Consider the following 72,089-nt stretch of genomic DNA (forward strand, 5'->3'; position numbering starts at 1 on the left):
AAAACCCCTACCATATCATGGTTGCTTGCATCCATTTCTTGTCGAAATGCTGCTTGGTTATTTGTGGTAAAGTGGGGCACCTGGGTAGAAAAACTAGTGCTATGGGCACTTCGACCCACTGAACTAACATTCGGTGAAAATGTCGCATTGTTAGTTGGGGCATATATAGATCCTGCCCCTCGTACGCCTGTTCCATATGGGTATGGCATTCCATATGAACTATTTGGTCTCCATTCGAAAGCAGAATTCGTGCCTTGACCAGACAAATTATTTACAGCATTTGTCGAGGAAAACAATACGTCCTCTGCGCTTGTGGATGAGGGTGCGGTTGTCGACACTGAAACTGGAATAGTCCCTGAAGGCCCTGTATTATTTTCAGGCAAAGCCTGGGAATTATCTGCAGGTCTCGATCCATTTGGACCCGTTGCATCTCGTGTTCCTTGAGTAGAAGTCGAATTTGCCGCTCCTGATCCTGAACCTTGTGGGGGATCTCGATCACCCCCTGCACTGGCCGTAACGACCATTTTCTTGTTGTACCTTCGTTTGGGAATCGGTTGTGCACTGTTCTTTAATTTACCGTTCCTAAGGTTCATACAAGATCTTGATATTGTCTAGACAAAAATAAAGCAATTGATTAAAACAATCTGTCTTTGACACTGTCCCACTGGGCGTGCCAATTTGTTTACGGTGATTTCCGGTAAACAACCGCTAGTCTTCCAAACTATAATAAATATGATTTGGTTACTCGCAGGATCGACTAGATTGATCCTAGGACACATAGTCAAGAAGATTGTTATCAATGTTCATTCGAACCATATTCATGATTTGTCTTCTTCAATAAGCGTTGTTCGATTAAAGAACAAATAGTCTTGATAATCACTTTGTTATATATAAATGTGACTTCAACGAAAAGATAAGTAACATAACATATGAAATTAAAAGGACTATTAAAACGTAAAGAATCTTAAACTGCAGAAACGTTAAAGACTTTGAAAGTAAATAACATGAAAGTAATTCGAAAGTAAATGACATTAAAGTAAAGATACAGAAATGTAAATGGCAAGAAGTAAACGAAATGCAGTAATTCTGGAAGATATTTGAAAACAAAAGATAATACACATGTATTAAAGTGGTGGTGTCATACGTACATTTTCTCAGCGAACTCTTTCTCTTAACGCTTGATACTTGAGTAAATATGTGAGTGATTTGTACAAAATGAACACGCAGAATCCTAACATTAAGACTCCTATTTATACTAGTTTCGACCTTAACGGTCCTACACTAATCTGCTGCCACGTTTCTCATAAGAACTTCTAGCGACGCCATCTGTTACTTGGACAGTTACGAAACCGTCTTCGAATTTCAAATCTTCCCGCCTGAGTCCGTCTTCGACGCGTGGCAGTGTATTAAAACACTACGAAAACACGCTAAGTAGTAATACTTGAATATATTTATAAATTTTGTCTAAGTCCCCGAAGACACTTACTTTTCACTAGCTTTCAGTATTCATTATCTTCATAGCGAACTTAGAAATCTTTATTCTCGAAGCATGACCATCAGTAGTCATTCTTTTATTTTTAAGGGATGGCTATCAGTAACCATCTTTCCTTCGATTTTCTACTTCTTCGAAGGACAAATACTAAAAAACGAAATTTTTCAGCTAACACCAAGCCACTCCGAAAGCGCACTAATCTTCTTAACCTACGCGTTACCAACATATGGGTAACATTCAAACAGAAGGGGTGAGATATCGAACTATATAAACAAGTGCATGATAAACAATATATATTAGAATTCGAGTAATTAAAATCACCACTTCACAACATCAAGATCACAATTCACTTCACGTCATTATATTGAACAACCATTTCAATTCACGATTCAAGTCACAACACTTCACTATTCAAATCATAATTCAAGTCACGGCACATCACAGTTAAATCACACTTATGCAATATAGAATGCGACACTAACAATGGACATGCATGTGGTACCCAGGGCTTTAGCCCCCATCACCAATTGCCAATTAATAGAGGCATCAAACAAGGCATAAGCCTTCGTCGCTGTTTGCCAATCCAGACCATCATAAAAATGCAAATGTATGTGACTCGATTAATGCAATATCACATACACAATCACAAAAAACTTGTCACGAGGCATACGCCTATATCACTATTATTACCAAAAAGTAAAGGTAATTCATCGTCACAATAATTCCTGCACTTCGCAATATCAACAGAATAATAGCATCACATAATCACTGGCCATAGGCCTATAACTTAGTATCAACACATCACAACAACAAATCAACGACAACAAATCAACGACAACAAATCAACGACAACAAATCAATACAAATAATCCAATGGAAATTCACATATTTTCAACAAGTATTCAACACAACAATCCAACCAAACCAGTTTACACGCGTTCCATAATTATTCGAACAATTTTCACTCCAAACTAGCTAATTAATTTATCGGTTAAAAGTTCTAATACTCCTATTCGGTACAATTTTCATCCATTTCCTATTATTACTACTAGTCCTCTGTTATTTACAATTGGCTCTGCTACTAAGCCCCTGTTATCTGCTACTACTCCTACTGTCATCAAAATACTCTACTACTAACCAACAGTTTTTCTGCTAAACTTCCAAGCCATGCTACCAAAAATTCCCAGAATGAATACTACTACGTAAAACATTGCCTACTATTTCTGTCATTCAGTTATTAACTTGAACTGCTGGTTGCTATACTATTTACTGTGGCCTTTTGTTGTTAATTGCCCTTTGCTAATTCATTCTACTAACTAGATTTAGTTCTCAATTAATCACTAGGTGGCATTATTAATTATCACTATGTAATTAATTGGGAGTAGTTATACTGGCTACATGGCACATGATGTACTTAATAATTAAATGGGCACTAATTTTGAGAGGCCATCACTATCCCACTAAGGGGTGGGCGCCCCAACCTTCCATTTGCACTAGGGTGGACATCCCTTAAGTCTAGGGCGGGCATCCCTTAAGTCTTTTTTTTTTAATTTTTTCTTTTCTTTCCAGAATTCCTTCAAATCACCTTCCTCCTTCAATAACTACTTCTCAGATTAACCCACCACAACTGTGCAACCACGATATACTAAAATTCATGACAGTCGAACGGTACCAGAAACAACAATTTTACAATACAGCGATAAACAGATAGGGAAACAATTCATCGATTCTATATAATCCACAACAATAACTTAAACACAACAATAACTATACAGACCCAAAATTCCCACATATCATTTATCATAATCCCAGTTATATAGTTTGAACCACACCCTTACCTTGGATTGGAGACCGCCCTATAATTTCCGGTCGAATTTCCTAGCTTTCGGCCTTCGCCTATTTCTTTCATTTTTCCTCTTTACGGCAATCGCTACGTAGTCCTCTTTCTCTGCAAGTGCAACTGCTACGTGACCTTTCCAAACCCTTATTTTTCCTTGTTTCTGATAGCAACCTTTTGATACCTCTAATTTTCCTTCCTTTATTCACTTTAACCAAATAATAATATTATGTCATTGGGCCTAGTATTCACAGCTCCCATAATGCTACTTCCACCAACACAATAAACTCAATCAAACAATCACTTTATTCTTTCTCCATCACTAATTAATTGATTAATTCTAATTAAAATACTTAAACTTCAATAATTCACAAACACTTTGAAATCCATCAATTAATAATAATATGATAATTATTCCAATAATCCCAACACTTCAAACCTCAATAAATAATCCGAAAATATTTATTCAAATAATAAACGGGCATTAACATGGGCACCTAGGCCACTTAAAAAAAAACATATCCAAATACAATGTCAAATAAGAGAAATAAACCATTATCTCAAATAACAAACATGAGTTCAAATACCCCCAATGTTACATGATCAAAGCATTGACTCACTACCTAAACCAAAATGAAATAACCGATAAGTTCCTCGGCTAAATCCTCGTGCAAGCACGTTACTCGTCGGAACCTGCGCGATGTTGTAACACCCCTTTTATACCCCAAATAAATAAGCATATAATTAGAGAATAAGCATGCATATAATTCAAAAGGGGGTCACATCGACGTTTTCAAAAACTAAAAGCTTTTAAAAACTGACAACATTTATCCACAATATATAATACACCTGGTCATTTCAAAATAACACCTAAACATTTAATTTCAATTCATACAGAATATGCATTCACAGCGGAAAATACTAAATACTCATGTATTTCATAAAATGATTCCAGAATAGTTGGCTTAAAGCCTCTAAAACAAGTAGTAAAATAACAAGTTCTCAAGTCATAACATAATACATAACCAATTAGAAACATGAGTTCAGCACGCCTAGTCTACCCAATGTTACATGACCAGAGCATCGACTCATTACCTAATCTCCAACAAAACACGGGAGAAAAATCTGGCTAGATCGCGCACGAGCTACTAAACTCCAGAACCTGCATGTCGCCAAACGAGTGCAACATTAAAACAGAAGGGTGAGAATACTAATCATTATGAAGAAAGTATAATAAGATACAATGGTTAAGATCAACAATTAGAGGAATTCATTACACCTTGCATAATCATGTAACATAATATGAATCAATATATTCACATATATTAAGCATTCAACAAGTATAAAGAGTATACTATTCTAATTCCAATACTATATTTCTAATTATGCACATAACCATAATTATCACATATTCACACATTTAACCAAATATGTATCCAAACATCACCCATTTCAATTATCAAACTCATACACATATCACAATTACATCAATTCACATATTCAATTACCACATAACTCTAATGTGACTCAATGCAAGATATGTGACGCTATGCATGTGGTACCGCAATGTGAACCCAACATTTCACCGCTTTCCGATTCAATATCTAGAATCCAAGCCACGCTTCCGATCCGGACAAGATCAAAGCCACCACGTATGTTTCGAATCAAGGATCAACGTATTCTACGTCTATTTCCATTCAAGGATCACCGTCTATTACCATGTGAACCCACAGTTTCACCGCTTCCACAATAAAGCCGACTATGCCATGAATGAATGTACAATTACCAAACAACTATGCAATTAAGATTATCTCATCAATCTTAACTTACCGCATACCCATAATAATTCAACTCTATGAATTATATATCAAATTGTACACAACATTCACAACACATTGATATCAATCCACATAATAGAAACAATATTCGATTATGATTCACAAAATACAATTAACACTAGTAAATCATACTATCTCATGTTAATTCATATTGCCAACAAAATATAAGAATATACTTCCAAACCAAGTACCAATTCATTAGTATTTGGCCAAAAATACAATTACGGTTAAATTCTTAAGATACCTTACTTTACCGACAAAATTGAATAATTGATCTAATTCCAAATTTATTCCAATCAATTAAACTTATTGAAATTAATTCAACTATTAAGTAACTCAACCAATTAATAATTACACTACATTAGTTCCAATTTACTAATTCATTTTCTATTCCAAAACCAATATTTAATATAAAAGATATTTAAATACACACTATTTTGGTCGGTTCGAAAATATCACATTTTTAACAAAATAACACCACCATGTTAATCTACTAATTAGACTTAGCTACCACGTAAATTTTCATTAAATTCCGGACAACTAATTATACCACTTTATTTTCTAACTGCTATTGTAAAGGATGATATATATATATATATATATATATATATATATATATATATATATATATATATATATATTATTAAACCAACACATGATTTCTCAAAACTAATTCATAATGTGTGCTACAGTAAATCCAACTTGTTATACATATATATGATATAACATACACCTATCACAATATATGTCCTTACAGTATGCTAATTGTTACTCTCAGTATATAACACCAATTGTTATTCTAAATATATAGGTGATCAATTCACGCTAAAGGAGCGATGTCTTTTGTATATAACACCCATATGTCAATTTCAAACACAATTAATCATCACAAATTAAAGATCACTCATCAAAACCATAAAAATTAGGGATTTACACCTAACATGTTTCTACCCATTGACCCAATTATACTAACCCATAATAATAGGGATTCTCCCCCTTACCTCTTCAATTTCTCCTCCAAACCCTAGCTCCTCTTTTGCTCTTCCCCTTTTTCTCTTTTCTCCTTTTCTTCTTTTCTTTCTCTGCCTCCTTCTATCCGTGGAAAATGAAGGGAAAATTATGTGACTCCCACTCTCTAACCCTTACTAACTATACCTAATGGGCCTAAATATAACACCCCCTATTTACTCCTAACATCAATAATTAAGCCCAATAAAATATATTCTATTTAGTATTTCTATTTTAATTACTAAATTAAATAACACCAATAATTAAATAGACACAAATATACACGCCAAGTTAATTAATATATATCAATTAACACACCAAATTAATTAAATAAATAATTATCACACTAAATTAATTAATATAATCAATTATTATACTATCTAACAATCAATTAATTAATTAACACACCAAATAAAGTCAAAATAAATAGTAAAATAAATACTGATAAAATCCTCTAATAACTCAATGTCTCATATTTTCGGTCAAATCTTAATTACTCGGAAAATTCCCAAAACGCTAAATATTAACTCATTAATATTTCTAATAATAAAAATATAAAAAATTTCGATTAAATATCGATCCGCTACCTCGAACTAATACCGACTAAATCGTCCCAAAAAGTGAAAATTTCAATAACATCACAAATGACTAAATTAAGAAAATAATTATTTTTACGGGCGTTACAGATGTCGCAATGAACATCAATTAAACAGAAGGGTGGGAATTCAAATCATTATGAATATATATAATACAACAATCAATATAGCATACAATAGCCTAAATCATCCATCACACTTCATAATTTAAATGAGTTCCATAAATATTGCACATAACATAAATTTCCAATTATCACATAAGCACGCATCAATTCACAACAATCACATATCAAACAATGCGACTCAAAATGCAATTAATGCGACTCATGCATGTGGTACCATGTGAGTATCAAGCCCACTGCTCCCGATTCCATACTCAAGAACTAGAGTCATGCTTCTGATCCGGACAAGACCAAAGCCCTAAAAATATGAACATATAGTTCACCGCTTCCGAATCCACAAAAGAAACAAAACCACACCTCTATTTCCACAATAGGATCAAAGCCAACCGGAGTTCCAACTCCCCATGAATGCATGTGCAACAAGAATCTCAATATATGCGATTAAGATATCACACAACCTTAATTATCCAAGCATATCACAATAATTCACACAATTCGAATTATCCACCAAAACGTTGTACAACACACATTTATCATTAAACAAGCATTCACATAGCATGTAATGATCACATATAACATATAGCACACAAGCCAATTCATGTTATCCACTCAGTTCATAAATTCACATTGTACATAATCAAAACACAAGTTTCATGTATAAGTTCATTTTCGATTCTAAACCTATCCAAACATTATTGAATAAATTATTAAAACATATGGAAATCCATCTTAAATCATAAGCATACGAGATCCCAAGTCAAAGAATCAAAATCATAAAATTTTACAGTTCAGGCAGTGCTACGCGCCCAGCCTATCGCGCGACGCGCGCTTGGGTCTGTAAAATGGCTCACTCAGTTTTCAATAAGGCGCTACGTGCCCTCTACCGCACGACGCGCCCTCTGCGTTTTTGAAAAAAAAAACAGAATTTTGATAGCATTCAAAATCACTTTTATCCAACCAAAGTTCATCCAAACAGCAATTATTCACATATGTAAGGTTTCTAATCATGTTTCTAACCATGGGTTATCAATATAACATCATTAAACATGATTATTTCACAAAATCTCATAGATTTACAAAACCCTAACATATGAATTATGAGGAATTTAGAGAAGAAAACCTAAGCATACTACTACCCATAGCATATTATACCATATCCACAATAATAAGGATTCTCCCCCTTACCTTAGGTTAAATCCTTCTCTTCTATGGTTTCCTTCACTATCTCCCTTTTTCTCCTCTTTCTCTTGAGCTCTCTCTTTTCTCTTCTTCCAAATGATAATTATGATAATGACCTAATTCTCTAACTATCTTTCTCTTAATTCTTATGGGCTTAGCTACCCATTCACTTACTATAATAATTAGGCCCAATAGTCATTATTATCTCATTATTCTACTAATAATTAAATTAGCTCAATTAGCATAATAACACACAGTTAAATAATCATCACACTAAAGAATAATTAAATAATTATACTAATAATAAAATAGCTATTTAAATAAATAAATAGAAAAATTGGGATGTTACATTCCCAGTTTCACGCGAGCTGGTCTTCTCCAACAATTCTTTCTTCCACATAGGTTTTCCATGTGATAGAAAGCTTCTCCAAATGTTATGTGTTTTGATGAAGACAACATGTGTGCACTCATAGATATTAAGAAAGGATGTATCAAAGTTTTTTCTACTCAAGCATTAAAGTCTCAAAGAAAATTATCAAGATACAAGACCACTTGAAGACTTTATGAAGCTCATCTTTTAAATAGGTACAAACATGTTTTTATAAGAATAAACTTAGTGCTCAAAATCATCCTCAATTCATGTGCATTTTGGCTTGTTGAAAAATCTGTTTTTCTAACTTTTTCAGTCTGGAAATCGCTTTCCTATAAGTGGAAATCGATTTCCTATGCGTGCCCAGCCAAGTCAATTTCTGGATATTTGTTTTTTGCTTGTGGAAATCGATTTCCTGTGGTGGTAAATCGATTTCCAGTATCAGTTTTTGAATTTTAAGGCACAACGTTTCAGGGAAATCGATTTCCCATACTAGTAAATCGATTTCCATCGTTCTAGAATCAAAAAACAGTTTGTTTACAAATTTGAACGTGAACCTTTTTTATACCATCAACCTTTGCACCTTTTCATTGATTCATACACATTCCTAGGGGTGTTAAGGCACTATATATATCCTATATTTTCATAATTGAAACCACCTCTTCCTATTGTAATTTAACATCATTCTATATCATAAAAACTTTCATTCAAGTGTTGTGATTACCAAACTTTCAAAAGAATTTTCTGCATTGTCTCATAAACTATAACCAAAAAATTCATATCATATTCATCAACATTTGAGCACTTGTTATTCTTATAAATTGCATGATTGGTAGAGAAGATCAATCAAGTGATTGATACATTATTTTATCATTACAAACATTTATACAAAAATCAAAATACTTGTTGTATCATTGCTATCCAGGATTTTTGGAAGCAATATAGTCACATTGAGAGGATTGTTCTCATAGGTTGACTTAGTGAAAAATCCAAGAGGATTGTTCTTGGTATTTGGTTAGTCTTGTACAAGTTACCAAACAATAGTAAAAATCTCTTACTATGTAAAGGGACTGGAGTACTCTCGGATTGTGAGGGGAACCAGGATGTATCCTTGTGTCATTTATTTTTCCGCACTTTACGCTTTCCATAATCTTTACCATAAACAAGAAAAATAATCCACACATCTCTATAAAACCGATAAAAGTTTTAAAGAACCTAATTCACCCCCCCCCCCCCTCTTAGGCGCACTTCATACTTACAATTGGCATCAGAGAAGGTTATAGGTAACATGTTCCTACAGATCCAGAATGGCTTCCGTAAATCAAAATCCAGTTTTTAGAGACGGTGGTAGCAACAACAAGGCTCCGCTATTTTGTGGTGAATATTTTGATTTCTGGAAAATTCGGATGAAGGCTCATTTAGAAGCACAAGGAGAAGAAGTATGGGAGGTTGTCTTGCAAGGTCCTCATGTTCCTGTAACTGTCGTCAATGGTGTTGGATCAGATAAACCTAAAGCGTCATGGGATGATAACGATAGAAAGAAGGTTCTTGCTGACAAAAAGGCTATCAATCTTCTTCAAGGTGCTCTTAGTATGGATGAATTTTTCCGAGTATCGGCATGTACAACAGCAAAGGAAATATGGGATACTCTTGTAGAAACTCATGAAGGTACCACTGAAGTTAAAAGATCAAGATTGAATACCTTAAGTCAAGAGTACGAACTGTTTAGAATGAAGCTCGGAGAAACTATTCTTGAATTGCAAAAATGATTCGTACATTTGAAAAATCACTTGAAGGCACTTGGTAAGACCCTCACTACCGAAGAACTTAATCTTAAGGTGCTTAGATCTTTAACAAGGTAATGGCAACCAAAAGTAACGGCGATATCCGAAAAGAAAAACCTGTCAAAATTGACTTCCGCGACATTATTTGGAAAGCTTCAAGAATATGAGACGGAACTTGAAAGATTGGAAAAGCATGAAAACTTAGAGAAAAAATCCAAAGGCATTGCATTAAAGGTAGATTCAAAAGAAAGCCAAATGAAAGATGCACCGGAGGAAGATGAAAACTTCTTGCTTCTTGTGAAAAGGCTAGGCAAATATTTTGGTCATAAAAATAATATTGATAATGCTAACTATGCCAAAAGAAATAAATTCTCAAAGCATAAGGATAAAGAAGCCTCCACTTCAACACAAGAAGTTACATGCTATGAATGTGGGAAACAAGGGCACATAAAGCCGAACTGTCCAAAACTTTCCAAGAAAAATGGATTCAAAGGCAAAAAGGAGTTCAAAAATAAAAAGTACTATATTGCATGGGAAGATAATGAAGTAAGTTCTTCATCCGATTCGGATAGTGACGAAAGTTCAAATCTAGCATTGATGGCTTCACACCACTCCGATGATGAAGAAGGAGAGGTTAGTTATGATGACTCTCTTTTTGATAATGGCGCACAAGGTGCAATAGATGAACTATTAAATGAATGCAAAATTCTCTATAAAACTATCTCATCTCAAAAGAAAATAATTTCATCTTTAGAAGAGAATTTTAAAATAATTGAAAAAGAACATGAAGAAGAAAAAGAAAAAAAGATTAGTGTTCAAAAAGAGAATGTTGCATGCAAGAATTGTGAATCACTTTCTTTCCAAATTGTTCAATTAAAAAGAGTTTTAGAAAGATATGAAAAGGGACAAATTGGATAGGAAAATGTTCTTAGCACACAAAGATATTCTAATGATAAAAGTGGACTTGGTTTTTCAAAATTTGACCAACCAAGTTCCAACAAAACTATCTTTGTCAAGGCTAGTAACCAACCAATTCAAGAGAAAGTGATCAAGCCTAAAGTAATTCAACATTATCCTAAAAGGAAAAACTTTGTTAAAAAGAAATCTTATCCTCCTAGATATAGAAGTAATTTTGAACCTACTTGCTTTTATTGTGGTATTATTGGTCAAACACCTAATGCTTGCTATGTAAGAAACTTTAGTGTACCAAGTGGGCATTATGTGTGGGTTAAGAAAGGTACTAATTATGAAGGACCCAAAGCCGTTTGGGTACCTAACAAAACATAATTTGTTTTGTAGGTTTGCTTGAAGACCACTTCAAACTTATGGTATCTAGATAGTGGTTGTTCAAAGCATATGACGGGAGACCTAAACCAATTTTCAGATCTAAAGCTTAAGGCCAAGGGTTATGTCACTTATGGAGATAACAATAAAGGAAGGATTCTTGGCAAAGGCAAAGTTGGTGTACCACCTTTCACATCCATTGAAGATGTTCTTTATGTTGAAGGACTAAAGAATAATCTTCTTAGCATTAGCCAACTTTGTGACAAAGGCTTCAAGATCAAATTTACTAAAGAGGAATGCTTGATTATTGATGAAGTCACCAATGAGGTAAAACTCAAAGGTACAAGAATTAATAACATTTTTATGATTTCTTTAAATGATTTATCTTTGAAAGTAAAATGTCTTATGGTAAACAATAATAATGAATCATGGTTATGGCATAAAAGAGCAGCCCATATTCATATGGATCATTTAAATAAATTAACCAAACATGATCTTGTTGTTGGCTTACCTAAGATAAAGTTTGTCAAAGATAAATTATGTGATGCTTGTCAAAAGGGAAAACAAACCAAATCATCTTTCAAACCAAAGAATGTGGTGTCTACTACAAGACCACTACAATTGTTGCATATGGATTTATTTGGTCCATCAAGAACAAGAAGCTTCGGAGGTAATGTATACGCCTTAGTATGTTTTGTGGTATTTTAGACAATTTCTATTATGTTATGTTTATGGTTATAAGTTCTTCTTTTAGACATAATTAGTAGTATTATGTTATGGTTATGGTTCTTAGACAAAATTATTATTATTATTATGCTATGTTTATGTGTTATTAATTCTCATCTCTTATTATATTGCATCATATATATTTTGTCCTGGTTTTACCTCTTTTCCCCATCCTTTTTTATAATAACAAAGGGGGAGAAGAAACTTGTATTTGTTGCTTTTTAGTCCAAATTATGCAGCCTCATGGATAGAAAAATTTGTCTCAAGACTCATTCAAGTTATGATAAAAACTTTGTTAAAAGAGGAGTCATCAACATAGGGGGAGCATAAGGACATGTCAAGCAAAAATCCTTTTAAAGCTTATTGGTTGTCATCATCAAAAAGGGGGAGAATGTGATAGCAAGATTCTCTAAATGTTATGTGTTTTGATGAAGACAACATGTGTGCACTCATAGATATCAAGAAAGGATGTATCAAAGTTTGTTCTACTCAAGCATTAAAGTCTCAAAGAAAATTATCAAGATACAAGACCACTTGAAGACTTTATGAAGCTCATCTTTTAAATAGGTACAAACATGTTTTTATAAGAATAAACTTAGTGCTCAAAATCATCCTCAATTCATGTGCATTTTGGCTTGTTGAAAAATCTGTTTTTCTAACTTTTTCAGTCTGGAAATCGCTTTCCTATAAGTGGAAATCGATTTCCTATGCGTGCCCAGCCAAGTCAATTTCTGGATATTTGTTTTTTGCTTGTGGAAATCGATTTCCTGTGGTGGTAAATCGATTTCCAGTATCAGTTTTTGAATTTTAAGGCACAACATTTCAGGGAAATCGATTTCCCATACTAGTAAATCGATTTCCATCGTTCCAGAATCAAAAAACAGTCTGTTTACAAATTTGAACGTGAACCTTTTTTATACCATCAACCTTTGCACCTTTTCATTGATTCATACACATTCCTAGGGGTGTTAAGGCACTATATATATCCTATATTTTCATAATTGAAACCACCTCTTCCTATTGTAATTTAACATCATTCTATATCATAAAAACTTTCATTCAAGTGTTGTGATTACCAAACTTTCAAAAGAATTTTCTGCATTGTCTCATAAACTATAACCAAAAAATTCATATCATATTCATCAACATTTGAGCACTTGTTATTCTTATAAATTGCATGATTGGTAGAGAAGATCAATCAAGTGATTGATACATTATTTTATCATTACAAACATTTATACAAAAATCAAAATACTTGTTGTATCATTGCTATCCAGGATTGTTGGAAGCAATATAGTCACATTGAGAGGATTGTTCTCATAGGTTGACTTAGTGAAAAATCCAAGAGGATTGTTCTTGGTCCAAGAGGATTGTTCTTGGTATTTGGTTAGTCTTGTACAAGTTACCAAACAATAGTAAAAATCTCTTACTGCGTAAGGGGACTGGAATACTCTTGGATTGTGAGGGGAACTAGGATATATCCTTGTGTCATTTATTTTTCCGCACTTTACACTTTCCATAATCTTTACCATAAACCAGAAAAATAATCCACACATCTCTATAAAACCGATAAAAGTTTTAAAGAACCTAATTCACCCCCCCCCCCCCTCTTAGGCGCACTTCATACTTACATTCCATCGTATGAGGTCTTTGGGGGTGGAATTCCATGGAATTGACCTTCTCGTTATTTTTGGCGGTTGTGACTTTCTTAATCGTGACATCAATAAGGGTGGTGAAACATCTCTTCTCCTATAGGAAGCCTACCTTTTCTCTAATTGTCTGTGAGTTCTCTTATTCGTGGAGAAGGAGTGTTATCCTTCAAGTGAGGTCTCCGATTTCAAAGGGGATGTCGATCATATTGTTGTATTTGACTCTGAAATGTGTTTTACTAATGGAAAAATGAGTTTTTGTTGAGTATTCCCAAAGGACGTGTGGGAGTTTTTATACCCAATTGCCTTTGAATCCTTCAAGTAGTTTCTTTAATCCTCTCAACAAAACCCTATTGGCAGCTTTTGCTTAGGTGTTGGTCTAAGGATTCTCTACAAATGTGAAGTGGTGCTTAACTCTGGGATATTGAAAGACTTTCTTCAATGTTTTAGGTATTGTTGTATGTGACAAAGGACTGGGTTAAATAATTCACACCCACAATTAGAAATTTTAACTTCCCTGAAGCAAATGAGAAAGGACTGAGGATATCCATCCCCTAAAGGATAACGAGCACGACATAGTTAAAGTGTTTAGTTCAAATAGAGGAGCGGTGTAAATGTCTTCGTGCTTCTAGAACCTGCCACACTTCATCACATACTCCTTGGAATTATGGAGCATTGAAGGCAAGTAATACCATGTTCTAAGGACCTTCTTAGACAAGACCCTTCCTCTAAGGTGCTACCCGGATATGCCCTCTTGGACTTCACCGAGGATGTATTTGGCTTTCTCATGCTCTAAAAATATCAATATGGGAGTGGAAAGACCTTTCTTGTACATTTTCACCCCTATGATTGAGTATGAGCATGCCATTCTCTTTACTAAGTTGGCTTCAGAGGGATATTTTTGCATAGTTTTGTTCTCAATGGATGCCATGATTAAGGTGATTAGTGGTGGCCTTATCATCCTTGTAATGTTCACAACTATTTCCTTGGAGAAAATAGGTTTCTCAAGTGTCTCTTGGATAAAAGAATGATTGATTCTTGCCACTCTTGTACTCGCCAACATTCATATGACCTTTGCCTTTGTGTTCTTTGACCATATATATGTACTTCTGCAGTAGTGGATCTTTATCTTGTGCCTCCTTTTTAACTTGGGAGACCATAATTTGGGAGTTCGTATGTAGCATGACCTCTCTTTTTCCCATTTCTGATGCTAGTGTGAGGCTGGTGATGAAAGCATCAAATTCTTTCTGGTGCTTTGCGGTGAAAAATTTAAAACATAAGGATAATATACTATGAGTACTTCATCACTCTCATTAATGATGACCAAACTAAGGGTTCTTACGAGATCAAGAGCATCATCCCCTTCCATCTTCATCTAAATTAAGAATTTCTCCTCTTTGAGGTGGGGCTCTTAGGTTTGATTTAAGGGTAGCCCAAACTAAGGTTTGCATGTGGTAATTTGATACTTTAGAATTTGTGATTACTTATGTTCCATGCTTGATCTTTTGATTGTTGTTTTTAGATTTCTTGCTTATGATTGCATGCATCAATTGTTACTTATAACATACTTGGATATTGTTTGTACTGCTGTTTGTGGGTATGAGAAGTAAATGGACTGATTAAATGCAGGAAAAAGCTTAAATTTGCACTATGGTTGGACATGTAATCGATTATAGGTAAGTTGTAATTGATTATAGTGATGAGAAATCATGTTTCTAGGCTTCTGGATGATGTTGTAATCAATTACAGCTAACCTGTAATCGATTACAAGTGTGTGAAGCTAAATTTCTAAGCTTTTGGTTTATGTTGTAATCGGTTACAGCTAATTTATAATTGATTACAATTGTTGTAAAAGTGGAAAATTACCTAATTATTGATATAAATGTGTGTTGTTTTGACTAATGAATGGTTGTGAGGTAAAGTAAGAACCTTAGTCAACTGTATGACATAAATTAAAGGGAAACCAATAGTGAATTCATGGATACTTAGGTGTATCACATGATAGTGAGCATACATTGACATTCTTGTCAAAAGGATCAATTAAAATATATGAGAGGAATGTCGAGATTTTTTGCATGTGCCTAAATGTAAGCTTGTAATCAAAAGGGTAATCCAGGCAAGGTGGTGGGTAGCGCCGTAAAACCATACTTGGCTGAAAGGTTTAGTAGAAAGTCACAAATTTCGCAAAACTAAGCTTGATATGAGAAGTGATAGTAGGCAGTTGACATTATGTGAGGCTATCTGTATCTTGAGGCGTACATGAACATTATAGCGAGTGTATCGACATTCCTACATTGTATGAGGTATGATTATGTCTCGGTCCCATTTGTTTTATTTCTAAACACATGAGTGTTATAACCTTGTAAAATCTTTGATAGTCGTAGATGACCTTGACCGCTGAAAGCATTTATGGTTTTAGTAGAACTCCAATGAAATATTATCATCTCACCCCATGTAATTGCTTATCTTTTCAGGTGAACAAGTTTTTGGTAAATGAAAATACAAGATGACTTGATGGATGCATGAAGACTTTCCTTTTATTATGTTTTTCCACAACGTGGTCTTAGTATTTTGTATTTTGGACATGTTGTATATTTACGAACATTTTATGTAGATTATGTGACTTCATGTACACATGTCAATTGTATGTTGCTTTGATGTATCAGTACCACCATTATTAATATCTCAGTTATGATATTCTATATTCTATCGAGTTGAGGTATTACATCCGTCAACTACTTCTCAAAGTGTTAAAGGCACATAAAGAATTACATAACTTTATATGGGAAAAAAGAACATTTTGATGCAAGTGAGTCATCTTATAGCAAGTATATAGAATAGGATGTGTGTTGATCTGACAAGATATGGCTTCTCTGAAACATTTTTTTTCACTTCGGAGTGTCCCGCCTCAAAATTCAACCAGACGCATTATGTGTACGGAATGACTTTCAAAATCACTACATTTTGTTCAAGTTTATTTTAAATTGAGATGCCTTATTCCACTGACATCAATGGAGTAGACATCTCATTCCACAAAGGAAGTTGAAACACGGTCGAATAACTTTTCATTCAAGATGAAAAAATTCACCAAGTTCAGCAAGATTGAAAGTCGAAGGTGGAACTACTCATAGATATTGATTTAGGTGGTGACATACGTTTTGATGCATTTTAATTTTTATCTAGCAATTTAATTAAGTAGTGACTCGTTTGTTTGTATGTAATGTTGAATTGATATTAACGATGTAAATTGAATACATTTCAATGTTATTCCATTTTTCTAAACTTCTATATTTCATAACAGATTTTGTTTTCATAACAGATTTTGTTTTCATAACAGGTTCTGTTTGAAAATAAATTTTATATGAACATTGAGGAGTTATTCTAAAATTGTACTACCGGATGCATCCCATTTTCTATAAAAAAATGCTAAGAACAATTCGGAACTGCATTTCCATAAAAATTCTTTTACGTGATTTACAAAATGCAACTGGATGATTTTAAAAGTACATTTTCAAAATATCCTTTGAAAAGGATTAGGCATCTATGAACCATATTAATCAAAAACTGGTATAAATATATGGATGCCCCCTTATGTTAGCAAAATAACTCAATATTCATATCACCATTTGTCTATTTCAACGGCGAGTACCCCTATAAAATTTGATTTTGTCTATTTCAACGACAAGAGACCCTCTCTTAAATTTAGATTCACATATATCACCTATCTTATCAACATAAAATCCACACTACAAAATATATTGTGCTACACAGACAATCGAAAAATTGTAAAGCTCTATTATTATAACCCTCAATCGACAACAAAGAAAACATACAATTCAGCAAGACAAGTGAAGATTCTCGATTGACAACAAAGGAAACATACAGTTCAACAAAATGGGTGAAGATTTAACTGTTATCTAGTACATTTCACCCTTACAAAACAAAAGGTTAAATCGAGAGGAATGCAAAAATTGCAAGATTGTCACGTTAACAATAATTGATATTAATTTATGTTGCTTTTCCCATTTTCAATAATTGATATTAATTTATGTTGTTTTTACAATTTTGAATATGTTTATGATTTCTCAAACACAAGTTTCCAAAAATAAAAGTATATATATTTAAGAAAACTCTTTATCCACCCCCACCATGCGCGTTGCGAAAAATGCCCTCTATTTTCGTAGATGTATCTCCGGAAGTACCTTTTTTTGTAAAAAGTTCACTTGTTTTGTAGGTGCATCTACAAAATCTTTCCAGTTATGCATCTACGGAAGAATTTGATGTTAAACTCGCGCCAGACTCTTCTCCTCCCTCATTATGAACATTTCTCATTTCCAAACTCCAACTCCCTCTCTCTCTCAACCTCAAAAATCAAACTTCCACCAAACTTCATTGTTTTCTCTCGAGTTCAGCAGTGAACATCAACATCAACAATCAACACATTCCGACTCGTTCAAAACTCAATTTAATCGGTAAGTTTTTGAGTTTCTGAGCTATTTTCGAGCATTCCCGTAATAGAGTTAGAATACAATTTTAGGTGTAGAAATCATTGGATAGTTTTAGAAACATAGTTTAGAGACAATGTAGGTATTATTAGTTGTGAAAAACGAACGATCGGGGGCTCAAAATGGTTTTTTCAAGGAAGTGAACAGTTACGAACGCCATTGTTGTGTTTCTGTGTTGTAGAACGTTCCGTAGGTGCATCTACGACACAAATGAAACATTAGGTAGTTCTGTAGATGCACCTACAGAACAAACCCATATTTTTTGAATGTTGAGTTCTTCCGTAGATGTATCTACGGAAGAGTTCCATATATACACCTACAGAGTTAAAATTGATTTTTTTTTTCCTTTTTCCTTTTTCTTTTTATAATTTAAATGTATCTAATTCGACTTTATTTGTAATATACAGACATTATGGATGACCAGTCAGACCGCATTATATCTAGGAGAATAGCACAACATGTATGCAAAGATGCAGAGTCTCACAGGTGACAGATCGCACCTCAGTTCCAGCAGATGTACCTGACACCTCAGTTCCAGCAAAGTTGATATATGGGGCCACGACAGACTCACCAGAAGCATAGTGGACAGGGGCCTTCCACATCTACTTCTTCATCCCGGAGGAGAAGGGATGATAGTGAAGGTACCTCACAGACACCCTCCACCCGCAGACGTCGTCGGGATACTTCTCCTACTTCTGTGCCACCTTCGGTCGATGCTGGATCTCTTGTGCCACCTCCTAATGGTGTGGACCCATTGCACGAGGAGGTTGATGTTGTGCCACCTCCTAAGACTTACCCAGGGAGTCCTTCTGATTTATCCCTGTTGACAGGGTACATTGATCATACAACCAGACATGTCTGGAATAGAGAGGTAACATTGCTTATACTTATTACTTTTTTCTCCTCAATGAAAATTTATTATTTCTAACTTTACTTATTATTAACAGTGTTTTCTTGGGAAGATAGGGCTTCCCAAAAATTCTACAACCACGGGCGGAACATTTTGTCTGCATCAGCCTGCGGAGCCATAGTTCCAAGATGTCCTCGCACCTTCTGGGATGAAGGACCTATGTCAGATTGGGTACTCCACTATACACAATGGGATGTTGATGGCATTTACGGAGAGATGGAACCCAATGACGTCCTCATTCCATCTACCTCATGGTGAGATTACTATTACGTTTTGGATGAAATCACATGCCTCCGGCATATACCTATCTGGGGTACCCTCCTTTGTCACGGTAGAATGACGAAGGAGGAAGCGAGATAGGCTCTGATTGAGGAGCTCGGTGTTGATCTAGAGGATGCGCTTGAGGAGGTGGAGAGGACCCGCGGCGGCGCGGCACGCACGTAAGGTTTTCCTTCTTGATGCGAAGATATGATGTTGAGCTCCTTGCGGCACAGCAGGCTGCTGGTGACACAGTTGAGGTGGAAATACACAGACAACGTGTGTTGAGGTGTTACTTCCTATTTTTAGTAGGCACTCAACTGTTTGTGGACACGAGCTCCTACTATACAGATGTCGTTTACCTGAGGTACTTTTCAGATACCGCACAGATCTATGAGTACAATTGGGGGGCGACAACACTGGCGTACAGCTACTCGAGACTCGGAGAGGGATGCCTGTGGAAGGCAGGGATTGTGGTAGGCAGCTAGCTGTTCACTCTTAGTGGTAACAATCAAATATCCTTCTACTTTTACTTTATAAGTTGTTCATTCTATATTCGTGATAATGTTTGATCCCGATGTTTTTTTATTTTCATTTCAAAGTTAAATATACAGCACTTCCCGATGATCATTGGTTGAGGAGAGGTGGATGACTACACTGAGGCCATGCCACGTGCTCGTTCCTTCATCTCCCTTAGAGGGAACCAGGTGCCAGATCTGTACAAAATTATCTGGACCACATGGCTGCCAAAGACAACCGATACGACTGCTACGATGCTCATCGTGAGACTGTTCCATGGGATGACGTTACACTGTATTCTGAATGGTTGGCATGCAATTCGACCATCACTGTTCGTTATCTTCCGAAACGCGTCATGCGACAATTCGACTACTGTCAAACGATACCTCGCCACCCCCTGTGACGCTAGAGGAAGAGTATTCGGCAGACGAGACGGTGAACGTAAAGGTGATACGAGAGCCAAAGGAGAGGATGAAAATGTTGTCCGACACAATAGTGCTCGTACTGATTATTTTAATTATATTTATATTAAATTGATGTACTTTATTTAGATACTGTGTGACACTATTTAAATGATTTATACGATGTGCTCTTTTTGTGTACTATATAACATTGCCTTTACATTACACTACTTTGATGTAGAGCTGTCAAAATAGGCTACCCGACCCTAAACGGGACGGTCCTAGCGGACCCTGGACTTTTCAGGGTTAGGCCAAAAAGGCCCTGTATAATATGGACTCGAGATTTACTACTCGAGCCCGGCCCTAGATGGGCTTCGGGCTACCCGGCCCTAAATGGGCTTTTTTATTTAAAAAAATTAAAATAAAAACTCCATAATGTTTAATATAAATAAAATTAAGAATTATGTTATATTAAACATAATACATTTTTAAGTACTATATTATCTCTTATAAATACTATAATGTGTTTCTTAATACAATATATGTCTAAATTGTATAAAATAATACTTGAATATTTATTATAAGAGAAAACTAATATAATATGATGAGAAAATGTTGATTATATTAATGTATAATATTTAAAAGAGAAAGATTGAATAAAATAGAAATAAAATTTAGTGAAGTGAGAAAAATTAATATACTATTTTAGAATAAGATAATATAAATAAAAATTTTTTTTAATAATTTTTTTAAAAATTTATAATTATGCGGGTCTGAAGTCCCAAGCCGTATAATTTTTCAGGCCTGACGAACCTGCCCATATGGGCTAGCCCATTTTGACAGCTCTACTTTGATGTATGTTAAAAAAAATTAAATTTTGGAGTGACATGCTTTTGATTTAAAATATTACAGAATATTTCATAAATACATCTACGGATAAGGGATTCTTCACCAATATGCAATGCCCTATTAAAAAACTATCAATCTAAAATTGTGCAAATCAACATAAAAAAACAAACACATCCGTTGCCTTTACTTTTGTTTGCTAATCATGTTTTGTATAATTAAATTTAATTATAAAAATACACTTATTCAAAACGGTAAAAATTCGCCCAACATAAAATCACAGTATAAGAATACACTTATCCAAGCTTATAAAAGTGTGAATCAAAATAAAATCACAGCTAGTATAAGATTAAACGATGTGTAGTATAATGTTATTACATAAAAAAGTAATTTTTTTTTTAAATTCTGCTGCTAGTTTTACAGTGCCACAACCTCTACTTGATTGAATAGTGTAGTATTCCAGAATAATTACAAGTTATTCAAATTTCTGCATTTCATTGTCATGCCATACGGGCTATTTAACAACACTATTATAAAGTTCGTAATTGTTAAACCATATCCTATGGCAGATACCATTTTTTAGTTTTTTTTCACAGTAATCAAAAGAATGAAATGTGCTAAACATAATATATGTAACCCCTGGCAGAAATTACTATATCCTGTGGCATAGTAAATACACTTTATGGATGCCAGCCATGCCAGCGGTTTACCTTTGCTTACATCCAAAAAACCAAAACTAGCTCAATGTATATATTGGAATAATTAAAACTTCAATTTAAAAACTTCCTTTCTAGAAAGGTGAAACAACCATCAATACTCAATACACCAATTCAGACAATAATGGATTCCACGTTGTAAGTACTTATCACTTAGGATGTTTAGACAACCGAAAATGTAAATAAAATTACTACACCTATTAAAAAGGCCAAACAAGGTTTCAAAACAGAAATACAACAAACGGGGCAAAAAGGTGGGAAACATTACATATAACTTACCTCAGAAACCAACTTCCCTCTGGTATGATGGAAGAAAATTTCATCACAGAAGTTCAGCAACATTGGAAGGAAGCTCCTCAATTAACACATTGTAGAACTTCTGGATGTCACCCAGCATTCTTTCATCATCCTTTGTGACAAAGTTAATGGCAACACCCTTCCTTCCAAACCTTCCACTACGACCAATACGATGAAGATAGTTTTCGGGTTGTGTTGGGAGATCATAATTTATAACTAAAGACACTTGCTGCACATCAATACCACGGGCCAGAAGATCAGTAGTTATTAAAACACGGGAAGATCCAGAACGGAATTCCCGCATAATAATGTCTCGGGTATTCTGGTCCATGTCTCCGTGTGTTGCAGAGACTGTGTGGTCACGGCTACGCATCTTGTCAGTTAGCCAATCAACTTTCCGTCTGGTGTTCACAAAAATGACACTCTGAGTGATTGCCAATGTCTCGTAAAGATCACAGAGTGTGTCGAGCTTCCATTCCTCTTTATCAACATTGACATAAAATTGCTTAATACCCTCCAAGGTGAGCTCATCTCGCTTAACAAGAATCCTCACAGGTTTGTTCATAAACTTTCTTGTGATCTCAAGGGCCTCAGGAGGCATTGTAGCAGAGAAAACCCCCACTTGAATCTTAGAAGGCAACAGCTGGAATATATCATAGATCTGAAAATAAAATGGTTATAACACATGCATTAACTCCTTTAGGGCATTAAACAATAGGCAAATAAAAATCAAATCTTCTAGATAAATGAAAGGAACTTAATTTCACTTTCATTTTGCCCCAAATAGTAGGAGTGTGTTTGTTTAAGGGAAAGTAATGATATTGCAGGGAAAGTAAGCTTCCAAAAATAAATCCTCATGATTTACACAAGTTCTATAAAACTTATACCAGGAAGTGTTGATAAAAATTTAAATCAGCAGATTAGAAATTAAAACTTCAAGATAACGGAGAACTTATTTCCATGCTTTAGTATTGTTACCGACAGTTTTGAGAGTTCATTACAAAGTATGCAAAAACATCCGTAAAAAATATAATACGATTTGGACAAAGATTATTTTTTTAAAAAAATTGTTTGGTAATTGGAATTTATGATTCCCACTGGGACAGCAGCTATTTTGAAATTCAAATATCTATAATTAAAAAACTCTGAACTAGGATAAGAAATGTGTTGACCATGGATATATTTTAAATAAATGAAAAGTGATGTGTTGTACATCAAAAACAAGCCATAAAATCACTAATTAATGAATCGACAGATTGTAAAAGGAATATAAACAAAAAATCACCTGATCTTTAAAACCACGAGAAAGCATTTCATCAGCCTCATCTAATACAAACATTTTGATGTAATCTGGCCTAAGTGACTGCCTGCGCAGCATGTCAAACACACGACCAGGGGTACCAACAACAACATGAACACCACTTGACAAAATGCGTTGGTCTTCACGAACGCTGGTCCCTCCCACACAAGCATGCACCTTCACACCTAGATAATCTCCGAGTGCCCGCATAACCTTCTCAATCTGCTGAGCAAGCTCACGAGTTGGTGCCAAGACCAAGGCCTGGCATTCTGTTACACTGTAGTCGAGTTGCTGCAGAATTCCAGAGCAGAAGGTTGCAGTCTTCCCTGTTCCGGACTGAGCCTGTTGTATAACATCAAGTCCCTTGCAAAATGGAACTATTCCACGTTGCTGAATAGCTGATGGCTTCTCAAAACCTATAACAGAAATCATACCAGTTAAAAGATCAATAAAAGAACAAGGACAGTGCAAATAGTTGTTTGCACAAAATTTATAACTGAGTAGTCATACCACATGAACAAAGTGGCAAGCTACCACCATACTGGACAAATTATAAGGACCAAAAGATAGATAGTAAAGAAGTAGAAAACGACTTAAGAGTTTTAATTTACCATAAGCATAAATTCCTCTGAGAAGATTCTCTTGCAAGCCCATAGAATCAAAACTATCATAAACCTCCTCATAAAATGTGTAGAAGTCCTGTCCTTCAGTGGTGAGTCTGTAGCAGCCAAGTTATCGAAATTAGACAAATTATATTAGACAAAAACATGATTTTATGCATCACTTCAAAACAAGAACGAAATGTCAAGAGGATGTCCTTACAACTCATTCATTTTAGTATCAAATTGCTTAGCATCAAACTGAGAACCCTCTGGTGCAACTCCTGCCATGACTGCAAGATGAAAAAAAATAAGATCAACACACGATTACTAAAGAAAGTTCACTTTGGCATTCAGCCAATACAAATAAATCATGTTTTCAGCTCGAATGTGCCTTTTCCTTAAAACATGATCAGCAAAAGGAAAATCCCATCAGTGTAGAAGGATTTAACCTAATAATTGAGATACTAATCCAATACAAATTTTATATAATAAAAAATAACAAAAGTTAAAAAGCTAGATTGAAACCACTTCCTCCCCCACTAACCCAAAAGCTAATTTCTAACTAAACAAGCTACTATCAAAAATGAATAGTATTTTGTTTATTACAAATCCAAAGCATACAAAACTCACTTTAAAACACATGTTCTCAAAACATTAATCACTTCATACAAACTCACTTCTAATAAAATCAATTTTGCAAAATCTAATCATGCCGACGCAACACACACAAGCACGAATAAAAACAAACAATTAAGAGATAAAACAAAATCAACATGATCTATAATGAATAAAACCGATGGATATAACAAATAAAAAATTATATTCCTAATATAAAAATTAAGCATATAACAAAAAAGCAATCAAAATCAAAATCACCGTACAAAATAACCAAACCAGAAAGAAACAGAATCGATAATAATCGAATTTCGTAAAAGCTTAAACAGTATTCAAAAGAAGAAAAAACTTCAAATCAAACAAACACCAAAGCTTTAACAGATCCAATACTCAACAGCTCGATAACAAGTAAATCGATTGAAACAGAAACGAAAAACGAAAACTAAAACTCAGAAAACGATCGATACTAATATACTGTGTAAAAAGCAAAAACAAAAAAAAGCGATAGATAGCATCGAATCGGAAAATAAATAAGTTATGAGAAAAAGCTATACCTTTGGATACGAAAAAGCAGATGATCGGAGAGAAAAAGCGCGGTGAGGATGGTGACGAGAGCGGCGGATTAGGGTTTCCAAAACTCCTCAGATCTAAGCCGCGGAGTTGAGGAAAGAGAGAGAGCAAAGAGCGTTTTTGTGTTGTTGCGTAAAGCGAGTGAGTGAGAACTGTGAGAATAGGGAAAGATTATAGCGAAAATAAACAACCTAGTTCGCGTTTGGATACGGAAGTCTACGTGATTTTACGTATTTATCCCTGGCCCCGCACCCGCACTACTTGTCAAACCGCCATTTCATTTGAGTTGGGGATGTATGTATTGGGCTATAGCCCATTGTCACAAAAACCATAAAAAATTGGTGTTACTTAATTTATAGAAATTTCAATTATAGACCTCCTATTCTTCTTGGTCACTCGCGGCGAATTTTTCAAAATACCCTTATATTTTAGAGATGCATCTTCAAAATCGCATTTTTAAGAAAAAAAAGATGGTTTAAGATATGCACTTTTGAAAATACTTTTTTTTTAAATAAGGTGATTTCGGAGATGTACATCTGAAACAAAGTTTATTTCCAGAAAAAAAAAGGTGAATTCAGAGATGCATCTCCGAATTCACCCCTTGGAAGAATTCGGATATGTTCTCCCGAAATATTCTCTGATACAAAAAACATAAAAACAAACATCAACGCTTCAATTTATTATAAAGCATGAAAATTACAAACATCACATAACTTAAAAGTAAAGTTACATATTGTTAAACATGGGTAGTATGGATGAGTCAACATTTTGATAATGTCGGCTCCCGATCTTTGAAGTTTTGCATCCAACTCGATCGGACCCTTCGAAGAAAATCAGTCAAAAGTTGTCCACAAAACCGCTAAATCTTTGTCGTTCTTGACATCAAATGGGGTGAATTGGACATCTCCCTCGTCATTAAGCGAAGGCGAGTGGTACTCAAGTTTGACAACCTTCCGATTTTTCGGGTATTGCAAGAGAGTGTTGAGAGACATTATCAATTTCGCGAACGGCGTGTCGCGCAAGAAGCGAAATTGAAACGGCGTCGGGTAGCCAGTGCTGAAGTAGACAAACACAAGGTGGGGTATATTTGTGTCATTGGTGTTTTCGGGCTTGATGTTGATGAAAATGATTTGTGTAGTATTTATAGACTTATTGGAGTAATAATAATCCAACAAACCTTACCTTACTTTCAGTGGATGTTTCGGAAATGTACTTCCGGAAAACGCCCAAAAACATTAAAATTTTGGAAATGTACTTCTGAATTCAGTAGACCTGAAATTTTAGTTTTAGGTTGTGCAGTTTGTTTTGATAATTAACCACATATTCAAGCTAGCATAAGCATTACATAAACAATGAGAACATTAAATATAGGTATATTATATATGTATTGAATCGGTTTGATTTTACATTCTAAACGACAATACATACAAAAAATGACACACACACGGTCATTACAAACAAAAAGGATCCGGTAAAAACTAAAATTTGCCGAATCAATCTGTGACGCTTAAATCTAAAATCGGTAAGTTCTTCGACCGCTCTCTATTTTCCTCACGCTCTTGTTTCATCATTTCTTTAAACTCCGCCATTCTTTCAACAAAAGGATTCGGCCAAGTCTCCGCCTCATTTGTATGATGTGTCGTCCACTGACAAGAAGTAGCTGGTATAGGATACCTCGGTTTCAAAAAAAACTTGTACAAAGTAGCGCGATCTTAGATACCCGATACAGATGATGCAGCTAGACGCGTCCAAAGGCGGACGACTATGAAGTAGAAAAAATGTCTCCGAAAATCCAAATCTTGTCAAATCGACACACACCCGATCGTACGCACTTTACCAATATAAAGGCAACGACGAAACAAAGAAGGGGTGAGATATCAATTCATATAATTGAGCGCATGATAAACTATATATCAGAAATTAGACATAATTGGTTAATCGCATTCACAAATATTAATATCATCATCCTATTCATAAAATCACGAATTCACATCTTCACATAATTCCATCATTTAACAAGTCACAAAAATACAATCACCATATAGTCACAAAACGTCACAACTACGAATCACATAAGACACATGGGACATGACTCATGTATATGCATGTGGTACCAATCGGAGCTTCAGCCCCATCACCAATTGCCCAATTTAGAGGCACAAGGCATAAGCCTTCATCACTAATTTGCCAATCCAGACGGTCACAATATATATGTGCAAATGTATGCGCCTCGATGAACCGGACATCACACAACATCATCATCATCATTTACTTCACAAAATATTCATCACAAGGCACACGGCTATATCACAATTATTACCGGTTATTAAAGGTAATAACACTTCACACATATTACACAAAAAATTCATATAAACAACGGTACAATTCTGACAATTCACATAATCAACGGTCGATGCCATTAACAAATAATCACAAAGATATCCAGAACAATTCATAAGATATAATCACAATTCAATACCAGTTAATCGGACACGATTCTATTACTTTACCGGTTATCCGATTGATCCTATTAAATTCACTACTTACAACTATCATGACAATCACTCGGTTATCTGCCAAACTCTGACCTACTGTTTTATCTCCTCACTGGAGTTGTTGAGGTTCTATTAAGTTGTTGCTAAGCTAAGTGGTTCTCTACCAAAACTATTCAAATCCTCATTCAGTAGCATACGCCCAGAATTATGAAAGTCACCGAAAACAGGACAACTAAAACAAAGCAAAGGAAAAGAACAAAGCCATGGAGGAGAAATGCCAAAGACGCCCATCCCCACACATGGAGACCCACGTCTCCAAAACAAGAGGAAAAGAAGGGAGACCAGCGTCTCCAAAAGAAAGAAAACAAGGGACATTGAGGCTGGCGTCTCCAATCAATAAGAAGAAACATAAGTGAATTAAGCTACATACCATATTATATGTTTCTTAAGTAACAGTAGCAAACATGAAAAGAAAATAATGGAACATAAACATGAAAAGCACAGAAGACAAAACAAAAATGGCATAAACCAAAATTATTGTGGCCTAAGTGGGGTGTGCCGCTCGCCACCCCCTTCCCACACACCACTGCCGCCCGTCATGGGCTTACGTCGTCTGTCGTAGCTAGCTTTGTTGAACGACAAGCTCCACCTAGTTTCTTATTTTCTTGTTTCGCACATCATCAATATCATGTTTATTTCCAGAATATCGACGACAATTTCAACAATAGTAAACTGTTTCAACACAGCAAATCAATAACCTAAATCCCTAATCCCCAACATACAATTGTTCATAAGCCCCATTATAGGAAGGGGACCCCATCGCTACCTTGTGTCATACCCTAAAATTTGCCCTCCTCATTTCATCTTCAATGACTCAAGGCTCAAGGGTTTTCTCAAGTCACTCTCTCCTAGTCAAAATCAGGGTTTGCATTTTATCAAAAGAATTTCAATCTCTAAGGCCTCAAACGGATCTCAAGGTGTCTCATATGTCTCAAGGTATCTCCATGTCAATTATCAAGCTTCAATCCCAAGGATTTCTCACTCAAATGCTCAGGTGATCCACAGTCGACTAGTTTGACCTAAAAGTCAACTATGGTCAAAGTACAGTCAAAACTCCTGACTTTTGGTAAACATCAAGTATTTGAGGCTATATACATCATTTGATCAAAGGTTCATCATGATCCACAAATAAAAACTCAGAAATGAACAAATGCAAAGGTTCAAATTAGGGTTTTTATAGGAGAAAGACAACTCAACTTTGACTGGTCATAACTTTCACATGGAGCATCAAAAATTTCCCAACCAAAGCCTATTTTAAAGAGAATTTGATTCTCTACAACTTTGTCTCTCACAAGCCAAGGCCAGAAATGCATCATTTGGGAGATATGGTACAAGAGATTATAGGTCCTACAAAAAGTCAACAAGAAACACCTTTTGGGTCAAAGCTCATAACTTGAGCATGGGAGCTTCAATCGAGATAAAACCAAAAAGGTCATATAGAGGACTCTTTAAGCTTTCTAAAAAGTCCTAGAATGCATTCATATGATTAAAATTGATGGAGATATGATACGCACAAGTTGGTCGAAATCCAAGAAATGCATGAAACCCTAATGAGCAATTTTCACAATTTTGAATGGGTGGGGCAAACTTTTGAACTTCAAATATGTACATGGCCCATAATTTTACCTTTAAAATCCATCACCACATTTTATCATATTTATTTATATTTATTTGAATTTTGTTCACTTAACTATTAAATAAATTATGTAAAATATCAAGTAATAAAATCAAGTTGCATGGATCCATTTATTATTATTCAAAGGTCCAAGAAATACCCCATGAAGGTCCAAAAAACGTGGTCATGTGTTATGGGGAGTTTCTTTCAAATTTAGAAAGAAAATATTGGATTTTTTTTCAAAAAAGTTATTCACTCTTCAAATGCAAAAAGGCCAAGCCCACAAGAACCCTAATTCCATTCATATATATGCTGAAACATTCACTAATGGAGAGGGGACGAAAAAAGGCAAGAAAACAAGGTTTGGCAAAGTTACCAAAAAATAAAGAAACTAGGGCAATTGCAAAAGAAAACTTGCAGCCATTCTCAAGTGGTTCCGAGCATTCCTTCACGTTCCTTGAGCTTCTAGGAATCATCTCCAATCCTTACATGAACTCGAAGTTGCCCGAATCGTCTTCCATGGCTCTCACACGTGCATAACACTCATGAATCTCAGGTTCTTAATGCAAGGCTTTTAAATTGATTCTATATGTGTATACTTGTTTATCATATTGTTTAAGACTATTTTGAACCATTAGTTATGACTTTTAGCGCCGGAATCGTGAGTTGCCATCATTAGGGCTTCAAGGTCGTGAACCTTCAAAAGCATAGTTTCAGACCGTATCATAAGAAACAGACGCGTCCATTGGATTCGCAACATGCGTTTTAGGGGGTCTGGGTTGGTTTCGATTTTGGTTGTGTTCATTTTGCAGGTTTTCAAAAGTAAAGAAGGATTCGAAGGTTTTTTCGCAGGTAAATGCGCAGCTACTTCCCTAAATAATTCCGCAGGTAAAGAGGAAGAGGGAGATGAACAGTGCACGAGGGAGAGAGGTTACGCGTGGGATGTTGTTATTCGCCAGTCAACAAAGACCATGTTCTTTGCGCGCGTGGCAGACTGGCAGTGGACGGTCAAAATGTCCAATGTTTCTCTCTCGTTTCCAATTGGCCGAAGGCGTGACCATGGGGTCCCATGGTTGACTGAGTTTGATTCTTTTTTTCATTTAGTTGATATTTTTATATTTATCTTTTCTAAATCATATTTATATCAGCAAACGATTCATGTACCAATGGCAAGCATCAGGAGCGTGTTACCCAAAGGACCTGGGATCGATCCCTGGGTCCAGCATATTTATTTTACCAAATGGTTCCTTGATGATCTGATGCGTACAATCTCCGTACGATCATCATGTACCCTCAGCCATGCACTGTCAGATCTCCTACAATCCAATCTAACGTACCAGGATTGCAAGGCTTACCATGGAACTCCAAGGACATGTCACATGCAACCAAAACCAAAACCAGGTTTTCTATATTTTATTTATTCTATTACTTAATTATTTAGATTAATATTAATTAATTATATTTAATTTAATTTGTTTATTTAATTAGGATTAGGATATAAAATTAGGATTAGGTGGATAATTAGGGTTAGGATTTTTCCCGATTATTTCGATTACTCGATTTAATTTATTTAATCAATTTTAATTATTAAAAATCACAATAAAAACCCTGGAAAGGTTATATGCATTAGGGTTTGCCCAATCCCACTGCCCATTCGGCGAAACATTAACCTTCAATTAATTTTCTCCTCGATCCGACTATATCTATTGGTCGCATTGACGAGGAATAAATTTAATCTAATTAATCTATTAATATTAATTTGACTAATTCTCTCCTCGACCCGACTAAATCTATTAGTCGCAATGACGAGAGATAAAATAATAAAACGTAAATAATTGAGTTCGTTGTCATGTAATAACCAAATCTATTGGTTATGAGAGGCAATGATAAAACCCATAATTTGATTACAAAATTTAAAATACATTTTATTTGCTGCTCGTGACGATCGAATCTATCGGTCAGAGTAACCAACAATACACTACTCAATCCGTTAATTATAATGATCAAATCTATTGATCATCGCACCTAACGGTAACATATCAAATCAGGGTTGTACGCCAAACTTCAAAACACTTTCATCTTCAAATCACAAACTCAAAACTACGATAGGCCACTCAAAAAGCCTTTAAAACAACTTCGAACCATATCAAATCAAACTTTAATTCTAAGGCGTACAACTCTGTGTCCGAACTACGTTGACTCTGATTCTCCCTAAGGAGATACGTAGGCACTTGGATAACCAAGGCGAGCCCCCTTCCCTAAAATCTCACTTTTCACCCTTTTCATTTCCTTAGCTATTAAACCTGAATATTTAGCCATAAAACTGTTCCTTAGACTTAAAACCTTAGGAAAGGGTTGAGGGTGCCTAACACCTTCCCTCGACCTTATTATAATAATCTTACCCCGATCTCTTAACTGCGTAGGGTTTCCTATTCGCCCTGGTAGAATAGGTGGCAACTCTAAAAACATTAATTTTTAGGGCAGGTTGCTACACCTTGTTTGGATCGAATAAAAATCTACAAATCCTAGCACTTGGATTGGGATCTCTCTAAGCTTGTTTCTCCTCTTCAAGACCTAGTCTCCTTTCTTCCAAATGACTTTCTATTTTTCTAATTTCTCTACACTTTCCTGCACCTCTTACTAACACTAAACCTATTCTTACTAAAACATTTAGCTTAATAATTAACACCCCCTCACTATTCTTCACTTAGTCAAAATAGGCCCAATAGGCTCATTAACTCAAAATGAATTAAAATATTATTTCTAGTGATATTCCATCGGTAAAATAGATAAATTCGCCACAAATAAAATTATCGACCGATAATAACCAAAATAATAATAATACTATAATACTATTTAATTAAATAAATAATCAAATAATCGGGGCGTTACACCATATCGGGGAATGACATCCACTTTGAAACAAGGGAATCATGAATGTTTTGATAGTTTTCTTGATTTTCATAAATTCGGGCGCAGATGTTCCTATGCGAAATTAACTCCGAAATAAATGTCCGTCGAATAAGAGTGTGACTTTCTTCTCCTCTTCCAAGCAAATCGGCAACGACTCGATACCCACAATTACCGTCGGTGCCAACATCAACTATGTTATCAACATATTTGTGCATAAAAAGCGGCATCTCATCAATGTAGATCATCAGAGGTTTTTTTATCAAAGGTGTGCGCGACGGCTTCGAAATACGAACTCCTTTGTTAGCACTACACTTGGACTTTGGTGTTGGTGAATACGGGATCAATGCATCAACATGTTCAAAGTAGGAAGGATCTCATTTGGTTGATGTGTCATCTTGGGTACTTTTCAGCTTTTTAGGCGCACCTTTGGTTTTAACCGGTTGAGATGGCGGTTTCAAATCTGTGGTCTCCGGAAATGCAATTTTTCTCAATTTTTATTTTATTTGCAATTTTACGATGTCATCCGCTTTAGCAAACTTATCCATTATCTCTTCCAACTCGTAGGAGATGGTAATTTTGGATTCACCCTCTTTCAGCGGCTCAAAATCATTAAAACGGAGCTTTTTCCAATGGTCAATAACTTTGTCCATGTGTATCAATGAATTCAACATCATCTTTTTAGAAAGTATACAAGCACATGGAAGCCCGTAGGTTTTTCTAATTGTGCACCTGCATTTTGAACTATTCGGACCCGTTGTCTTCGCCCGCTTCGCCTCATGAAAAATAAAATTCAATCCCAAACGGGATATGTTGTAAATCAATTGCGAGAATAGATTTTAGCCTTTGAATTGGTGTTCCATAACCGTCTTGCTCCGACTAAACGATGTTTGAATTTCATTATGTTAATTTTGGAGCATTTGGTTAAAGGTGTCTCATCCCCGACACAAATCCCCCTCCATGCAGCCATAATCCTATCCACCATAACATCGACTTTGATGATTTTACCGTTTTCATCCTTTCTTTCTTTCGTGCCAACCGCGAGTTTGAGCTTACTTCTCACATTACACGTTATGTGATACAGGCAAAGTAATGCGGTAGATGTCGGGAAGACCGTATCGAGCGCATTCATCAAAGCATTATCTCGGTTGGTAAAAATTCTTTTGATCAACCAACAAATACTTACATATTCCTAAAGCCCATGTAGAGTTATCTTCTTTTTCACATTCCAAAAAAGCGAATTCAACCGAAAATGTCTTGTCCATCAAGGTCACAACGACAATTTCTAAAAGCGGAAGCCTATACTTATTGGTCCTGTACGTCGAATCCATTACAAGAATGGTTGGAAATGTGTTAAACAAATTGATACTTTCTGGATGAGTCCAAAATATGTCACGCACCGTAACTTTGTCCTCTCACTTTCAGAAGCTTGAAACGTGTTGGTTATCGGCCAAAAGTTTCAAAAGTTTTTGCATTTCCGACCTCGTGCCCATTTTCAAGAATTTAAGATTGTGCCGTTCATTGTATACTTGTTTGATATTTGAAACACTATCTGGTTTTTTTCGCTTCAAATCGGCAAGTATGTTTCTCGACGCCACTTTGATTGTAGATAAGTCCGAAATAACATTTTTCTCTTCGCGGGACAACCGACACGCAATTGGATGCCCGTGTAGCTTGGTTTCCAAGGCATGATTATGAATTCCACAAATAACGTTAAAACGCCACAAACCATCAATCCTACGAATAACGTGCAACTTAAACGGACATGTTAGTGCTTTTATTGGCTGATTGGCATCTATGTTTGGCTAAAACATAATAGCAGCAAAATATAATTAATGTGTGAATCTCGCAAATATAAAAGAACAAAACAGGTACAAGCAAGATGTTATATGGAATGTCATGACATCAACTCATGACATCGCGCCTGCAGAACTAGAATATTCGTGGAATATTTTGTAATCCTATGCGGCGCATAATTAAAGGTCAAAAGAATATTTGAAGAATTAGATCAGAAGATTGAAGATTCAACAGTTTCTAATTTAGGAGATAAATTAGGAAACTCATGATTAAAAGACCTTAATTGTAGAAGAAGATTTCTGCAGATTTGTAACAACAAGGAGTGTTGCGATTTGTAAGCCCAAGTCCAGTTGAGAATAGGTTATAAATAGAAATGTTTGTAACCTAGTTTTATATAGAAAACCTTGTGTAGAAACGACGTAGTCATTAGGGTTTCTATAGGTAGACCACCCATGTTGTGGGATGGCTACCATGTCCTTCTCGAAACTTGTAGGTAAGAGAAGTGATTGTTCTCACTCAAAACCTGTAGGTAAGAGTTGAGTATTATGTTCTTGATTGAAGCTGTGAAGCAAGATCAAGTTATTGTTCATTGTTAATTGTGTAAATAGATGTTGCAGGGTTGTAACAATTAGGTATCACTAGGGAGTGATCAGAGGTTCTCTTGTCTTGGATGGATGTCTGAGATAAAGGTTGCATTGGGTAGTGACTAAGTAAACCAGAGGTTATTTATCTGTAAACCAAAGGTTGTTTACATAAAATAGTACTACTGATAGTGAAATCTTCTTCCTGGCTTGGTAGCCCCCAGAGTAGGTAGTTAGACCAAAGTAGGTTAACAATTAACTGTGTTATTTATCTTCTGCATTGTGTTGTTTGTTTAGTCGTGAATGTTATGACATCGAGTATAACATTAGGATCAAAATTGTTAGTTGATCCTTATAGAACCATGTGAAATCTATAATCTGGTTATGTTGACTGAACATATATGATCTCAAATCTCATTGACTCCTCAGGAGTAATTAACAAATTGGGGGATCTTTATGTTCTGCCTCTGCTACATTAATAGCAGATCAGATGTCTTGACATCGTGAATGACATCATAATTCTGTCATACTAGAATTCCAAATTGGTATCAGAGCAAGCATTCTGTCTGTTTCTGGATGATATCCATGATGGATACATTCTGGTTGTGGTAAAGGTAGAAGATTGTTTGAACAAGGAATGTTCATATTGTATGGTCCCTTGAAGTGGAGGATGGACCTATATGTTGAGGATTAGACCAACCTGACCTAGAGCTGTAATGCTGGAACAAGGAGTGCTAATTCCAAAAACTTCATGTGGGAGTGAAGAATTTGAATTTCAGAACTAATTCGACCGGTATCTATGGACAGAGAAGAATCACATCAAAACCTTCACGCGGGAGTGAAGATATTGATAAGGTAACCTCTGTATTTATGTGAGTTTATCAGGTCAAGATATTGGTTAGGTCTAGTCTGTTGCTTGCTGCAAAAGCAAGCATTGTGCTGGGTTGAGTGGCAATCAATCCGTAGGTGTCATGCTTACAACTAACACTTGGAGTAAGCATTGTGTGAATTCTGTTGAGGTATGACTATTTTCTGCTGCATAGTCTCTATGAAACCCTAGGGTTATTTATATTCAACAGAATGTATGGCAGATATTGACAACTATAATTAAAGTGTTAAAGATACTTGAGTAATCTCTTAAGTCCACTCATAATGGCATGGTTTATTAGAGCTGATGAATGTCAACTGATCAATGATATTCATAATCATTTACAAGTGTGAACCTTGAAAATGTCAAGACTGAAGTGTTCATAGAAAGAGGAACAAATGTCCTACTAGATGTTAGGACATTAAGAACTGGTATGCAACTACCAGCTGGAGAACAAATGTTCTAGTGCTAAACTAATGTAGTGTGAGAACATTGGTTTGGAACCTACTCCTGGTCTTGAAGAGGAGACATCTGGCTACAAGTTAATCGGGACACGATTAACATGTGCTTCTACACAAATTCAATTAGAAGTAAAAGCTTAGTGCCACAAGAAAACTCATGAAGGTATTCCTTTCTGATCCTTTATGATTTACCTAATAAGAGCTTATATCTGGCATTTTCCTCTAATCAATGGAACCATATATGTGTATTTTCATTCATAACCATAGAGCAGTTGTTGGAGCTGAATACTGTGTCTCAACCACAGTGAAATATGGTCAAGAATGTGTACTGCCCTAGTTGTTATCCAGAAAGGGTAGTGTTGTTTGGAATCAAGGAAGTCAGATGAATCTGACTAATTCAGTGTCATGCTATAACTAAGTCTGTTCCAAAAACCTAAATGAGGGAATCTCCTCTATAGGTACAGACCATGGCATCCATCATCTCAAAATCAGAATGAAAGTCTGAAGAAAAGCTTATTGAGATGCTGGATATTATATTCCTTGATATGTCTGGATATTGCTGATAATTGGATTATTATGTTCTCACCCCTAGTATTGTCAATTTGACATTAAAGATGTTAACCAAGAACCATGAAGGATGATGTCATATTTGATGTCTCAGCATCATCTCAAGATCTTCAGTTTCTTTATAGTGTATTTGCCAAGAGGAGGAAGTATAAATGTGAAGAGGTATCAGTCAGAATGACCTAGTGTGAGTAGCAAATTCTAACTGAAAAAATTGTAAGTTCTTTACGGGAGACTTAGTACTTATTGGGTATAAAGCTTGGATGCAAGACTGAGAAGAAGAAATCAGTTAGGATGAACTAGTGTGAGTAGCAAATCTTACTGAGTAACTAATGAGTACTTTGACGAGAGACTTGGTACCCATTAGATGAGGAGTCCTTCTAGTTGTGTGTTCACTATTATCTTCACATATTAAGGAAGTGTGGCAAGAGAATCTGGTGAAGCATACTGACTCTGTTAAATATTTTGATGGGAGCTGGATATTTGCAATGTCTGTATGAAAAGACTCAGACGTGTATGCTGAAGATTGATTTATGGTTATACAATCATTGTTTCTTCTACTTCAAGTTGCAGAGTGTGGAAATCTGAATCTTGTGTAGCAAGTAAGCTGAGGTTTCTAAACTTGGAGTCTGTGGTAAATTCCAAATGAAGGGAACTTCAAGGACGAACATCAAAGATATCTATAATATGTATAACTCAGGGGGAGTAAGAGAGTATGAAGATCAACAAAGACAATGTTATTCTGCTTCTATCCAAATGTAAAGTCTTTCAAAGACTAAATCTTGAAGCCAGAAGAACAAAGTCACATAAGATGTCAGAACATAACTCAAGACATGGCTATTCTCAAAGACCATCAAAGAATATTCTTTGCATTATCATCTGAAGACATGGATTGATGGTGTGTATCACTTGTTCTGACCTAGTGCATGATCCAACCTATGCACAAGTCCGCCTGGTGCAATTCCTTTTCAAACAACATCTCTTGATTGATACCTTGTCTAAAAGTCCAGGTATTTTATTTAAATTGCTCTGGTTTATAGAGTATTTTCGTTTTGTTTGAGTCTCTCATGTTCTTCTTTCAAATATGAGAAAAGTCTAGAGTCTAGGTTATGGTTGTCAGATTGTGACAATCATAGGGGTTAAGGGCAGTGTTCATACATTGTTAAATATGAGGTCATTCTTTACAATTGTTTGGTAAAAAATAAGAGTCTTGTTTCGTGTCATGAACACAAATTGTTTCTTGTTTCCAAGTCATTCTATAGAGAAGTGTTATCTCTATGGATAGTCAGAGTTTGTTTGAGTTTGGGTGTCAGACGAACTTATGTCTTAGGTGATGTCAACATCACAATGTGCTCTTTTCCTGGTAGAAGGTCTAGGAATATGCATGCGAAGTTTGAAAAAGCGACATTATTGTCTAAAGTGGCAGTTCAGGCATAATGTGGATTAGAATAGACAGGTTCTGATCTGGATGTTAGTAATTAGTTCTGGCAATACATAATTACTTTCATGATGAAGACTTCACTTCGTGAAGATGACTATAAAGACAAAAGTTCTATGATCTGATCAACTCAGCTGAGGATAAAGAAGAATCCTTCCGGTTCAAGGAGCATGTTAATCAATGTGTGAGATTGAGAAACACCATATAAAGAAGGATTTCAAATTTTCTTAGGAAGACCATGATCTGGTCCAACACATGGTAAGGTTATGCTCAACAAAGTTCAAGAAGTAGTAGTTCTTTATGTTGAGATTGTGGCAACCTCTCTCTGTGTGCTTCTAGTGTCAAGAGGTCATCAGTTGATTATTTTTGGAGGAGATAAGTTAGTAGACAAGGGTCTGTTGCAAAAAGAGATGAACCTTGTGGAATATACTGGTAGTACAAATGTCAGACACAATGTTATAACATCGAATTTATGGTGTGAGTATTTAATGTAAAGGAGCATTTTTGCAATAGTGAGTGTGTTCAACAAGATAGTTGAACAGAGGGTGAGGCTTTTGAAGATATGAAGATGCGTCTTATATTTTCCATTCATCATTTCAAGTTTATTCCTTGAAGAAGCTCAGTCTATCTCAGATAGGGGGAGTGATTTCTTATGTCAATAAAAGTATTTTGTTCAAGAATACTTTTACATCATGAAGAAAATGTGACATTATAGTCAGTTATTTGTGAATGGTTGAATCTAACCATGTGCAACTGGAATCCACAATTCTTCCTCTACACTAATGAGGTAGTTGTATGTCTAACAGTCTCAAGGTGTTCAGAACAACATAATTCTATGTCTATGACTAGTGAGTCAGAAGAGTAAGTGGGGAGTCTGTTATTTGGTCCAAAAGATGCTCCGTCTTAATCTTTTGCAGAATCTTAAGCTATGTGCTTAAAGGGAAGAAAAGTGACAATGTCTGACAGGATGTCATGACATGTTTAAAGACATTGAATCGTCTAAGTCAAACAAGGAAATCTGTCTTGAAGTTTATCTACACATCAGTGGTCGGTGTAAAGTACAATCAATGACTATGCATGCACTGGTATTCGAAGATAACTCCTATCAGAAAAACAGTCAAGAACTGCTTTGGAAAGAGTAATTGCTTTTGGAATTGTTTCCTAATTAACCGTTTGACCGTTGAACAAGACCAAAGACCATCGTTATTTCCTATAATCTCTAATGACTATATAATAACGTCTCCAAAGATTACAGAAATCAAACTCTCTCAAGATGTCGTTCGTGTGTGTTCTTATGAGTCGTGTCTAGGTTTGGTATTGTGATGGGTTACTTTACCAAAACCTCTTCAGAAAAAGAAAAACACGTGCTGGGGATGTTGATGGTCTATACCATGGGTTTTTCTACAATAACAACAAAGATGATCCATCATATACAACCTTTAGTATAGGAATCATTTTCGTTGTAATTTGTGATCTGAGTTATGAATACAATTGTGATTTGTGTTCTGAGTTACTAGGACTGGTGGACAGTTTTCACTCAAGTCCTCTCTCAGGGTATAAGCTAGGATTTGGTTTCTAGTTCAAGACTGAGAAAGGGGTCTCTTATGTCACCATAGGTCCTCCAAGACGAAGACCTTCTCCCAACGTCTTCCTCGTGAACATCAGTGTTGCATGAAGGTGTTCCACTGCATATTATGACATCGGTCCAGTCTTTGTCATATTATGTCTAAGAAGGGGGAGAGAATATCATCTTTTGATGATTTTGCTACTATAAAAAGAAACAAAGGATTTTGTAGCAGACTGAAGAACTTATGATGTGGTTCTTGTCTTGAAGAACATAAGGTATTAAAGCCCAATTCTGAGAATGTAAACTTCTGTTCTTCCTTGTTATCTTGAAAGTTGAAGCAGTTATGTTTTGCTGCATTTTTAATGAATGTTTAGTTTTAGCCAAAATATGTCAAAGAGGGCGATTGTTAGTGCTTTTATTGGCTGATTGGCATCTATGTTTGGCTAAAACATAATAGCAACAAAATATAATTAATGTGTGAATCTTGCAAATATAAAAGAACAAAACAGGTACAAGCAAGATGTTATATGAAATGTCATGACATCAACTCATGACATCGCACCTGCAGAACTGGAAGAAAGATTCAGTTTATTACTCAACAGATACAGAATATTCGTGGAATATTTTGTAATCCTATGTGGCGCATAATTAAAGGTCAAAAGAACATTTGAAGAATCAGATCAGATTGAAGATTTAGGAAGAATCAGATCAGAAGATTGAAGATTCAACAGTTTCTAATTTAGGAGATAAATTAGGAAACTCATGATTAAAAGACCTTAATTGTAGCAGAAGATTTTTGCAGATTTGTAACAGCAAGGATTGCTGCGATTTGTAAGCCCAAGTCCAATTGAGAATAGGTGATAAATAGAAACGTTTGTAACCTAGTTTTATATAGAAAATCTTGTTTAGAAACGATGTAGTCATTAGGGTTTCTATAGATAGACCACCCAGGTTGTGGGATGGCTACCATGTCTTTCTCGAAACCTATAGGTAAGAGAAGTGATTGTTCTCACTCAAAACTTGTAGGTAAGAGTTGAGTATTATGTTCTTGATTAAAGCTGTGAAGCAAGATCACGTTTTTGTTCATTGTTAAATGTGTAAATAGCTGTTGCAGGGTTGTAACAGTTAGGTATCACTAGGGAGTGAGCAGAGGTTCTCTTGTCTTGGATGGATGTCTGAGATAAAGGTTGCATTGGGTAGTGACTAGGTAAACTAGAGGTTGTTTATCTGTAAACTAGAGGTTGTTTACATAAAATAGTACTACTGATAGTGAAATCTCCTTCCTGGCTTGGTAGCCCCCAGAGTAGGTAGTTAGACCGAATTGGGTTACAATTAATTGTGTTATTTATCTTCTGCATTGTGTTGTTTGTTCAATCGTGAATGTTATGACATCGAGTATAAAATTAGGATCAGAAGTGTTAGATGATCCTTACAGAACCATGTGAAATCTATAATCTGGTTATGTTGACTGAACATATATGATCCCAGTTCTCATTGACTCCTCAGGAGTAATTAACAAATTGGGGGATCTTTCTGTTCTGCCTCTGCTACATTAATAATAGGTCAGATGTCTTGACATCGTGAGTGTAATACAGTGAACTGACTTTAAAGAAAATGTTGCGGTAAGCAAGAGTCGCCACCGACTTTTATTTTATCCAATTTAAAGAAAGGCTAAAAGAACAGAAAAATACCTTTAAAAGAAATTTTGAGTTCGGGGGTAATTTATACAAAGGGAAGGTGTAAGGCACCCTTTGCATCCATGGTTTTCCATGGGCTCTTAATTGCTTAGCTCTTTAGTTTTCAAAAGTTTAGAAATGAAATAAGGACTTTAACTTGTAAATAAGCGTAGCCTTTTTGAAGGTTTTTGATAAAAAAAGGGTAAAAAGAATTTAAACCAGAGCAAGCAATTAGGAGGTAATTACCTTAAAATTATAAAAATTCTTTTAGCCTTTCAGGGCTATCCATACCATAGGAGGGTAGGAAGTCCTTTTATTGGAGGTTAAAGGGTCATCGAAGTTATCGTTCGCCACAAGACTGTCATTGCCATGAAAGGGCAGGTAGTCTAAGGGAAGGATAAAAATAGTCATTATTAGGCAACCAAAGAGGACACCTCAGCAATCGAAATGGACTATCACATCATATCGTAGGCAACCTCGAGGGACGAGATCATATAACCGAAGGCAACATCGAAGGGACTTATGCTCTTTTTGTGATGAGAATGAACTGAGGGCAACATTTGCTGAGGCATCCTCGGAATCCGAGGGACTTGACTATTCTGTAACAAACAAGGCAACAAGCAACAGGCAACAAGAGAGGTTACCATAAAGGTGTGTGGATGCACAATCACGTGATTCAATTCATATAATTATCCTGTAATTAATTATTCTAAATTCAGTTCAAGGTTTTCACACCCTAAATTACTAACCACGCAATCATAATATAAAGCAATACAGTTTAAGTGCCTTCAAGGCCACACAATATAAACCAGGAGCAGTTACAAAATATATAGCCATGGGGAAGGGGAAAAAGCAATAAGACAACCCAATAGGTTAAACACAAGTAATAATATCGGAGAAATTAAAGGAGAATGAGTTTTAGGGTTACTGAAGGTTTGAGCTTTAATCGGTTGATAATCCTGAAAATTAATGAAGGAAAAAAAAAGGGTGAGTGTAGGAGTAATTCATTGACTATTTGAAGTAAACCCTATTTTGGGCAAAAGGCAAAATAAAAATAAAAATTATATCTAAACAAGAAAAGCATTAGAAACTTAGCTTTCGATCTGATATGGCGCATGGCTGAAGGATCTTTGATTAACCCTGAAAATTTGGCACAAAGAAGAGAAATGGTTAGTGCATTAACTGATCTAACGACAAACCTCGCAACCCTGATTAGGGCACAAGTTAACCATGGTTAATAAAATAATAAAAAAACTACATTTATTAATTATTGGTTTTCAACCTAATTAATTAAATCGGAAAAAATATGTTTTCGATTAAATCGTCTAACCCTAATGATTAATTTAATCAATTAATAAAAATATTAACCTAATTAAACAATTAAACAACTAAATTAATTTAATCATTTAATCAAATAAAAAATATTATTAATAACTAAATCAAGTTAATTATTTAAAATAAATATTTTCAAAATAAATGATTTTATGAAAAAAAAAAAGAAAATTTAAAAAAGGCTTTATTTAAAAGAAGATTTAAAAGAAATTTTATTAACTAAAACAAATAAATAATATATAAAAAAATAGTTGTTGAATAAATAAAAATATTTTTTTTTGGAAAACTTAGCTTATGATCCTGTGCTGCGCGTTGGTGGAGGTCCTTGGTGGACTGGCACTCCTTGGTGCGTGGGATCTGGATAGAAGATGATCAGACGGCCAGGAATGAAGAGAGCATCACGCTCGCGTGGGCTGGCATGTACAGGATCTGTCAGTGACCAAAGAAAAGCGCGCGCCTTCCCTTTTTTTAAACCGACCAATAGCGTGGTGACACACCTTCGTCTTCCCCATTGGATTTTCAGAACAGACTTTTTACAACGCTTTTGCAAGAACGCTGTAAAAGGACTACGCCTTCTACACTTGCAAAAATCAACGGACTCCCAAAACAACACAAAAATTTGGCGCGACCACATCATGAGGATCGTCCAGTGTCCCTGAACATGATTATGACACTGATTTTTCCTAATTTTGGCTTAAACAAAAAGCCCTAAACTGGAGCTCGAAGGTTCATCAATGGCGGGTGACTCACACCAGCATATAAATGCAATTAAACTTCCAGAATCAATCATAACATTACGATAAACACAAATATGACTTTCAAATTCATGTATGATACGTAAAATGCTGTAATCGAAGAAAAATAGAATTAGGCAAACCTTGAGATGTAAGGGATTATTCTTGATGCTTCAAAGCTCGAAACGAATCGAAGAACGTCTAGTGATGTCTCAAGAATGTGTTTGAATCGTCCAAACACTCTGAATCTACCTGCAAATAAAAAACGATTATTGATTTTTCTTGGTTTTGAGAGAGCTCGGGTAGGGTTCTTTTTTTGCAGAAAATTCGTCCATTAGGGGTCTGCCATGATTATGTTTATATAGGAGAATGCATTAGGGTAAAAATTATGAACTAAATCTTCTTCAATCTTTGATTTCAATCTTGGAAATTTGATTGGAAAATATGGTTCATAATGTTTCCAATTTTGGCCAAATATCAACCTTTCTCTCCCAATCCTCTTGAGTACGAATTTGAATCAAATATATGACTTAAATGATGATTTAATTTGATTAGAACCAAAACAAATCCAATCTTTTACTATTTTCTTTCAAAATATTTGATTAAATGGACTTTTTAATGAATAAAAATTCATATAAAATCAATTAATCCTCAATAATTCGTGACATAGAGATTGGAGCTTCTAGATGACTTGTATAGCAAGATTGGATCATAAAATATTGGGCCTCTTTGCAAAGAAATCCATTTTGAAGCCTTTTCCTTCACAATTTTCCCTTTGAAATTGCCCAACTTTGACAAGGCATATCTCCCTCAATTTTTAAGATATGGAGGAGTTCTAGGACTTTTTGGAAACCTCAAGATGTCCTCTACAAGCCACTTTGGAAACTTTTTTCCATTTGAGGATTTTATCTTGATGATATTGGCTTTGACAAAAAACTGCTTTTGGTTGACTTTCAAAAAGGACCTATAATCGTTTGATCCATATCTCTCAAATGAAGCATTTTTAGAATTGGCTTGTGAGAGACAAAGTTGTAGAGAATTAAATTTTATTCAAAATGAGATTTGGATGGGAAATTTTTGATGTTCCATGTGGAAGTTATGGCTGGTCAAAGTTCAATTGACTTTCTCCTATGAAACTCTAATTTAGAAACTTTAGGTTTTGTTGATTTCTGATCTTTTCTTGATGAATCATGATCAATCCTTGATCAAATGATGAATGATACTTCAAAATAAGGTTGTTGACAAAAAATCAGGAGTTTTGACTGTACTTTGACCATAATTGACTTTTAGGTCAAACTAGTCGACTGTTGACTTTCTGAGCAATTGAGTGGTCAATCCTTGGAATTGAAAGTTGAGTTTTGTCATGGAGATAGTTTTAAACATCATAAGCCATATTAAATCCATTGGAGACCTTGATTCATTGATTTTCTTCAGAGAAATCAAAACTCTAGTTCATTGAGCCATTGTTTTGGATGATATGTCTTTGAGCCTTGAACTTTGGTATGAGTTTCAATAGGAGAAATGAGATGGGCAAATTTTGGGGTACGACAGCTGCCCCTGTTCAATTTTCTTAAACCTGAGGATGTAGAATGGTTTATGTCCCATTTGGTATCTGAAGGTGGAAGAGGATTGAACACTAGAGTACCCAGAAATTTGCACCATTGGGGATGGGCTTTGAGATGCCACCAGGAAGTTGAGAGATTTGATTGTGATGGGCTTAAAGATGCCATCCAGCTTGATATACTTGAGGGTTAGAATACATCGTACGTTAGACCGTATATGGAGGATATGCTTAGGATGAGTCGTACGTTAGACTGAATCCGCTGTATCGATAAGTGTCAAAGTAAGTCGTACGTTAGGCAATACTGTTAGAACAAGATTTGTTCTGATCAATATTCTTAGTTTTGATGATAACAATGTATATGAATTTTGTATGAGATAATGTGGTACTCTAATACTATGCAATTTCCATTTCAAGAATTATATAAAGAGTATGCACAAAATCAGCGCAAGAAGCACTGACTCAGAAGGTTCAGCATGCAACATCAGAACATGGTCTGGCAAGACATCAGAAGATGGTCAAGAAGAATCAGAACATGGTCTATGGAAGCATCAGAAGAACTTGAGATCAGAAGCAGAAGCACTATAGTTCTCATGGTATCACGCTTAGAAGCACTTCAAGGTCAGAAGACAAGAAGATGCTCTGCACCAAGCTGTTTGACTCTGATGATATTCAAACATTATTTACACAAACATCAGATCAGAAGCAAGTACAAGATGGCAGGCTACGCTGACTGACAAAAGGAACGTTAGAAGCTATTAAAGGCAACGTCAGTAGACACAACGAAAGCAACGCTCGAGGTAGTTGACAAAAGAGTGAAACATTAAAAGCAATGCTGTACGGATTACGCAAAGCATTAAATTCTCCCAACGGTCATCTTCTCAAACGCCTATAAATATGAAGTTCTGATGAGAAGCAAGGTTACAAACTTTGAACCAACTTTGAATACAACACTTGCGCAAACGCTGTTCAAATCAAAAGCTCTCAAACTTCATCTTCAACCTCACTACATTGCTGTTGTAATATCTTAGTGAGATTAAGCTTAAACTTAAGAGAAAATCACAGTTGTGATAATAGATTTATAAGAAGCATTGTAACTCTTAAAAGAATTTGTTTACATTAAGTTGTAAGAACTAGAGTGATCAGGTTGTTGATCAGTATACTCTAGAAAGTCTTAGAGGGTATCTAAGCAGTTTGTTCCTAGAGTGATCAGGTTGTGATCAGTATACTCTAGAAGACTTAGAAGTTGTCTAAGTGGAAAACCATTGTAATCTCGTGTGATTAGTGGATTAAATCCTCAGGTGAGGTAAATCACTCCAAGGGGGTGGACTGGAGTAGTTTAGTTAACAACGAACCAGGATAAAAATCATTATGCAAATAGTTTTTATCTTACAGGATTTAAAGCTACACTTATTCAACCCCTCCCCCCTTTCTAAGTGTTTTTCTATCCTTCATATACTTTTTAGGACGAGTCATATGCTAGACTGGGTCCAGTTTTCATCGATAGATGTCTGAAAAGCCGTGCGTTAGGCTGAAAGATGGGTCGTATGTTAGACCGAATCCAATTTGCATTTGATAAATGTCTGGAAAGCCGTGCGTTAGGCTAAAGGATGGGTCGTGCATTAGACCAGGTTCACTGTGCTAATATTTGTCAGGATACACCGTGTGTCAGGTTGTATTCCAGGATGAGTCGTGCGTCAGACTAAATCCTTTGTATTTGAGAAATAACAGAATGAGCCGTACGTTAGGCTGAGCTTGAACGAGTTGTACGTTAAACTGGGTCCACTATCTCGAGTAGTATTAGTGCGAGCCATACATTAGGCTGCCAAAGATGGGTCATATGTTAGACCAAATTTAATAATTTATCAGAATGAGCCGTATGTTAGGCTTTGCTTTGAATGAGATTCGAATCTTTGATTGTCTTTGTGGTGCAATGTCATGGTGCATGTATTATATGACGAGTCTCTCAAAATAAATGAGAAACCCATATGTCTATCATGAAGTAATGTATGCAATGTATGAATATGTATGTGATGTATATGATGTATGACTGATGCTGTTTGGAGTGTTTTGAGAAGATAAATCTCTGTATTGTTTGTGATTTTGATGCCTGATCTTGTTTTGAAGATATAAGCTGGGGATTTATGGTTCCTGCTTGGGGATAGCCATTTGAATGATTAATCCAGATGTACCCTGACTAGGGATAAGAGATATGAATAAATTTTGTTGGAGAGAACAGGAGTATCGCTGAAGCGGCAGTGTCGGAGATGTAAAACTTCGTTGGGGGACTGAATCTCTGTTGGGAGCTTTTTAATGATTACTCTGTGGGGATCCTTCCAGACTATTGATTTTGAGGGCGAACTTCTGGAGTACCTAGACATTGTCTAATTGCCCTTCCTGTCTTTTATAAACATACATATACTTTGCAAAGGAAAAGATAAATGTTAATCATGTTCATATGCATATGTTCATTCAAGATTATCATTGGACGTTTGTGCATTCGAGAAAGAAAGGAAAACTCCAGAAAATATAAAGGAAGGTAACTTGTTATTAAGAAAGAGCCATGAATAGGCAAAATAATAGGAAAACATTTTTGTGTTTTTGGAAAGATACAAAAGTAAAACAAAAGAAAAATAGCTATGTGGAAAAAATCCTATTGAGTTTCAACTCTGCTATTGCCATTATGTCTTCGGGCATCTCATCCCTTGCTTGTTGGAGAAAGGTGATTGAATCGGTCCGTGCCCTTTGATCTTAATGTTGCCAATAAAACCGAATGATCTGAACGAGACATAGTCGTACGCTTTAATCCTTAACTTTTACCTAGGCCGCCTTTTTAGGTTTTCAGCCTACCAGGATACCCTTTTTTGCCCAAGTCGCCCTTTCGGGTTTTCAACTTGCTGGGTGTACATTATTTTATATATATCCCTAATTTTTGCCCGAACCCTTTTGGTTCGCCGGGATGCCCTTACTTTTGCCTAGGTATGTCGACCTAGCGGGTCTTATTTATGCGTAGTATTTTTTGACTATGTATGCATTCACAGGGCGTGGAAAGTCTTCCCCGTCCATGGTAGTGAGTATCATAGCTCCTCCAGAGAAGATCTTCTTGATTACAAACGGTCCCTCATAGGTGGGAGTCCACTTGCCCCTAGGATCACCTTGTGGTAGAATGATTCGCTTTATTACCAAGTCACCAGTCTGGTATGCTTGTTGCTTGACTTTTTTGTTGAATGCCTTGATCATACGCTTTTGATATAACTGCCCATGACAAACAGCCGCAAGTCTCTTTTCATCAATCAGGTTTATCTGATCTAGTCGAGTCTGGATCCATTCATTTTCATCTAACTCTGCATCCTTCATGATTCTTAGGGATGGAATTTGAACTTCAATCGGTAACACTGCTTCCATGCCATAGACTAGTGAAAATGGGGTTTCCCTAGTTGAGGTACGTGATGAAGTGCGGTAACCATGAATAGAAAATGGTAACATCTCATGCCAATCCTTATAAGTCACCGTCATCTTCTGTACAATCTTCTTTATGTTCTTGTTGGCGGCCTCCACTGCGCCATTCATCTTCGGTCTATAAGGAGAAGAGTTGTGGTGCTTGATCTTGAACTGCGTACAAAGCTCAGTAATCATCTTGTTGTTCAAGTTGGTACCATTGTCTGTGATAATCCTTTCGGGGATGCCATACCGACAAATAAGGCTGTGCTTAATGAATCGGGCCACCACATTCTTGGTAACAGAGGCAAATGAAGCGGCTTCTACCCATTTGGTGAAGTAATCAATGGCCACAAGGATGAAACAATGTCCATTGGAAGCGGTAGGTTTGATTTCCCCGATCATATTAATGCCCCATATTGCAAAAGGCAAAGGAGCAGTCAGAACATTTAGAGGAACTAGAGGTACGTATACTTTGTCAGCGTATATATGGCATTTGTGGCAAGTTCTAGAATGTTGATGGCAGTCAGTTTCCATGGTGGACCAGTAGTAACCCGCTCTCATAATATTTTTAGCCATAGTATGTCCACTAGAATGAGTTCCAAAGATACCGTCATGCATGTCTTCCATAATATCTTCTGCTTCCTTCTTGTTCACACAACGAAGCAGGGTTGAATCATGATTGCGCTTGTATAAGGTTCCGTTGCTCAGAAAGAACTTGGAGGCGAATCTCCTTAAGAACTTCTTGTCATTGATAGATGCCCCTTCAGGGTATTCCTGAGCTTCGAGGTATCTTTTTACTTCATGGAACCATGGTTTTTCTTCAACCTCGTCAGCAGTTATCTCGTGACAGTATGCCGGTTCATCATGCCTTTCGATAATAACTATAGGAGCCTCGTTGTCCCATCTGACTTTGAACATGGATGACATAGTAGCTAATACATCTGCCAACTGGTTTTCTTCTCGGGGAATGTGTTCAAAAATGATCTCTTTGAAGTAGGGAATCAAAGATAACACTAAATCTTTGTAAGGCATGAGATTGGGATGCTTCGTGTCCCATTCTCCTTTGATCTGACTAATTACTAGGTCTGAATCCCCATATACTTCCAAGAACTTGATTCTTAAGTCAATAGCAGCTCTGAGACCCAAGATACATGCTTCGTACTCATCCATATTGTTGGTGCAATCAAAACACAGTGTTGTTGTAAATGGAGTGTGTCCACTTACCGGAGATATAATCACAACGCCAATACCATTACCAAGTGCGTTCGAAGCTCCGTCAAAAACCATGGTCCATCGGGATACTAGTTCAGGTCCTTCATCCGAACCAGGTTGTTCATAATCAGTAACAAGCATAACATCTTCATCTGGGAATTCAAAACTCATAGATTGATAATTGTCCACATCTTGTTGGGCCAAGTGGTCTACAAACACACTTCCGTTGATTGCTTTCTGTGTCATGTACTGAATGTCGTATTCTGTTAGTATCATTTGCCATCTTGTTATTTGTCCAGAGAGAGCGGGTTTTTCGAACACATACTTGATAGGATCCATTCTAGAGATCCATAAAGTGGTATGGTTCAACATATACTGTCTCAGTCGGCGAGCAACCCATGCCAAAGCACAACAAGTTTTCTCGAGTAGTGAGTATCTTGTTTCACAGTCGGTAAACTTTTTGCTAAGGTAGTATATCGCATGCTCTTTTCGACCAGACTCGTCATGTTGCCCCAGTACACACCCCATTGAGTTCTCCAATACTGTTAAGTACATAATTAGAGGTCTTCCTTCTACTTGTGGTATCATGATTGGAGGTTCTTGAAGATACTTCTTGATCTTGTCAAAAGCTTCTTGGCATTGGTCATTCCATTTCAATGCTTGATCTTTCCTCAGTAACTTGAAGATCGGCTCACAAGTAGCGGTCATATGGGAAATAAACCTGGCAATGTAATTCAAACGTCCCAAGAATCCTCTAACTTCTTTCTCATTCCGTGGAACTGGCATCTCATGTATGGCTTTTACCTTCGCAGGGTCAACCTCAATACCTTTGCTACTAACAACAAAACCTAGTAGCTTACCAGACCTTACCCCAAAGTACACTTGTTTGGATTCAGTCTCAACTTATATTTCTTCAACCTATCAAACAATTTCTGCAGGTGGACCAGATGTTCTTATCCAGTGTTGGACTTTGCAATCATATCATCGACGTAGACCTCTATCTCTTTGTGAATCATATCATGGAACAGAGCTACCATTGCGCGCTGATACGTTGCCCCTGCGTTCGTCAACCCAAACGGCATGACTTTGTAACAAAAGGTGCCCCAAGAAGTAGTGAAAGTTGTCTTTTCCATATCTTCGGGTGCCATCTTAATCTGGTTATAACTTGAGAACCCATTCATGAAGGAAAACACTTTGCATTATGCGGTACTGTCAACTAGGATATCAATATGTGGTAGGGGAAAATCATCTTTAGGACTTGCTCGATTCAAATCTCTATAGTCTACACACATTCTGACCTTTCCGTCTTTCTTAGGTACTGGGACTATATTAGCGATCCATGGTGGATAGCTCACTACCTTTAGGAAACCGGCATTGAATTGTTTCTCAACCTCTTCTTTGATTTTCTGAGCCATGTCAGGTCTGCTTCTTCGTAACTTCTGCTTAACTGGAGGACTGTTTTCTTTGATAGGTAGACGGTGAACCACAATGTCAGTATCGAGCCCAAGCATGTCTTCGTAAGACCAAGCGAATATCTCAACATTGTCATGTAGCATCTGGATCAATCTCTGTTTGACACCATCCTCTAGCTCGGCCCCTATCTTGATTTCTTTCTTTTCTTCGTCGGTACCTATATTCACAACCTCAATTGGCTCTTCATGCGGTTGTATAGTCTTTTCTTCTTGCTCTAGCAATCTGGCAAGTTCTCTAGGCACTTCACAATCTTCCTCACCTTCATCCTCAGCTTGGTAGATCGGATTTTCAAAGTCATATTTAGCAATAGCAGAGTCGTTATCAATGGGATCCAGAGTGGATATGGATCTACAGTGCATTATGTGAGTGTGTGTAAGAACACATAGCTATAGAAGAGTAAATAAAAATAAAAGCGAACACACAATTTTGAATACGAAACGTCCAATGTTTTTATTGAATGAAAATATGTTTATGAAATGACAAGCCCTAACAAATGGACCGTTGTGCCCCGGGCAAGACACACGGCTTTAAAGTTTATTATTTATTGAAGTACAAAAAATAAAACTGGGAAACATAAAAGCAAAACAAAACTAGAAATGGCAATTACTCCTGACTATATGAGATAGAGATAATGTCTTCAGTCTTCCAGTTGTCCAGCCCTTCGTCAGGTGTAGGAAAGATCCACTTGTCCAGGTCGCAATCATCTTCATCTTCTCCAATGGAATTGACCCCCTTGCTGATGAAGCGATACTTCAAACCTTCTGGATGAGAATTTCGTTCTCCGTTCTGATCTTTAGCAGTGCAGCCTAAACCCCATTTGTTGGATTTGTAAGGAATATCAGGGAGTTTCCCCCAAATAGTACAACCACCTTCTTCGACCACATCCCTAACGTCTTTCAGAGAATCCATTGTAGGAGGAATTCTGGTGACTTTAGGAGCGGTGTAGGCAGGCTTAGTCTCAGGAACTTCTTGAAGGACCAACTTGAACGCTTGACGAGGAGATTCAAAAGCTTCTCTAGTAAACTCAACATACTTGGTATCATCTATAAAGCTTACCACATATTCTTCTTCACCATACACAGTGACGATCTTGCCTTTTGCCGGATACTTCAGTTTTTGGTGCAGAGTCGAGGTCACAACATTTGCCCCATGTATCCAAGGGCGTCCAAGCAGATAGGAATAAGCGGGATAAATGTCCATCACATAGAACACAGTGTTGAAAATCTGGGAACCTACTCTGATTGGGAGCTCCACTTCGTCATATACTGTACTCATTGAACCATCGAAAGCTTTTACTATCACATCACTGGATTTCAGCACGATTCCTTCGGGGTTGAGCTTATCCAATACCAACTTGGGTAGCACATTCAGAGATGAACCATTGTCAACTAATACGTGGGTCAGGGTGGTGCCCCCACATTCAATGGAAATGTGCAGCGCCTTGTTATGATTCTTTCCACTGGGACTCAGACCAGCATCAGAAAACCCAAGGTAATTGTGTGTAGTCAGATTTGCAATACAATTCTCGAGTTGGGTGACAGAAATCTCTTGTGGCAGATGGGCAACCTCTAGAAACTTCATCATGGCTTTAGCGTGAGTCTTAAAGCAACTTAGGAGTGACAACATGGAGATCTTGGAAGGAGTATGCCCCATCTGTTCAACAATGTCATAATCACTCTTGCGGATGATCTTCAAGAACTCATTGGTTTCTTCAGGAGATGGATTTTCAGTAACAGTCTCAACTGGGGTCTGGACGGGTTCATGCAACGGCCCTTTACTTCGGGTATCAACATTTTGATTGGGAACAAGGATACCAGCAGGTGCAGCAGTGTTTGGAGAGATTTCTGGAGAAAACACTCTTCCACTTCTTGTTACTTTACTAGTTCCGACAATTTTACCCACATCAGGATTAGCATCTTCAACAACCTTGTCGACTACAAGTTCTTGTTTAACTCCCTGGATATAGACCTCGACACCATAGTTCCAAGGGATAGCCTTATTAGAAGAATATGGAATTGGACCAGGCTTAGGGATGATCACATGGGCCACACGGGGTTCAGCAGAAATCTTGAATGGAGCCTTAGTTGGGATCTTCAGCGGAGCTTTGGAAATTATCGATACGTCTTCAATCTTCAAGCCACGGGAGAAACCTTCGCAAAAATTCTCTATAGCAGGAATCTTTTCAAACTTGATAGTGTGACGATCCATCCAGCCTTGAATTCCTCTTTTCAGGTTCTCACAACCATTGGGTTAGGATGCACAATAATAACAACCTAGGTTGCACCCTAGAAATAAACCGGCTTGCAGAAGCTTTCTCTTGATATTTGGGAGATGAGTTGACAGATCTCTCACATCATAGACATGGATCGTGTCCATGATAGCATTAACGGTTTTGTCATGTTTTGGCATAGGGGCAGTGATGACATTAGGAGTCTCTAGAGCGTCGAACTCGATTTCACCAGCTTCTATCATGTCTTGGACTTTGTTTCTCAAGGCCCAACAATTGTCTGCATGGTGCCCAGGAGCATTGGAATGATAAGCCCATGTGGCTTTGGGATCATAAGTTGGATTTGCAGTATTGACAATCTTTGGAGGATCCCTCGGGGTGACCAAGTTAGCCTTCAATAGATGTTGTAGGGCTTGAGACAAAGGCATGTTAATCGGGGTGAATTGTCTTCTCGGTCTGTCTGTCTTGCGCTGATACCCTTGTCTAGGAGCTTGTTGAGGTTGAAGGATAGAAAAACACTTAGAAAGGGGGGGGGGTTGAATAAGTGTAGCTTCAAAACTTGTAAGATAAAAACAATTTGCACAATGATTTTTATCCTGGTTCGTTGTTAACTAAACCACTCCAATCCACCCCCTTGGAGTGATTTACCTCACCTGAGGATTTAATCCACTAATCACACAAGATTACAATGGTTTTCCACTTAGATAACCTCAAAGTCTTCTAGAGTATTCTGATCACAACCTGATCACTCTAGGAACTCAATGCTTAGATACCCTTTAAGACTTTCTAGAGAATCCGATCACAACTTGATCTCCTCTAGTTCTTACAAATGAATGTAAACAAATTCTTATAAGAGTTACAATGCTTATTAATAAGCAATTATTACAACTGTGATTTTTCTCTTAAGTTTAAGCTTAATCTCACTAAGATATTACAACAGTAATGAAGTGAGGTTGAAGATGAAGTTTGAGAGCTTTTGAATTTGACAGCGTTTCTGTATGTTTGCGCAAAGTGTTGTATTCAGCTTCTCATCAGAACTTCTATTTATAGGCGTTTGAGAAGATGACCGTTGGGAGAATTTAATGCGTTGCATGATCCGTACAGCATTGCATTTAATGTTTCACTCTTTTGTCAACTACCTCGAGCCTTGCTTTTGCTGTGTCTACTGACGTTGCCTTTAATAGCTTCTAACATTCCTTTTGTCAGTCAGCGTAGCCTGCCATCTTGTACTTGCTTCTGATATGATGTTTGTGTAAACAACGTTTGAATATCATCAGAGTCAAACAGCTTGGTGCAGAGTATCTTCTTGTCTTCTGACCTTGAAGTGCTTCTAGCGTGATACCATGAGAACTTCAGTGCTTCTGCTTCTGATCTCAAGTTCTTCTGATGCTTCAATAGACCATGTTCTGATTCTGCTTGACCATCTTCTGATGTCTTTCGAGAGCATGTTCTGATGTTGCATACTTGAACCTTTTGAGTCAGTGCTTCTTGCGCTGATTTTGTGCATACTCTTTATGTGATTCCTGAAATGGAAATTGCATAGGATTAGAGTACCACATTATCTCATACAAAATTCATATACATTGTTATCATCAAAACTAAGAATATTGATCAGAACAAATCTTGTTCTAACAATCTCCCCCTTTTTGATGATGACAAAAACATATATAAATGATATGAATTTGCAATCAGAATATCAGATGGCAAAAGACAATTACACAGGTATAGCAAAAGCTTTTAACCATAGTGTGTGAATATATCTCCCCCTGAGATTAACAATCCCCCCCTAAGATGAATAATCTCCCCCTGAAATAAATACTGGAAGAAATTTATACATAAAGGACTTCCCTGAGTATTTCCCATTTCAGTTGACACGATCACATATGCTTAGATCTTCAGAACATTCAGAGCTTCTGCTTCTTGCTTCCATATGACAGCTTCAGAGCTTTGAATTTCTTCTTGAATCATTCCATGCTAGATTGTATCAGAACATTGTTGAATGTACCAGAGCGTCATCAAAGCATCTCTACATCCCGAAATGTTTCAGAACAAACTAAACGACAAAAGTCAAAGCATGAACGAATCAGAACATAAAATATGTATCAGAACATATAGTATGTATCAGAGCATAAAAACAATATGTATTAGAGCATATAACATGTATCAGAACACATAAAATGCATCAGAACATAAAGTATGTATCAGAGCTCATAGAAAAAATGTATAAGAACATATAAGGAATAAGAATGTGTTAGAGCATATTGTATCACAAGAATATCAGAACATTCTTCCTTCTTGCTTCTGATCTTGAAGCTTCACAGCACTCAGCTTGCTTCAATTTCCATGAGCTTGTTTCTATATAGAATTGCTTTTCCCCATGTCTTTGCTTCTCTTGTTGAGCTTTTTAGAATGTCTTCAATCCTGCAAAACACTCAAAGACATAGAACTTGCAAATTCTGTTAGAAATGTGGAGACTTACTCCTAGCAACTGATAATATAAATCAGATCATTTATCACATTTTCTCCCCCTTTTTGTCATAACATCAAAAAGCATAAAAGATTCAGATGAAAAAACAAAAGATATGAGAGAAGATAAAGATTTCATTCATCAGAATCAATCAGAAGATACAACAGGAGATGCACAGAAGCAGATGCAAGAAAAAAGGAGACAACTAAGACACAAAAGACTACGACTAGCCTAGTTTAGACATTATCTTGGCCAGCATGTCATGAATCCCAGTATTGCTTTCCTTCTGTTCCTTCATGAAGTTTTTGAACTCTTCATGTGCCACATCATGCTTGTCCAGGCGAGAAGCAAGAACATCTTTATTCTGTTGAATAGCCTTGATAGCACTCACAAGAACGGATGGTCCAGCAGAAGAAGATGCATTGCCATCATCCAAAGGAATGGCATTGCCAGCAGCAGCATCCAGAGTAAAAACTTCTCCTTGATTTTCCTGAGCAGGAACTTCTTCAGTAGGATGATTCTGAGCATCTTCCATCTCAACATCTCAGTTTGATTCAAAAACAACTTCAGCATGTTCTGCTTTTTAGCTTGCTTAGCTTCTTTTTCTAAGGCTTTTCTCTTTAGTTTTTCTTCTTGCTTTTTCTGTTCCTTCTGCTGCAGCTCAGCAAGAGAAGGAAGAACTCTTCCTCGAATCCATGCAGGATCAACAGAAGACTGAGCTTTTACAGAAGCTTCCAAATAACGCTTAACAGCCTTGTTAAGCTCTTCTTTGAATAAGGAAGCAAAGCCTTCAACAGGAACTCTTCTGGTCAGAATATCTGGAAATATTACTGGCACAGAAGTTACCTTCTCAATGAGACGCATCCTTTGAAGATCAAAGCCATTCATAACATGTCCTTGAATGACACCAAAGAACTTGGACGTTCCAATAGTTCTTAGAGAATCCAACAAGTCACTTTCTATCAGAATGTCTGAAATCATTATGGCGAAAGGAATAGCATTCTTCTTGAGGTCAGGAAACTTCTTGCATTCTTCATCTCGTGACTCTTCAATATATGTCTTCAAATTCTGAAAAAGAATGTTTGAAATGTTGACTTCAATTCCTCTTCCAATGCAGAAGAGAGCAAACTTCTGATCCGGATTGATGTATGTTGAGGTAAAAGATCTCTTTCTATGATAGAGAGATCCTAGAATAATCTCAGTCCAAACTTTGTAGAACGGGTTCAACAAACCAGTTTGATGAGATGAAATACCACTAACATTAGATATTTGTCTCTCAACTGATAACCAACAAACTCTACCAGGAAGAGGGCCTGTGCTTCCTTCTTCATCATCCAGATTGTACAACGTTTTGATTAACTTCTCCGTTATCACAACTTCATGCCCTAACACGAAGGAGATAATTGCAGTTGGGGTAAGCGTTGCATGAGCCCAGAAATCTGTTACTAAAGCAGGATAAATTGGTCCAACCAATCTATCAAGGTAGTTTGACCAGCCTTGTGCCATTGTCTTAGCAGGAGGGTTGAAACCATGTATTCTAAGATTTTCAAAATCTACTGAAGATTCACACAGAACTTCCAGTTCAGTTGAAGGAATAGAACACGTTTTCAAAGGGGCATAACCAAACTTGCGATGAACAAGATGAGCAGAAGACATTTCTTCTTTGCTTGTGGAACTTGATGAAGAAACCATGGAGATATACTGAAGATTCGTTTATAAACTAGGGTTTATGCAGAAAAAGAAAGAGAGAGATGAATGAAGAGAGATAATGTAAAAAGACTGAAATGAATGGGAGATGAGTATATAAAGGGACGGATTTGAAATGAAATGCAATGTGTGTTTGAATGAATATGATTACAGAAAAACATGACATCAATTACATTTAATGATATATGACGTTAGGAGAGATAAAGTGAAAATTGAAATGATTTGCACAATTACCTAGGGCGGCGTCATCTCAACTGTACGCATGCTTGTCCAAAAATAGTGAACACGTGTTCATTTTCTGGAAAACTGGTGACAGCTGTTTTACTTTAAAAGAGATTCTGAATCAACTTAGATAATGAAACGTTAGTAATAACGGAATCAGAACTTCTAACTGATTACAATCAGAACTTTCTTATAAGAGGATAATCCAAACACATTTCAGAACTTATCCATACGTCAGAACTTTCTCATCTTCTCATTCTGGGCATAAGTCCATACTGATATTATTCAGAATAAACTTGAACCTATCTTCAGCAAGGGGTTTTGTAAAGATATCAGCCCATTGATGGTCTGTATCCACAAAGTTTAAAGAAAGAACACCCTTCTGAACATAGTCCCTAATGAAATGATGTTTAATCTCAATATGTTTAGCTTTGGAATGTAAGATAGGATTCTTAGATAAACATATAGCAGAAGTATTATCACAGAAGATGGGAATGTTACTCTCATATATATGATAATCTTCTAACTGACTCTTCATCCAGAGCATTTGTGTGCTACAACCAGCAGCTGCAACATATTCTGCTTCTGTTGTTGAGAGGGCAATGGTAGCTTGCTTCTTGCTGTACCAGGAGATCAAGTGACTTCCAAGAAATTGACAACTTCCAAAAGTGCTTTTCCTTTCAACTCTATATCCAGCATAGTCAGCATCACAAAATCCTACTAAGTTGAACTCTTTAGATCTTCTGTAGACTAAACCAACATTAGTAGTACCTTTCAGATACCTCAGAATTCTCTTAACATCTGTTAAGTGAGATTCTCTAGGATCTGATTGGAATCTTGCACACAAACAAACACTGAATAAAATGTCAGGTCTAGAAGCAGTCAAATATAGAAGAGATCCAATCATACCTCTGTACAACTTCTGATTAACCTTCTTACTTACCTCATCCTTACCTAGGACACATGTTGGATGCATGGGAGTTTTGGCTTCTTTGCTTTCAGAAAGATTAAACTTCTTCAGAAGTTCTTTCACATACTTCGTTTGGTGAACATATGTTCCATCAAAAGTTTGATTGATTTGAATCCCAAGAAAATACTTGAGTTCTCCCATCATGCTCATCTCGAATTTAGCCTGCATAGACTTAGAAAACTCCTTCCCAAGTGTAGCATTAGAGGTTCCAAAGATAATATCATCAACATAAATTTGACAAATTAAAATATCTTTCTTAAATGTTTTACAGAAAAGAGTAGTATCTACTTGTCCTCTAGTGAAACCATTGTTCAGAAGGAAAGAACTTAATCTTTCATACCAAGCTCTAGGAGCTTGCTTCAGTCCATACAATGATTTCTTAAGTTTGAAAACATGTTCTGGAGACTTAGAGTCTTCAAAACCGGGAGGTTGGTGGACGTAGACTTCCTCATCTATATAGCCATTTAAGAAGGCACTCTTAACATCCATCTGATACAGAGTGATGTTATGTTGAGTGGCAAAAGAAATTAATAGACGAATAGATTCTAACCTGGCCACTAGTGCAAAGGTTTCTGTATAGTCAATACCCTCTTGCTGACTATAACCCTGAGCCACCAGTCTGGCTTTGTTTCTTACCACTTCTCCCTTCTCACTTAGCTTGTTTCTGAAAACCCACTTTGTACCAATGATGTTGAATCCTTTTGGTCTAGGAACAAGATCCTATACATCATTCCTTGTAAACTGATTTAGTTCTTCTTGCATGGAAATTATCCAGTCTGGATCTTCTAGAGCTTGATCAACAGAAGTTGGCTCGATCAAAGAAACAAGACCTAATTGACATTCTGCATTGTTCTTAAGGAATGCTCTTGTTCTGATAGGATCATCTTTCTTTCCAAGAATGAGATCTTCTGAGTGAGCAGAGGTGAGTCTAGAAGATCTTCTGACTGTTGGCTCTTCAGAAATTCTGAGATTCTCTAAAGATGCAGCAACCTGATCTTCTGATCCCTTGCTTCTGAAATCTTCAGCTTCTGATACTTTGCTTCTTGGTTCTACAGCTTCTGATATATTAATATCTATATCTGCAAAATTCTCAAACTGCTTTGGCTTTTCAAGTCCAAGCTTATCATCAAATCTGATATTGATTGATTCTTCTACAACCAATGTTTCAGTATTGTATACTCTGTAGCCTTTAGAGCGTTCAGAATATCCAAGAAGAAAACATTTTTGTGCCTTAGAATCAAACTTACCAAGATGATCTTTAGTATTCAGAATGAAACAAACACATCCAAAAGGATGAAAATATGAAATGTTGGGCTTTCTGTTCTTCCACAATTCATAAGGAGTCTTATTTAGAATAGGTCTTATAGAGATTCTATTCTGAATATAACATGCAATATTTATTGCTTCTTCCCAGAAGTGTTAGCCATATTGGTTTCATTGATCATGGTTCTGGCCATTTCTTGTAGAGTCCTATTCTTTCGCTCTACAACTCCATTTTGCTGTGGAGTTGTAGGACAAGAGAAATCATGGGCAATACCATTTTCTTTGAAGAACTCCTCAAAGAATCTGTTCTCAAATTCACCACCATGATCAATTATGACCTTTATGATTTTGCACTCCTTCTCAGATTGAATCTGAGTGCAGAATTCAAAGAACACTAAATGAGACTCATCCTTGTGTTTTAAGAACTTTACCCATGTCCAACGGCTATAATCATCTACGATGACTAATCCATATTTCTTCCCTTTGACAGATGTTGTTTTGACTGGTCCAAACAAATCAATATGCAGAAGTTCTAACGGCCTAGAGGAAGAGACAACATTCTTAGATTTGAATGCAGGTTTGGAAAACTTGCCCTTCTGACATGCTTCACAAAGAGCATCTGATTTGTATTTCAGATTTGGGAGTCCTCTGACCAGATTTAGTTTGTTAATCTGAGAAATCTTTCTCAAACTAGCATGTCTTAATCTTCTCTGCCAGACCCATTGCTCTTCAGAAACAGACATAAGGCAAATCACCTTCTGCTTCTCAAGATCAGAAAGATCAATCTTATAAATGTTGTTCTTTCTCTTGCCTGTAAATAGGATTGAGCCATCCTTCTGACTTACAGCCTTGCAAGACTTTTGATTGAAGATTATGTCATAACCATTGTCACTTAATTGACTTATGGACAATAAGTTATGCGCTAATCCTTCTACAAGAAGTACATTAGATATGGAAGGAGAGTTACCAATACTTATGGTTCCAGAGCCAATTATCTTGCCCTTCTGATCTCCTCCAAACTTGACTTCTCCACCAGACTTAAGCACCAGGTCTTGGAACATAGACCTTCTTCCCATCATATGTCGCGAGCACCTAGAGTCCAGGTACCATGACATGTTGTGCTTTGTCTTCTTTGCTGCCAAGGATATCTGCAACAGAAATTATCTTCTCCTTAGGTACCCACAACTTCTTGGGTCCTTTCTTGTTAGTTTTCCTCAAGTTCTGATTGAACTTGGGTTTTGCATAATAAACAACAGGAGGAACAACATGATATTCTTTAGGTTTGGCAGCATGATATTTTCTAGGTTGTGTCACATGCTTCTTAGTGTGTGTAGCATGAATGCTTTTGGCATGTGAAGTGAGCCTAATATCATGTGAGTGGCCATATTTGAATTGATCATACAATGGCTTGTATGTGATTTTCAAATCATCTACAGGTTCAAATTTGTATGGGGTATCACCCTCATAGCCAACGCCAATCCTTTTGTTTCCAAAAACACCATATAACATAGAAGCAAGATGACTTCTGCCAATACTTCTAGATAAAAACTTTCTGAAGCTCAAGTCATATTCTTTCAGAATATGATTGAGACTAGGATTGAATTTTTCTGATTCAAAAGGAGATCCAATATCTTTGGATAATTTTAAAACTTTTTCCTTCAGTTCAGAATTCTCCGCTTCAAGCTTCTTAGTTTCAAAATGAAATAGCTTTTTCAGCTTTTTGTATTTGATACTAAGATGAGCCTTGAGTTCCAGAAGTTCTGTTAAACTGGAAACTAACTCTTCTCTAGATAGTTCAGAAAATACCTCTTCAGAATCTGATTCTGATGTAGATTTTGATCCATCATCAACTGTGGCCATCAGTGCAATGTTTGCCTGCTCGCCTTCAGAGTCTGATTCTGATTCTGAATCTGAATCATCCCATGTTTCCATAAGACCTTTCTTCTTATGAAACTTCTTCTTGGGATTCTCCTTCTGAAATTTTGGACACTCATTTTTGTAGTGGGCAGGCTCATTGCATTCATAGCATGTGACCTTCTTCTTGTCAGATCTTCTGCTTCTAGAAGATTCTCCACGTTCAGGCTTCTTAGAACTTTTGAAGTTCTTGAACTTCCTTTGCTTGCTCTTCCAGAGTTGGTTTACCCTTCTGGAGATCATGGACAACTCATCTTCTTCTGATTCTGATTCTTCAGAATCTTCTTATTCAGTCTGAAAAGCGTTAGTGCATTTTTATAATTAGATTTTAATGCAATAGACTTACCTTTCTTCTGAGGTTCATTAGCATCCAGCTCAATTCCATGACTCCTCAGGGCACTGATCAATTCTTCAAGAGAAACTTCATTCAGATTCTTGGCAATCTTGAATGCAGTCACCATTGGACCCCATCTTCTTGGCAAGCTTTTGATGATCTTCTTTACATGATCAGCCTTGGTGTATCCCTTGTCAAGAACTCTTAATCCAACAGTTAGCGTTTGAAATCTTGAGAACATTCTCTCAATGTTTTCATCATCCTCCATCTTGAAGGCTTCATATTTCTGGATCAAGGCAAGAGCTTTTGTCTCCTTGACTTGGGCATTTCCTTCATGAGTCATTTTCAATGATTCATATATATCATAGGCAGTTTCCCTGTTAGATATCTTCTCATATTCAGCATGAGAGATAACATTCAGCAAAACAGTCCTACACTTGTGATGATTTTTGAATTGCTTCTTTTGATCATCACTCATTTCTTGTCTTGGAAGTTTTACACCATTAGCTTTAATTGGATGTTTTTAACCATCCACCAGAAGATCCCATAAGTCACCATCTAGACCAAGAAAGTAACTTTCAAGTTTATCTTTCCAATATTCAAAGTTTTCACCATCGAATACTGGTGGTCTAGTATAACCATTGTTACCATTTCCATTATGTTACTCAGCAGAGCCAGATGTAGATGTAGGTGTTGGATCTTCACCAGCCATCTTGACTTAAGCGTTTTTCTCTTCCTGAATCTTTTCTAAACACGGTTAAGTGCTTGCACCTTAGAACCGGTGGGGTTTGAATAAGTGTAGCTTTAAAACTTGTAAGATAAAAACAATTTGCACAATGATTTTTATCCTGGTTCATTGTTAACTAAACTACTCCAGTCCACCCCCTTGGAGTGATTTACCTCACCTGAGGATTTAATCCACTAATCACACAAGATTACAATGGTTTTCCACTTAGATAACCTCAAAGTCTTCTAGAGTATTCTGATCACAACCTGATCACTCTAGGAACTCAATGCTTAGATACCCTCTAAGACTTTCTAGAGAATCCGATCACAACTTAATCTCCCCTAGTTCTTACAAATGAATGTAAACAAATTCTTATAAGAGTTACAATGCTTCTTAATAAGCTATTATCACAACTGTGATTTTTCTCTTAAGTTTAAGCTTAATTTAACTAAGATTTTACAACAGTAATGAAGTGAGGTTGAAGATGAAGTTTGAGAGCTTTTGAATTTGACAGCGTTTCTGTATGTTTGCGCAAAGTGTTATATTCAGCTTCTCATTAGAACTTCTATTTATAGGCGTTTGAGAAGATGATCGTTGGGAGCATTTAATACATTGCGTGATCCGTACAGCATTGCATTTAATGTTTCACTCTTTTGTCAACTACCTCGAGCCTTGCTTTTGCTGTGTCTACTGACGTTTCCTTTAATAGCTTTTAACGTTCCTTTTGTTAGTCAGCGTAGCCTGCCATCTTGTACTTGCTTCTGATATGATGTTTGTGTAAACAACGTTTGAATATCATCAGAGTCAAACAACTTGGTGCAGAGCATCTACTTGTCTTCTGACCTTGAAGTGCTTCTAGCGTGATACCATGAGAACTTCAGTGCTTCTGCTTCTGATCTCAAGTTCTTCTGATGCTTCAATAGACCATGTTCTGATTCTGCTTGACCATCTTCTGATGTCTTGCGAGAGCATGTTCTGATGTTGCATACTTGAACCTTCTGAGTCAGTGCTTCTTGCGCTAATTTTGTGCATACTCTTTATGTGATTCCTGAAATGGAAATTGCATAGGATTAGAGTACCACATTATCTCAAACAAAATTCATATACATTTTTATCATCAAAACTAAGAATATTGATCAGAGCAAATCTTGTTCTAGCAGAGGTGTTGGTGTAGAGATTAGAACGACTCTAACAGACTGATTCTGATCATTCCTATTACGCCCCCTCTGACTATGAACCACATTAGACTCATTTCTTCCATGGTATGGCTTCTTTGCAGTACCAGAAGTGGCGCCTACTTGAATCTTCCCACTTCGAATACCACTCACAACATGTTCTCCAGTTAATATGAGATCAGTGAAACCAGACGAGGAACTACCCAGCAAGTGACTATAGAACGGCCCAATTAGTGTACCCATGAACATGTCCACCAATTCCCTATCAGTCCAGGAAGGTTGAACTCTTCCAGCTAGATCTCTCCACTTTTGAGCATACTCATTGAAACTCTCTTTCGGACCCATAGCCATGCTTTGAAATTGAGTACGAGTAGGTGCGAGATCAGCATTGTATTGGTATTGTTTATAGAAAGCAACAGCCAAGTCTTCCCATGTATGAATGTTGGCGCCATCCAGTTGATAGTACCGTTCGAGTTGGGTTCCAGATAAGCTTTCTTGGAAAAAGTGGATCCATAGCATTTTGTCAGCAGTGTGAGGCTGAATCTTCCTCACATAGGATCTCAGATGCATCTTGGGACAAGAGATTCCGTCGTACTTAGCAAAGGTTGGGGTCTTGAACTTTGGAGGGATAACGACTCCAGAGATGAGCCCCAATTCCTCAAAATCCAACCCAGGTACCTTCTGGATTTCCATAGCCTTCATACGTTCTTTCAATTGCTTGTACCTCTCTTCAGGATATTCCTCCTCATAAGAGGAGTCTCCTTCTTCATCATCTTTCTTAGAAGAAGTGGTGTTACTCTTTGCATCAGTCTTGATGCTAGCATCATCATCTTCTTCTTCATCGTCTTTGGGAATTTCTGCTTCTTTGACCTTTTTGAAGGGGCCCTTGAATCTTCTTCCCATGTTGAGGATTCTTACTGGTTTCCTGATCTTCTTCTCCTTCTTAGTTAGAAGGGATTTCAGCTCGTCTTGCCCCTTGGACAAATTCAGGATCAAAGCTTGGAATTCAGCATTCTAAGCCTGGAGATTCTTGACAGATTGTTCGAGATCCATTTCCTTACAGAAATAAACAGCGGAAAGATGAGATACCTGCTTACAAAATCATGTGATGTAATGTTTATGAATGATATGCGTATGAGAATGCAATGTTTTCGAGGACCTTGAAATTCAAATTTGTTTAAACCAAACAAGAAAGAAATTTTATTTAAAGAAAAACTGTAAATTGTTTTATTATTCTCTTTTACAAAAGTGAAAGCATAAAAATAAGAATAAAATAAAATAAAATAATAAAGATAAAAACAAGGTCTTCAGGTCTCCCATGGACGCTTCCTCTTTGAACCAATGTAAGCGTTGACCTTTTGTTCGTCTTGAAGTTGCCTTGTAAGCTCCAACACTTTCTTCTCTTTAGCGTGGAATTGAGCTTCAAAAGTATCTCTTTCTTCTTTTAGTTGGACCCAAGATCTCTTTAGTTCCTCAATATCAATTGGCATGTCCGAATGAGAAATAACTTGAGGAACCTTTTCTTCGCATTCAGGTTCCACAATCACAGGTCAAACATATGGATAAGGCATGATGAAGCGTTAAGCACGAGTGCGCACCCATCTGAGGTAAGGCCCTAAAGGAATGGAGTTCCTTTGCCCCAAGCTCTTGCTATCGATTTTGTTTACCATGTCCCATGCTCGTATAAAGTTCTGGCGGTGACCTTGAGCATCATCTTCATAATCAAGCACAACCCCTTGTATAAGCATCTGATGAGGACCATCTCTTCGAGCGTAACCAAACTGACGTAGGGACAAGCAAGGATTATAAGTAATACCCCCTCTTATGCAAAGTAAAGGCACATTAGGATATTGTCCACAACGGTCGATGATAGTAACATTTTCCTTGGATAAGGAAAGCCAACGAATATCAGAATGAGAAAGCGACATTACCCTCTTATGCCATTTCATCCCTTGGTCATTCCTCATTACTGAGCGAGGAAAATGCGAAATAAACCACTTATGCAACACATAAGAGTCCCTCGTTTCTTCATAGTACGAGTGTGAAGAGAGTGTAGGATGTCTCCAAGCAAAGTAGGCACTGGGTTGCGTCTCAGAAATATCTTTACGGTGTGCACATCTATAAACTGATCAGGATTAGGAAATAGCACTAAACCATAAATGAGTAAAGCTAATATGTCTTCGAAAGCTTGATAACTCATGGTTTTCAAAAACATACGAGCTTTTCCGAATAAGAACTTAGCGAGGAAACCCTTGACTCCACTTCTCGTTTCCCAATGACCTTCGATTTTAGATTTCTTAAGATGTAAAGCAGCAACAATGACTTCCATTTTTCGGAGTTTCTTCCAAACCAATGAACGGAATTTGATCTCGAATAGGGAGGCCAAGCATGTCAGAAAATTCCTCCATAGTAGGTACTAGCTGATAATCCGGGAAAGTAAAACAATGGTGCTTGGGGTCAAAGAATTGAAACAGTACACTCATCATCTCTTCTTCGAAACCTGATGTAACCAAACTGGGCAAGAGACCATGTCTTTTAGTGAAACAGGAACCTCCAGGAATCTCTAATACCAACTCTTTCAGCTCGGAAGGTATCTTCGCAAAGTTAACTCGGATGGTGTTTCTAGTCTCCATGACCTACAAAATAGAACAAATATGAATCCTTGGTCCTCAAAATGGTTAGTAAAATGATATGTCATGATGTCATGATGCTTAGGATGTTATGATGTCAAGTAGATAACAAACACAAACAAATCAAACAATTGCCTTAGGGTTAGGCTTGCATGTAGTCCAAGGGTGCATACCCTCCCACTGAAGTTTAATTGGTTTCAACCTGTCCTATATAAAGATTGGATTCTAGGGAGCTCATATCATTGACCTTTCTCGAAGGCACTTATCTCAGTTTGGTAATCGAATCACCGATCGAAAATGTCCTTAAAGTCCAGTCCATATGAGTGTAGCTTCGAGTATCAACCAACTTCAGTCGGAACCAAATCCAGCCATCTCGCTACTTTCTAATAGGCCAAAGTCAAGTTCAACTAAGGTTCTAAGGGAAAATTAGTGCTTAATGACACCACGCGGCAGCCAAGCATTTCCTCAAGTCGGATCCCAAGGAACACCAGAACAAACCATTGTGTCACACTAACGATGGCCATCATATCAACCACATCAGTATATGCTGTGCAGTCTCCTTGATCTCATGCCATTTACCTAAGGTACTCAGATCCGGGTTAGAATCTTTCACACAAGTAAACCCAAACGGGCCCACAAATATAAAGAAAACAATACAAACAATTGAAAACATTTAAAGTGAATCCTAAACTTTTAAGGTAACCCCTCTTTTATTCGAAGAATCCCCAGCAGAGTCGCCAGTTCTGTAATATGGTGAACTGACTTTAAAGAAAATGTTGCGGTAAGCAAGAGTCGCCACCGACTTTTATTTTATCCAATTTAAAGAAAGGCTAAAAGAACAGAAAAAAACCTTTAAAAGAAATTTTGAGTTCGGGGGGTAATTTATACAAAGGGAAGGTGTAAGGCACCCTTTGCATCCATGATTTTCCATGGGCTCTTAATTGCTTAGGTCTTTAGTTTTCAAAAGTTTAGAAATGAAATAAGGACTTTAGCTTGTAAATAAGCGTAGCCTTTTTGAAGGTTTTTGATAAAAAAAGGGTAAAAAGAATTTAAACCAGAGCGAGCAATTAGGAGGTAGTTATCTTAAAATTATAAAAATTCTTTTAGCCTTTCAGGGCTATCCATACGATAGGAGGGTAGGAAGTCCTTTTATTGGAGGTTAAAGGGTCATCGAAGTTATCGTTCGCCACAAGACTGTCCTTGCCATGAAAGGGCAGGTAGTCTAAGGGAAGGATAAAAATAGTCATTATTAGGCAACCAAAGAGGACACCTCAGCAATCGAAAGGGACTATCACATCATATCGTAGGCAACCTCGAGGGACGAGATCATATAACCGAAGGCAGCATCGAAGGGACTTATGATCTTTTTGTGATGAGAATGAACTGAGGGCAACATTTGCTGAGGCATCCTCGAAATCCGAGGGACTTGACTATTCTGTAACAAACAAGGCAACATGCAACAGGCAACAGGCAACAAGAGAGGTTACCATAAAAGGTGTGTGTGTGCACAATCACGTGATTCAATTCATATAATTATCCTTTAATTAATTATTCTAAATTCAGTTCGAGGTTTTCACACTCTAAATTACTAACCACGCAATCATAATGTAAAGCAATACAATTTAAGTGCCTTCAAGGCCACACAATACAAACCAGCAGCAGTTACAAAATATATAACCATGAGGAAGGGGAAAAAGCAATAAGACAACCCAATAGGTTAAACACAAGTAATAATATCGGAGAAATTAAAGGAGAATGAGTTTTAGGGTTACCGAAGGTTTGAGCTTTAATCGGTTGATAACCCTGAAAATTAATGAAGGAAAAAAAACAAGGGTGAGTGTAGGAGTAATTCATTGACTATTTGAAGTAAACCCTATTTTAGCCAAAAGGCAAAATAAAAATTAAAATGATATTTAAACAAGAAAAGAATTAGAAACTTAACTTTCGATCTGATATGGCGCATGACTGAAGGATCTTTGATTAACCCTGAAAATTTGGCACAAAGAAGAGAAATGGTTAGTGCATTAACTGATCTAACGACAAACCTCACAACCCTGATTAGGGCACAAGTTAACCATGGTTAATAAAATAATAAAAAAATTACATTAATTAATTATTGGTTTTCAACCTAATTAATTAAATCGGCAAAAATATGTTTCCGATTAAATAGTCTAACCCTAATGATTAATTTAATCAATTAATAAAAATATTAACCTAATTAAATAATTAAACAACTAAATTAATTTAATCAAATAAAAAATATTATTAATAACTAAATCAAATTAATTATTTAAAATAAATATTATCAAAATAAATGATTTTATGAAAAAAAAGAAAATTTAAAAAAGGCTTTATTTAAAAGAAGATTTAAAAGAAATTTTATTGAATAAAACAAATAAATAATATATAAAAAAATAGTTGTTGAATAAATAAAAATAATTTTTTTGGAAAACTTAGCTTATGGTCCTGTGCTGCGCGTTGGTGGAGGTTCTTGGTGGACTGGAACTCCTTGGTGCGTGAGATCTGGATAGAAGATGATCAGACGGCCAGGAATGAAGAGAGCATCACGCTCGCGCGGGCTGGCATGCACAGGATCTGTCAGTGACCAAAGAAAAGCGCGCGCCTTCCCTTTTTTTAAACTGACCAATAGCATGGTGACACGCCTTCGTCTTCCCCATGGGATTTTCAGAACAGGCTTTTTACAGCGCTTTTGCAAGAACGCTGTAAAAGGACCACGCCTTCTACACCTGCAAAAATCAAAGGACTCCTAAAACAACACAAAAATTTGGCGCGACCACATCATGAGGATCGTCCAGTGTCCTTGAACATGATTATGACACTGATTTTTCCTAATTTTGGCTTAAACAAAAAGCCCTAAATTGGAGCTCGAAGGTTCATCAATGGCGGATGACTCACACCAGCATATGAATGTAATTAAACTTCCAGAATCAATCATAACATTACGATAAACACAAATATGCCATTCAAATTCATGTATGATACGTAAAATACTGTAATCGAAGAAAAATAGAATTAGGCAAACTGTGAGAGGTAAGGGATTGTTCTTAATGCTTCAAAGCTCGAAACGGATCGAAGAACGTCCAGTGATGTCTCAAGAATGTGTTTGAATCGTCCAAACACTCTGAATCAACCTGCAAATAAAAAACGATTATTGATTTTTCTTGGTTTTGAGAGAGCTCGAGTAGGGTTCTTTTTTTTGTAGAAAATTCGCCCATTAGGGGTCTGCCATGATTATGTTTATATAGGAGAATGCATTAGGGTAAAAATTATGGACTAAATCTTATTCAATCTTTGATTTCAATCTTGGAAATTTGATTGGAAAATATGGTTCATAATGTTTCCAATTTTGGCCAAATATCAATCTTTCTCTCCCAATCCTCTTGAGTACGAATTTGAATCAAATATATGACTTAAATGATGATTTAATTTGATTAGAACCAAAACAAATCCAATCTTTTTCTATTTTCTTTCAAAATATTGATTAAATTGACTTTTTAATGAATAAAAATTCATATAAAATCAATTAATCCTCAATAATTTGTGACATAGAGATTGGAGCTTCTAGATGACTTGTATAGCAAGATTGGATCATAAAATATTAGGCCTCTTTGCAAAGAAATCCATTTTGAAGCCTTTTCCTTCACATTTTTTCCTTTGAAATTGCCCAACTTTGACAAGGCATATCTCCCTCAATTTTTAAGATATGAGGAGTTCTAGGACTTGTTGGAAACCTCAAGATGTCCTCTACAAGCCACTTTGGAAACTTTTTTCCATTTGAGGATTTTATCTTGATGATATTGGCTTTGACAAAAAACTGCTTTTGGTTGACTTTCAAAAAGGTTCTATAATCCTTTGATCCATATCTCTCAAATGAAGCATTTTTAGACTTGGCTTGTGAGAGACAAAGTTGTAGAGAATTCAATTTCCTTCAAAATGAGATTTGGACTAGAAATTTCTGATGTTCCATGTGGAAGTTATGGCTGGTCAAAGTTCAGTTCACTTTCTCCTATGAAACCCTAATTTAGAAACTTTAGGTTTTGTTGATTTTTGATCTTTTCTTGATGAATCATGATCAATCCTTGATCAAATGATGAATTATACTTCAAAATAAGGTTGTTGACAAAAAATCAGGAGTTTTGACTGTACTTTGACTACAATTGACTTTTAGGTCAAACTAGTCGACTGTTGACTTTCTAAGCAGTTGAGTGGTCAATCCTTGGAATTGAAACCTGAGTTTTGTCATGGAGATAGTTTTAAATATAATAAGCCATATGAAATCCATTGGAGACCTTGATTCATTGATTTTCTTCAGAGAAATCAAAACTCTAGTTCATTGAGCCATTGTTTAGGAGGATGTGTCTTTGAGCCTTGAACTTTGGTATGAGTTTCAATAGGAGAAATGAGATGGGCAAATTTTGGGGTATGACAGTGAGTGACATCCTGATTCTGTCATACCAAAATTTTCAGGACACCCACACTTTCTCGACCCCGTGTCTTCGTGTTTTAACACTCAGTTTGTTTGTACATACTTCCCACCCCTCTCGCAATTCAACATGATTAAAGCTTTCCATATACTACTTCCATTGTCGGACCTTAATATAACAATGCCAAATCCAAGTCTACTAGCTTCACTTCGAACCTAATCAAGCAATTGTTCACGACAAGCGAAGCTCATATCATTTGAAAATTGTTGTCGAACATCCACCGCAACGATCATAGTTTTAACTTCGTTAACCGACTCTTCTAACCTCTCCTTAATGCGAATCCCCTGCACATTACCAATATAAAGGCAATGAAGAAACAAAGAAAGGGTGAGATATCAATTCATATAATTGAGCGCATGATAAATTATATATCAGAAATTAGACATAATTGGTTAATCGCATTCACAAATATTAACACCATCATCCTATTCATAAAATCACGAATTCACATCTTCACATAATTCCATCATTTAACAAGTCACAAAAATGCAATCACCATATAGTCACAAAACGTCACAACTACGAATCACATAAGACACATGGGACATGACTCATGTATATGCATGTGGTACCAATTGGAGCTTCATCCCCCGTCACCAATTGCCCAATTCAGAGGCACAAGGCATAAGCCTTCATCACTAATTTGCCAATCCAGGCCGTCACAATATATATGTGCAAATGTATGCGCCTCGATGAACCGGACATCACACAACATCATCATTATTTACTTCACAAAATA

The 72,089-nt window shown here is 36.4% G+C and overlaps 1 protein-coding gene across 1 annotated transcript; it reads right to left on the minus strand.

Annotated features, from left to right (window-relative positions):
* Window positions 1–22,075: 22,075 nt before the first annotated feature.
* LOC131595044 (eukaryotic initiation factor 4A-15) lies at window positions 22,076–25,618 on the minus strand. The gene is made up of 5 exons (XM_058867266.1): window positions 25,409–25,618; window positions 24,460–24,529; window positions 24,249–24,355; window positions 23,623–24,053; window positions 22,076–22,998 (listed from the first exon to the last, which is right to left on the minus strand). Exons 2-5 carry the CDS (start codon window positions 24,525–24,527, stop codon window positions 22,363–22,365), a joined length of 1,242 nt encoding a protein of 413 aa, XP_058723249.1. The 5' UTR covers window positions 24,528–24,529; window positions 25,409–25,618; the 3' UTR covers window positions 22,076–22,362.
* Between the last annotated feature and the right edge of the window lie 46,471 nt (window positions 25,619–72,089).

This window comes from Vicia villosa, linkage group LG4 (assembly GCF_029867415.1).
Source record: "Vicia villosa cultivar HV-30 ecotype Madison, WI linkage group LG4, Vvil1.0, whole genome shotgun sequence".
In the NCBI taxonomy this organism is placed as follows: domain Eukaryota; kingdom Viridiplantae; phylum Streptophyta; class Magnoliopsida; order Fabales; family Fabaceae; genus Vicia; species Vicia villosa.

Coding starts and splice junctions, on each gene's coding strand:
- LOC131595044 (XM_058867266.1), bottom strand. CDS start 24,527: ATGGCAGGAGTTGCACCAGAGGGTTCTCAGTTTGATGCTAAGCAATTT. Junction 24,356..24,459: donor GATACTAAAATGAATGAGTT/GTAAGGACATCC, acceptor TGGCTGCTACAG/ACTCACCACTGAAGGACAGG. Junction 24,054..24,248: donor CAGAGGAATTTATGCTTATG/GTAAATTAAAAC, acceptor TTTCTGTTATAG/GTTTTGAGAAGCCATCAGCT.